This window comes from Marmota monax, unplaced genomic scaffold (genome assembly GCF_021218885.2).
Source record: "Marmota monax isolate L192 unplaced genomic scaffold, Marmota_monax_Labrador192_F-V1.1 WCK01_AAM20220418_F8-fsc00602, whole genome shotgun sequence".
NCBI classification, from domain to species: Eukaryota; Metazoa; Chordata; class Mammalia; order Rodentia; family Sciuridae; genus Marmota; species Marmota monax.
This window is the reverse complement of record NW_026692905.1, coordinates 179,667-250,790: the sequence shown is the minus strand read 5'-3', so window position 1 is coordinate 250,790 and position 71,124 is coordinate 179,667. Positions and strand designations below refer to the sequence as shown.

The following is a 71,124-nucleotide window of genomic DNA, read 5'->3' as shown; positions in this document are numbered from 1 at the left end:
TTTAAACCATCACCCTTCTCTTAATGTTTTTGTGTTAGATCAATTTTATGTTTCTTTACTATTGTTTTCTGACCTTATAGATATTTACTAATTTTGGAGTCTGTTTGATTTATAAGTTTCTGAAATAGGTATAATAAATTATTTACTATGGCTGTGACATATCAAATTTAACTTGTAACTCTGATTGTTCTCATTTATGTATGTAGGTACTTTGCTAGGTTCATGCAAATGTATAATGATTATATTTTCTTTTGTAGATTTTTCCTTGTGTAGCATAGCATTTTATTGTTGTATTTTTTTCTTAAATTTCTATTTTCTTTACTTAATATTTTGAGCTAAAATTCACTGGAGTAAAATATTTAAGGAATGCAAAAAGAGAAATATGAGGCAGGAATTTTAAAATAAGACAAATTGACCTTTGTGATAAATATCAGAGACAAATTCTTTTGAAAATGTTAGTACTAGGAGAATATTTTTTTCTGAATCCTTCAAAAGAATCTATTAAATCAGACTGAACTTTAAACAATGAGAATGAGCAGAAAGTTTGATGTGTTTGTGGTAAGAACTAAATATGTGTTAGCTTACAGGAATAATTCTAATTGATGCTTATAAGGAATGGAATATGTACACGATGGCTATACTCTGAGAGTATAGATGCAATATCACTATAAAAATGGTTGGACAGTAGAGAAAGAGGTGAAAAGTAGTATTTGTTTATTAATTACCATATAGTAGTAACTGAAATAAAAAGATATTACTTCAAATCACTTAGCACAAATTTGTTATAAAACACTCAACAAAAAGAAATTTACATATTCCACCCATAAGCTATTCTGTAGTGCAAAAGCTAATATTTTACTTAAAGGGTAACAGTAGAGCCTTTGCCACCAAATCAGGCATAAAGCAAACTGCCTATGTTCTACTACTATTTAACATTGGCCTGGAGGTATTTGCTAATGTGACTGTACAAGGAAAATCAAATAAGTCATTGGAATTGGAAAAGAAGAGGTAAAATTATCTTTTCTTTTTCAGACGATATGGATATATTATGGAAAATTTGAAAGTACAGGTGGAAGAATGACTACGGATGATAGAGGACTTAGCAAAAAGTTAGGCAGTACATTTAATATATAAAAATCAGTAGCTTTTACATATTTAAACAAAACCAGAAAGAGTGTCAAATGTGAAACAAATGATCTGGTATGGTTGCAAAATGACAGCAAGATATTTAGTTATACATTTTACATGTGTCTAATTATTTACATGAAGAAAACTCAGGAAACAAAATTGAGCGACTGACAGGGAAAGTATGTTATTAGACAGAAAACATCATGAAACTATTTTTTTCTTGTAAAGTTGATTTATATATTCAATGAAATAAAAATATCCTGAGTATTTTCTGGACCAGACTGGTCAATTAGAAAGTTCACCTGAAAAAAAAAATAAATAAGAAAGAAGGGCCAGGAAAATTGGGGAATAAGGTATCAGGGATGGTGTGTGTGTGGGGGAGGGTGAGCACTATTAGATATTAAATTTTGCTTCTAAAATATCTATAAGTTCAATGGGTAAAAGAGCAGTGGAACAGAATAAAGAATCAAAATAGAGTTTATTATATATAAAAATTTTGTATGCTCTAGAGGCTGCATTCAATATCTGTGAGGGCATACATGAAATTTTTCTAAGAGGAATAGAATAACTAGCTAGCCATTGCTGAAAGCAAAATTAGGTCAATATCACATACAACTTTACAGAAAATTTCAATTGAATCAAATATTTAAATTATACAAAACAAAAATATGAGAAAAATGGGCAATTTCCTATAAAATCTTGTAGTGGAAAATCTTCTGATTATAAATTACTAGAAACAACAGGGTACACTATTTTACTAAAAAATAATGTTTTCATAAAGCATAAATCATAGACAAATTTTTAAAAAATGGCAAATTGGAACTATGTAGTCAAGAAATATATTCACCTGATTTGGTGACAAGTACTCACTGAGTGATAGGGAAGGTTGTGACCTTCACAAGGGCCATTTTGGGGCATATAAGAGGTAGAATCTGATTAGATTGCATTGAGGATGAATGATAAATGAGAAAATCGAGACAATGTCCCTCTGAAATGAGGTAGAGAAGGAGAGAAGAAAGCTGAGTTAGAGTGGGAGGGTAAGGGAAGGATTGACTGTGGTAAGTGCTCAATTGATGGAGGTCACAGGTGAAGGTTTCAAACCAAACTAGAGAAAATTGTTCATACCTTTGTGAAGTTTTGAGAAATTGTAGAAGTTATCCAGGTGATGACTAAAAGAGATGCCAATACCAACAGCACTTTCTGAAGCATTATATTTGAGGACATGATGAGAGTCCTAGGAAAGACAACACATGAGACAGAATCATATAAAAAGTGAGTTCATCTGTACACATTGTTTAATTTTTCAACAGCAATTTACCCCTGAGACGTTTTCCCCCTTGCTAAACCACTTTCTTTCTCTCTCTTAACCAGCTCACACCTCCAACTCCTTTGCCCACCTGTTGGCTGTTTCTTATCCATATTTTATTTAGGATTGTTACTTTCTCCCTCTATGACCCTGAAATAGGAGGCAGATGTCCCTCTTACATGCTCTAGTTTCTCAGTTGGAGCACTTACCACAGTTCCTCTTACCACCATTACAACAGAAGCAGAAAATTTAATTCATCAGTCTGTCATTGGGGGAAGACTTGGGATAGCTGAAGGGGCCACAAGAACATGTTATGCTATAAAACATGATCTATAAATACCCTTAAAGAAAGTTGGTCCTTTTAACTGGTCAGGTAAGTAGGGCAGCTGACTTTTGCTGAGCACTGAGTATAAAATTTGGAAGTAGAAACTCCTTGTAGACCAAATTATTCTGTGTAAAAGAGGTGATTCAACAAGGTTATGTAGTACATGAGGAAAAGAAGGGAGAAGGAGACAAAAAGAGGTAATGAGGGGGAGAATGTGGGAAACAGGAAGACAGGGAGAAAGAGAGAGAAGATCCTCTTCATCATGTCCATGGTAAAGTGGTCATGGAACCAGAAGTTAGATTTTATGTTTTAAATCGTATTTTGAGGTCTGCGATATAAAGTCCCCCTCTCTTTTCCTTACCACATCCCCAGCGGTGTTCTTTTTTTTTATGAAAAAACCTGTGTGAGAGTAGATTCATTTACTAAAATCCTAAAAGTTTCTTTTGAGTCTGACTGATGCAAAAGGAAACAGATACATCCCATACTAAATGGATGCGAGAGAACAAATGGTGAGTTCAGAGCTGGTTAACTTTTAGAGAATCCAAGGAGAGATTGTTTAAGCAAGATGCAACACACAGTCATGATTCATAACAAGTGATTGCTTTTTGATTAAATTGGGACTCCTACTTACTGACACCTGATGTGGGGGCAATTGTAAAGGTGAGTTCTAGGTCCAGGTAAGTGTTGGGATGAAATGAATGAATACAGGAGACAGGAACAGAATGGGACAACCTCCAGTCTGTGTCACTCACTGTATTGCAATATCTTGTTTACTTTCTGATCATCAAAGACTGCTAATTACTAGTGAACTAGAATAGTTTCTATCTCAGCATTATGTGTACAGTGTCTAGGGCAGTGATGGACAAACATAATAATTATTGAATGGGTAATTTTAAAACATAATCCTGCTTTTCAGATCAAATTTTTAATTCCATCCACCAAAATTTTATATATTCTGAGAATGTTCATATAGCATTTTCAATGGGGCAAAATATCAGGGTCAAAGGACTATTCTGAGTACTCTTCACCTCCCATTCTGAGTCTAGGCCACTTTTTCTAACTTCTAAGTGAATTCCATTATATGTGAGTTTCAATGAGTGGTCTGATTCATATTTATGTACTTAGAAAGTAGTTCATATGAGTAAGTTTCAGCAGGATTGGGAAAAAAAAAGCATTTTGGTGCAACCTAGACTCTCTACTTCCTTTTCTTAGGTTTTAAATTTTATTTTGTTCATTCACTTATTTAATAATCACTAAGTACCTACCCAATATGTGTCAAGTACTGTGCAATATACTGAAGATAAAGTGAACCAAAAAAAAAAAAAAAAACAACTCATGAATTATATGAACATTCATGAGAATTAGAATACATTAGTGGAAACACTAGTTTCTTGTTGGTCTGTGAATAAGCCTTATTTCTCCATGTTCCTGAGTCAGTGCTGCACCTCCTGCCTAAATTCTCATCCTTCTCCCCTCCCTGCACCCATCCCTTCCAATTCCTTCTTCAGTAAAGCTGGAGAATTTCTATTCATCATTTGAGTTTGTGCTTGAGTGAAGACTGTTCTTTACTCAGTAGTTTTAGATAATAACCTATTCTTTTGTGCTAGTCTATTGTGCATACCTGTGTTATAATACATGCTGCACCAGTTTATTTTATGTTATTATGTGTCATTTACTTCATGAGGCTGCTAGACATTCCAGAGGAGATCCTTATCCAAGAAGAGAATCACCTAACTGAATCTATCCACCTTTGATTGCTGGTATGTTTATCATAAGGTACTGGTCATGACAACCATCCCATTCTGTTGCATGTATTTCTGAGCTCACATTTGCCCTGGTGAAGTATTTGCTGGCCAGAGCAGTCTCCTTTGATAGTGGCCAGAGTGCTTTTTTTTTTTAAAAAAAAAAAAAAAAGGTATTTTACTGCTGGGCTTGGCAGCTCATGCCTGTAATCCCAGCATCTCAGGAAGCTGATGCAGCAGAATCACGAGTTCAAAGCCAGCTTCAGCAATTTAACAAGGCCCCGAGCAACTAAGGAGACTCTGTCTCTAAGTAAAATAGAAAAAAAAAGTGCTTGGGATGTGGCTCAGTGGTTAAGTGCCCAGGGGTTCAATCCCTGGTACCAAAAATAAAACAAAACAAACAAAACCCCCAAAACAACAAGATTTTTGTACTGACTGTCATGGTTTAGAGTTTTATTAATGATATCCTCCATATCTGTTATATTTTGGGTCTTGTTATGGATTGGATGTGAGACACTGCAAGAAGAATCAGGGGAGAAATGATCAAGTTGTGAGAGTCTTAAACCAATCAGTGAATTAATCAACTTATAGGGATTAATCAAGTGGAAACTGGAGGCAGTTGGGGTGTGGCTGGAGGAGGTGGGCATTGGGCATGTGGTTTGGGGGTATATATTTTGTATCTGGAAAATGGAATCTCACTCTGCTTCTGGAATGTGACATGAGCTGCTTCCTCTGCCATACTCTTCCTCAAGGATGATGTGCCTTGCTTTGAGCCACAAGGAATGGAGTTGTCTATGGACTAAGACCTCTAAAATCATAAGCCTCCATATAAATTTTTCCTTCTCTACAGTTGTGCTGATTGGGTCTTTTTCACCGAAGCAAAAAAGCTGACTAAAACCAATCTGGTATGTTTCCCAAAGGCTTATGTGTTGAGAACTTGATTCCCCAGCTAGTAGTGCTATTGAGAGGTGGTAGGAACTTTTAGAGATAGAGTCTAATTTGAAGGGGTGGACCACCTAATTTGAAGGGTAGAGTTTGTCCCTAGACCCTTTCAGCCACCATGAAGTGAGCAGTTTTTTCTTTACCATGTATTCCCCACTGTGGGGTTGTTTCACCACAAGTCCAAAGGGATAGCGCTCAATTACTCTGGATTAAAACCTCTGAAACTGTGTGCCAAAATAAATCTTTTCTCCTTTAAGTTATTTTCCATTGTTGTTGTTATTATTGTTATTATGATGATGATGATGTTTAGGGTACTGGGAATTGAACCCAACAGTAGTGTACTAATGAATTGAATCTACAGTGTTTTAGTATTTTTTTATTTTTTTATTTTTGAGGGTCCTACTAACTTGCTAAAATTAGGCTGGATTCACAGTCTCCAAGTATCTAGGATTAAGGCATTTACCATCATGAGTGACTATTTTTCCCTGCTATTTTGTCACAGCAACAGAAAGTTTTCTAACACGATACTAAATCATTTTTGCATCTGTTTTCTATTTTGAAACCTTAATGCAGTTCACTTTTGACTAAACCAAAGAATCACTGATCACAGTATTGCTTGGTGCCTAATGGGCATATAATCTCATTTATTCCAAAATCAAGGTCTTACTCAGATTCTAGACCCTATATTGAGCTCTGCATTTTCAACTGTCTTTAATAATTTTCCACTTGGAAATTATTACTGGCAGAAGTAATGCCAGGTCTTAATTATGTTAGCTATTGAGAGTCTATTTTGTGCATCTTTTCTCAGTCTCTTCCATTATGGCTACATTTTCATCATGAAAATTGGCAAAGCCTGCAGCAGATATTTTTTTTTTTGTTTTTAATCTGGGAGATTAGATTTGTGAGCTCACCCTCACTCTAAGAACTCTGAAAGTCTGTTTGTACCATTAAAATATTTTGTCATCTGGAAGATCAAAAATGGCAGATTATAAGGAGGCTGCACTTTCCATTTGTTCCATGGATTGGGATTCCATTAGAAATACTGCTTCTCAGTGAGGTGAGAGATAGAGGGAATTCACTAAAATTCAATATTGGACACTCAGACCCAGAAATTCAGGTGCTCTGAGCCAAGGACAAGAAAAGGTATGTTGTAGCCAAGCTGATTGCTAGATAACCATAGAGGGAAAAAAGGGTAACAGAAAGAGAAAGAAACACAACAGAGAAATTTAACATAGAAAAACCTGTAGAACCATAAAACATCCTAAACTTAGCTGAATCAGAGGCTGCATAGTAGTTGGGATTTGAGAGTGATCCTTGCTTGTCAACTGGAAAGTTGAGAACTGAGGGGAAAGCCATCTTGAGGCAGTCATGCTGAAGCTGGCTACTCTAAGAACCCAGGAGACCACTGTAAATATTGAACCCTGTGTGGGCTGGTGCCTATCACAAAGACAAGGCTGTACTTAGCAGAACATGATTGAAACATGAAGATTGCACCTGGAGGGATAAAGGTCAGAAATATAGAAGGGAATGCAACGTGTTTTCCCCTTTGAATCTAGTGGCTCATGTAATCAGTTGAAAGGGATCAGGAAACTGATGAGGCAGACATGATTACACTGGCTGAGCCTGGGAAGGCCATTCCAATGGATGATGGAGAGTGTGAGACCTGTGGAGGGTTGGTCATCCTGACAGGAAGTAGAACTCTCTGGAGACCCTGAGATCAGCATCTTCCTGTCTCTAGCATTGTATTGATCTAATCTCTCCAGGGCAGATACCATCTGACAAACTTCCCAGAGTTCTAATCAGAGGTAAACCCGAGCTGCTGGAACTTCCCATTTAGAAACATGCATCAGCCCCACCCTGGGAGTGCATGAATATAGTTTGTTTAGACAAAACTTCAGTTGATAGTATTTCCCCTTTTTCTGGTGAAAAGGGAAGCTGAGAGCTATTTCAACCAACTTTTGTTCCAGTCCACTCCAGCTGAAAGCTGATTCAGGAAGTCAGGACAGAACATGAATGAGAAATTTAATAAAGTGATAGAGATACTGAAAAAGAACCAAACGGAAATCTTGCAAATGAAAGATACAATAAATCAAATAAAAATTCAGTTGAAAGTCTCTTCAGTAGAGAGACATATACTCAAAGATGCAAATAGACCCCAATAGAATAATACTAAATGATGTCAACATCTCTTTCACTACTAGGTACGTAATCCAGATATAAATGCAATAAAGACTCTCAAACCTAAAAAATATTATAAATCAAATGGACCAAGTGGACATCTACAGGATATTTCATCCAGTGACAGCCAAATTCACTTTCTTCTCAGCTGCTCATGAAAACATCTCCAAAATAGATCATAGTTTATGCCACAAGAGAAGTTTTAGCAAATATAAAAACTTGATATAATTCATTGCGTTTTAAGAATCATAATGGAATGAAGTAAAAAAATTAGAAAAACTACAGAATCTATATAAACACACGAGGCATGGACAATACACTTTAAAAATATTTTAAAGTTTTCTTTTTAGTTATACATGATATTAGAGTATATTTTGACATATTTATACATACATGGAATATATATTAATCTAATTAGGGTCCCAGTCTTTTAGTTATACATGTTGTGGAGATTCATTGTAGTGTATTCATGTATAAACAGAGAAAATTTATGTCGATTCATTCCACTGTTTTTCCTATTCCTGTCCCCTCTCTTTTACTTCCATTTCCTTTTGGCTAATACAATGAACTTCTATCCCCACCCATGCCTTATGTGGTAGGATATATCAGAAAGAACATTTGACTTTTGTTTTTTGGAGGATTGACTTATTTTATTTAGCATGATAGTCTTTAGGTATCCATTTACTGGCAAATGTCATAAGATCATTCTTTTTATATGGCTGAGTAATATTCCATTGTGTATATATGTCACATTTTAAAAACCCATTACTCTGTCAAAGGGCACCTAGGTTGGTACCATAGCTTAGCTATTTTGAAGTGAGCTGCTATAAACATTGATCTGGGTCATCACTGTAGTATGCTAATTTTAAGTCCTTTGGATATATACTGAAGAATAGGATACCCTGGGTTAAATGGTGGTTCCATTCCAAGTTGTTTTTTTGTTTTTGTTTTTGTTTTTAGAAATCTCCATAGCGTGGTTGCACCAATTTCCTGACCCACCAACAAATGTATGAATGTACCTTTTTCCCCTCTTCTGACCAACATTTAATATTACGTTTTTTTTGTGATTGTTGCCATTTTGACTGGAGCAAGATGAAATCTCACTGTAGTTTTAATTTTCTTTTCTCTAATTGCCAGAAATTTTGAGCATTTTTCACATAATTTGAACAATACACTTTTAAATGATAAATTAGTGATAAAAGAAATCAAGGGAGAAATTTAAAGATACTTAGAGTTGAATGAGAAGAGAGACACAATGCATCCGAATCCCTTGAAAAATATGAAGGTGGTGCTTTTTTTAAATACTTTTTTTAGTTGTAGGTGGACACAGTACCTTTTTATTTTATTTATGTGGTGCCTAGGATCCAACCCAGGACTTCACACATGTTAGACGAGTGCTCTACCACTTAGACACAGCCCCAGCCCCTGAAGGTTGTTCTAAAAATTTTTCTTCTTTTTTTTTCTTTTTAGATATACATGACAATAGAGTATATTTTGACATAGTATACATACATGGAGTATAAATTTCCATTCTTGTGGTTGTATATGATGTGGAGTTATTGGTTGTGCATTCATATATGAATATAGGAAAGTAATGTCTGATTCATTCTACTGTCTTTCCTATTTCCATCCTCCCTCTCTTCCCTTCATTACCCTTTGTCTAATCCAATGAACTTCTATTCCTCCCTCCCCTTATTGTGTGTTAGTATCCACGTATCAGAGAGAACATTTGGCCTTTGGAGTGAGAGAGAATCTCAGTGTAGTTTTAATTTGCATTTCTCTAATTGCTAGAGATGTTGAATATTTTTTTCATATATTTGTTGAATCATCATATTTCTCCTTCTATGAAGTACCTGTTCATTTCCTTTGCCCATTTACTGATTGGATTATTTGTTGTTTTGGGTGTTAAATATTTGGGTTCTTTATATATTCTGAGGATTAATGCTCTATCTGAGGTGCAGGTGGCAAAGATTTTCTCCCATTCTGTAGGCTCTTCACACTCTTGATCATTTCCTTTGTTGTGAAGAGGCTTCTTAGTTTGATACCATCCCATTTATTGACTCTTGATTTTATTTCTTGCACTTTAGGGGACTTGTTGAGGAAGTTGGTTCCTAAGCTGACATCATGTAGATTCAGGTCTACTGTTTCTTCTATTAGGCACAGGGTCTCTGGTCTAATGCCTAAGTCTGGTCTACTTAGAGTTGTGTTTTGTGCAGGATGAGAGGTAGGTGTTTAATTTCATTTTGTTACAAATGGATTTCCAGTTTTCCCAGCACCATTTGTTGAAGAGGCTATCTTTTTTTCTAATGTATGTTATTGGTGCCTTTGTCTAGAATGAGGTAATTCTATTTATGTGGGTTTATCTAAGAAAAAATTGTAGTTGTGAGCATCTACAAAAATATGAGAAAGATCCCAAGTAAATAGCCCAATGATTAATTTCAAGGCCCTAAAATAACAAGAACAAGCTATTTACAAAAATTGGTAGAAGAAAGTAAATAATTAATGTCATTGCTAAAATTAATAAAATAGAGAATTAAAAAAATACAAAGCATAAAGGAAATGAAGAGTTGGTCCTTTGAATAGGTAAATAAGATTGATAAAGCCCTAGCCAAAATAAACAAAAGAGAGTAACTCAAATTAATAAAATTAGAGATGAAGAAAGAGATAAGATTTTGGACAGCATAGAAATCCATAGGCTCATTAGAGATTATTTTGAAAACTTGTACTCCAATAAATGGTAAAATCTAGAAGTGGATACATTTCTAGACCTACATATGACCTCCCAAATTGAAGTGAGAGGACACAGACAAACAGAACAATATCAAGCAATGAGATTGAAATATCAATAAAAAGACTTCAACAAAGCAAAGCCCAGGACCAGATGCATTCTCAGCTGAATTCTACGCTACTTTTAAAGAATAATTAATATCAATGATCCTCAAATTATTCCATGAAATAGAAAGAGGCAGAACTCTTCCAAATTCATTCTATAAAGCCAGCATCACCCTGATACCAAAACTAGATAAGAGCACATGAAAAAAACAAAATCAAAAACCCCATGAACCAATATTCCTGATGAACATAAATGCAGAAGTCCTTAATAAATTTTTAGAAAATCATTCAACAACACATTAAGAATATTGTATAACATGACCAAATTTGTTTTATTCCAGGGATGCCAGGATGCTTCAACATGCACAAATAAATAAATGTAATTAACCAAACAAATAGAATTAAAGACAATAATCAGTCATTTCAATAAATATACAGAATACGTCTGACAAAATTTAGTAGTGCTTTATGACAGAAACACTGAAAAAACCAGGGATAGAAAGAAGCTACCTCTATATCATAAACACTGTATAAAATAAACCAAAAACTAACATCATGTTAAATTGGGAAAATCTGCAAGTATTTTCCCTAAAATCAGGAAAAACAGAAAGATATCCACGTTTACTACTCTTATTTAATATGGTACTTGGAAAATTTTGTTGGGCACAGTGGTGGTGCTAATTCCAGTGGCTCTTGAGGCTGAGGCAGGAGGAACACAGGTTCAAAGCCAGACTCAGCAACTTCAGAAGTTCCTGAGCACGTTAGCAAGATCCTGTCTCTAAAGAAAATATATTAAAAAGCAAAACCAAAAATGCCTGGGGATGTGGCTCAGTTGTTAAACACTGCTAGCATCAATCCAAACTGTGCAAAATAAAAAAAAGAAAATTTATCCAGGGAAATTAGGCAGGAGAATGAAATAAGAGAGATAGAAATAGGAAAGGAAAAAGTAAAATTGTTTCTGTTGCAGATGATATGATCTTATACTAGGGAGCTCCAAAGAGCTCTACCAGAAAACTTCTAAAACATTCATCAAAGTAGCAAAATAATAATGAAAAAAATCAACATACAAAAACTGGAGCTTTTCTACACACCAATAATGAATTTGGTGAGATAGAAATCAAGAAAACAATTCCATTCACAATAGCCTAAAAACAAACAAACAAAACACTAGGAATAAATCTATCCAAGCAGGTTAAAGACCTCTACAAGAAACACTGAAGAAGGAAATTGAAAAAGATACTAGAAGATGGAAAGGCCCCCCATAGTCACAGATAACAATTATTAATATTGTTAAAATGGCCATATTACCAAAAGTAATATACAGATACAATGCAATCCCTATCAAAATATCAATGACATTCTTCAAGACCTAGAAACACAGTCCTAAAATCCTTTTGGGAGAATTGAATACCCAGAATAGCTAAAGCAGGCCTAAGGGGGAAAAAGTGACTGGAGATATTCTAATACCTGACTGCAAATTATATAGCAAAATTATAGTAACAAAAACTGCATGGTACTGGCATAAAAGCAGACATAGATCAATGAAACAGAATAGAAGACAGAGATAAAGCTACACAGATACAGTCAGCTGAACCCTGACAACTATGCCCCAAACATATGTTTTTAACATATGGCACTGGGAAAGCTGGTTATCTATATGTAGAAGAAAGTGACTAGATACATATGTCTCATCCTGAAAAAAAAAGTCAATGAATCAGAGACTTAGGAATTAGACCAGAAACTTAGCAACTGCTAGAAGAAAATATATGGTAAACACATCAACATGTAGGCACAGGCAAGACATCAGTTGTGCCTCCAAATTTCAGGAAATAATTCTAAGAATAAATAGATTGGATCACATTGAATTAAAGTTTCTGCACAGCAAAGGAAGCAATTAAGAGGATGAAGAGAGAACCAACAGAATGGTAGAGAATCTTTGTCAGTTACTCTTCTGACAGAGGGTTAATATCCAGAATATATAAAGAACTCTAAAATGCCCCCCCCAAACCAAATAATCCATTCAGTAAATGAGCAAATAAACTAAATAAATGTTTCTCAGAAGAAATATGACAATTATCAAATATGACAAATAACAAATAACAACAATAAATATTTGTGAGGATGTGGGGAAAAACGTTCACTCATACATTGCTGGTGGGTCTCAAAATTGGTACAATAAGTTGGAAAGCAGTATAGAGATTTCTTAGAAAACTTGGAATGGAACCACTTTTTAATCCAGTTATCCCACTCCTTGGGTTATTCCAAAAGGACTAAAAATAAGCATACTACAATGACACAGCAGCATCAATGTTTGTAGAAGCTCAATTCACAATGGCAAAGCTATTGAACCAACCTAGGTACCTTTCAAAAGATGAATGGATAAAGAAAATGTGGTACATATACACAGTGGAATATTACTCAGCCATGGAGGAGAATGAAACTATTGCATTTGCTGGTAAATGAATGGAACTGGAGAATATCATGCTAATTGAAATAAGCCAGTCCACCCAAAAATGAAGGCTGAATGTTCTCTCTGATAAGTGGATGCTAATGGAAAAGGGAGAGTATGGAGGGGAAGTATAGATGTTAAGTTGATTAGAAAAAGAGGAATGAAGGGAGGGAGTGTGGATAGAGATGTGGAAGATAGTAGAATAACTCTGACATAGCTTTTCTTTGCTCATATATGAATACATGACTAGTATAACTCCACATTATGTTCAACCACAAGAATGGGATCAAAATTGTAATGGGCTGCACTCCACATATATATAAAACATTAAAATACACCCTACTGCCATGTATATACAAATTAATAAAAAACTAGAAAAAAAGAATAAAAATGAGCAATGAATATGAAATAATGTTCTACAACTTTAGCAATTAGGAAAGTGCAAATCAAAACTATTCTGAAATTTTATCTCACTCCAGTTTGAATGGCAGCCATCAAGAATACAAATAAGGGCTGGGGTTGTAGTTCAGTGGTAGAGCACTTGCCTAGCATGTGTGAGGCATTGGGTAAAATTCTCAGCACCACATATAAATAAAGTAAAAGTCTGTTGACAACTAAGAAAATTGAAAAAGAATACAAATAATATTACATGCTGGAGAGGATGTTTGGAAAAAGCAACACTTTATGCTGTTGGTGAGATTGTAAATTTGTACAACCACTATGGAAATCAGAACGTAATGTCCTCCAAGACTAGGAAGAGAGCCACCATGACCCAGTTCTACCACCCTTCCATATTTATCCTAAAGTATTAAATTCAACATATTCTAGCCATATGTGCATAACCAAGTTTATAGCAGCACAATTCACAATAGGCAAATTATGGAATCAGTCTTGATGTCCATTAATGGATGAATGAAAAAAGAATATATGGTATATATACACAATGGAGTTTTATTTAGCCGTAAAGAAAACAGAAATTTTGTCTTTTGCAGGAAAGTGGATGGAACTTGAGAAGCAAAATAAGTCCTACTCAGAAACCCAGTGGTCACAGGGATGGGAATGAAACAGATAGTAGAATGAATCTGACAAACTTTCCTATGTTCATATATGAATACATGACCAGTGAAAATTCACATCATTTACAACTTCAAGAATGGGACGGTATGCTCCATTTATGTATAATATGTTAAAATACACTCTACTGTTATATAAATCTAAAAAGAACAAATCTTAAAAAGTAAATAATATTTGGAAACTAAAGAGAAAAAAGGGGAAATGGGGAAAATCTCATAGAAATAGAAGGGAGATCAGTATGGTGTAGGAAGTAGACCAAGGGGATGAATGAAGGAAGGGAAAGGGGAGGTTCTGGGGAATGCGAATGACCAAATCATATTTTTCTATTTTGTGCATGTTCAAATGTTTAACAACAAATCCTAGTATTATATAAATAATGCACAAATAAAACGTTTAAAGGAAAAAAAGAGTATTTTCTTTTCCTTAACTCCTCTTCTTCCTCTACGATGTTTGTGAGTGGCATCTCCATTCAAAACCCTGGGCACTCTCTGCCTCATTTGTCTCCTTTGCTCATCTGCTGTCATCCTCAGACATTATCAAGTAAACGTGCAGAGATGGCAAGTGTTGACCTTTCTATTGCTGGTAATAGAAACTTATAGCTGGGAATGTGGCAACACATTTCCCAGCTGCTGTGGCATTCAGGTATGGCCCTGGGATTGCTGTCTTTGCAGTGGAATTATAAACAGAGGCAACACATGATTTATTTTCTCCAGGCTCTTCCTCTTCCTGCCTGCTGCAACATTGGCATGCCACCAGCCTCACGTTGACAGTGAGCATAATGACAACATCCTGGAACAGGGGGTTCCCAAAAATTCTTTGTAACATGGGAACCCTTGGTCACCTTGTGAAGCCTTGACCTTCTCCAAATAAAGGTTTATAATATGTAAAGTGCAACATATGGAGTCATAACAAACCCAATTATATTGAGATATAATGATCAACATTTTAAGTAACTCCATTTGTTAATGCTTTTATATAATTCTTAATTAACAAACAAAAATACAAAACTTAGCACAGGCTTACATGTACAATAATTCCAAAGCTGTAATCTGTAAGGATGATATTTCAAGATTCTTTAATAATTGTGTCATGTGTCACAGGTATTACTAAAACTCCTGTGATTTGGTGTCAGTATTCATTATTGAGATTGATAAACTTAATGTAGCACATAATGACAATAAAGATGTATATTTTTTTCCCATTTGAGATCACAGACCTTCTAAATTTCCTCCATGGACCCATTTGAGGGTACACCCCCCAATCTCTGATTGAGACCACAGGCAGAGGATGGCAGAGCTTCTAGAGTACCTGGCTTCCTGGATGACCTCAAAGGGCTGAACCTGCCTGGACAGTTACAGGAGAGACATAAACACCTATCTAGTTTCCTTGTTTGTCACTGTTATTTCTTTTGCTTTTCCCTCCCCACAGTGTTTATATCTGCCTAATTAATATGTCTTCAATTAGTGGACCTCCTTCTATCATCTTCCAGGTATAGGTGCTTTCAACATATTGCTTACAAATGGCTTTGGTTAAAATAAAACAAAACAAATATCATTGAGGCAGAGTTTACATGCATATAAATATATTCATTTTGAGTTCATGTTTTAATGAGTTTTGAAAAATGTACATTCCTAATATTACCATTACCCCCGAAAAGTTCAATTTACCAGGTAATTGTCCTCCTCCATCAGCCTACTCTGCTTCTTGATCCCTGGCAATCACAGACCTTGTTTCCTGTGCTTCAGATGAAACTTGTTTTCCTTGGGTTTCATGTACACGTAATTATGTAGAATGTACTTTTTCATTTGTCTCCTTTGACTCAGTGTCTACTTTTGAGGATTCATCTGTGTTGTGGCACTTATCACTGCTCTGATTCTTTTCATTATTGACTAGTATTTTCTTTTATGAATATACCATAAAATTTTTATCTTTTCATTGTTTATGAACATTTGAATTATTTCCAGTTTGGGCTTTTGAGAATAGAACTGCTTCTATGAATATTCACATACAGTTTTCTATACTGTAGTGAGATTTTCATTTCCTTTTGGTAAATACCTAAAAGTGGAATGACTGATTTACAAAGTAATTAGATGTTCAACTACCAAAAGCCAGCTGGACTTTATTGCTCTTAATCTGTACATATATTTGTGAAGAACTGTTCTACTAACAATGTTGAATATTCCCAGTTGTGAACATGATTTAAAGCTCTCTGTTTGAAATTTGTGAATTCTCAGTTTGATGATCTTCAAAGTAAGTCTTGAGAAGCCTGGGCTTTTAATCAAGTACTCTATTGGACCTCCAAATACAGTCTGTTTCCTTTTAGTGGCAACAGATGAGAGCCCTACTCAGTCATTTCAGGCTTCGTAGCTGCTGCTTTCTGCTAGGCTCTGTGGAGTCTTCCTTGTGCATATGCAGCTCAGGGCTCAGTCAAGGTTTTGAGTGGATTATACCTGGATCTGGGGGATCTTTCTCTCTGAGTCTTTCTCCTTCCTGCTGAATCCACAGCCACTCTCTGCTCTGAACTCTATTATGACATCTGGGTCAAAAGTCTACATTTATCTGCTTGAATTCAAATTACCCTACAAAATGACACTGAGGCTCCTTGGCTAGTGAAAAGCCCTGAAAGCATAGCTCCCACCTCAGCATGATTCCCTTCTTTTCAAGGATCCAGAGTCCTCCAGTGTCTGCAGTTTTTGAACTTTCATTGGTGTTTCAAGTAATTATTTTAAACATATTTTCCCCAGAGTTTAATGCTGTCATGTGGGAAATGTTTGTCTCAGATGAGCAATTTGCCATTTTTACTGCTGGAACTTCCTGGTCTGCTTGCATTTCACACTATCATTATAATTTTATCTCACTATTGGCTTTTATTTGTAGGTTCTACTTGTTTTCTTTTATATTTTTCCATTTCCATCTTTTGCATTAATCAAAAATTTATAATTATTCAATTTCCCCTTCTAAATTACATTGTCAGGTATACAAAGTGCTTTAGTCATTTGTTTTATTTTAGAAATTTCAGCAACATCCATCCTGGACTTAATAATGTCTAATATATATGCCAAGTTTTAATTTTTCTAGAAATGAAGGAACTTAAAAAATCATGTTCCATTGGCATTCAGTTCCCCACCATTTTGTCATTTGCATTGTCAGGTACTTAAATCCTAGAATCATAGGAATGATAGCAAATATACTTTCTAAATTTTCTCTAATACTTATTTAGATTTGTACACTTAATGTCCCTTTGTTTCATTCTACCTTGCATGCTTGTCATTTGGAGGCATTTTTCCTCTGCTTAAAGAATTGTCTTTAATATACTATGTCTAAATCTTCTAGTGACAAATTTTGAAAATTAAAAATTTTCCTTTTATTTTATTGCCATACATGAAGAATACTTTGCTGAGTATGATTCTATAATGTAAATTGTTTTTCTTTGTTTCCTTGTTGGCAGGGAAGAGGAGCATCAGCAAGAGGAATATTACTCTATTTTTATTTTATTTCCCTAAATTACTCTTTGCTTATCTCTTACTTTCTCAAGCCTTCTCTGTCTTGGCAGCTTAATGATGCTTCATAAGGAATAAAAATAAAAATCTTCAGTTAATTGTTCTTAAAAGGAAGTCACATGCTAGTCTGTTACTTTTGGAAACATAAATTATATATATATATATATATATATATATATATATATATATACACACACACACACACATGTGTAAATATATGCTATGTACATATATATATGTGTGTGTGTATTCATTATCTGTAGAGTATTTTCATTTAAATTTCTAAAAAAATTATGTGGTTTACATATAGAAATACAAGTGTCATTTATATAGTTCCTGTATCTTAAAACAAGAAATAAACAAACATGATGAGAAGTGGCCATATTAGGCATCTTTGTCTTGTTTCCATTGAGCAATCACAGAATATTTCTCAGATCAATAAAAATAATGCAGACAATTTTATTTCCTTTGATTGAATATTTGTGTGTGTAGTTGTTGGGAATTAAATAGACTTTATATAAGTGCTACTATAAAATATGTGCTACTATAAAGTGGTTAAGAAAAATGTGCTGATTGTATATTGAGAGACAGCTACCAGAATTTAGAAGCAATTCAATATATTTACATATAACATAATGTGCTGTTGTGAAGAAAGTAACAAGCATGGGCTGAGGTTGTGGCTCAGTGGTAGAGCACTCACCTGGCATGTGTGAGGCACTGGGTTCAATCCTCAGCACCACATAAAAAAATAAACAAATAAAATAAAGGCATTATGTCCATCTACCACTATAAAAAATTTTTAAAAAAGAAAGTAACAAGCATGGTAAATGTTTATCAAAATTAATTATGTAAATTAAAAATGTACATATAAGGCATTGAATATACACATATGCATATTAAAAACACAAATTTAAAAAGATTCTTTTCTGACTTTATGAGATCCTGCTGCCCACCTGGGCTTGGTTGCCCCTGCACCAATCCAAACTCAATTATCTGTCTTTGAATCAGAACTCATCTCTCCAGAAAGAATTCCAGAAAAATTCTAGACCACTCTGATACTTGCCATTTTCTGAAATTCTGTGGCACATTTGTACATTTTCCACCTGCATAGTGTCACACATGATACAAGGCAAATAAATATTATAAGATATAATCATGATTTCTTGGCATATTTCTCTTTCTCCAACTAGATGTTAGCTGAGTGACTCTAGACACTCACTCCCCACAGAAGTCTGTACTGCTGATTGGTTCTTAGGAAAATACTTTGTCTTCAAGACGTCTCAAAACTAACCTATTCTTGGTAGAAGACAGGGTGTCGCATCATGTTTTGTTTTCCACACTTTTCTCCTAAACTTTCCCCCTTTCTTCTCTTTCTCTTACTTGGGAGAAGACCTTGGCAGAGACATGATCTTTCTAATTTATTTTTCATTACCCTATGCTCTGATGGTTGGCAGGACTAGACACAGAGAATGGCAGAGTCTCCATAGTTTTCCTACTCACCTGTTATGGTGATCTCCCCACCTGGGTAGTTGAAAAAGTCCTGTGATTTCTTAACTCGCTCTTGTAGCTACATAAAACTCCTTTTCTTCTCCGTTTGTGAACACTTTTGTTTGTATCAGCCTGTATGCAATGTCAACTGGCTTAGTCCTAGCTTAGGCATGGATTTAAATAAGCAATAAAAATCATACAATTACAGGTACAAAGTTTCAGTTTGATGATTGGATCAGAATAAATAATTCTGGGGTTGTATAGCACAGCATAGTGACTGTAATCCATTATAATTAACATTTTAAAACAGCTAAAAAGATTTCAAATGTTATCACCACAGGAAATTATAATAATAGATATGCTAATGAAATAGATTTGTTCATCCCACCATGTATACAGCCACCAAAATATCACATGATCCACAAATGTATCCAATTAATTCACAATTAAAAAAGACACTTTTTAACAAGAGTAGTACAGTTAAATGGTGATATAATTTCACAGGCTCAGCTAACTAAATATTTGTCTGAAATTGTCCAAGCTACCTGCTTTTCTCTCCATATGAGAGACTCTTGGGATTGTGAATCTTAGTTCTAAGACAGCTATGGTACTTGAGGTCCTAGTGTAAACTTACCCCCACTGGTTCTGCTATGTGGGCAGAGTGTCCTCTGAAAATTCAGAGTCTCAGGACAATACCCCATGGGAGGAAGAGGTGCCAGTGAACATGTGCAGAGAGCAGGTGGGCGGCTGAGAGAGTGCTATCAGCCTGGACAGGATCACTACTAAGTGGGGAAGGCATGTTTGCTCTGGAGGGTAGGGAAATGGGGTGTGGCTCATTTTCCTGCTGAGGAGGAGTATCTACACATCATGTCCTTCCCTCTAGTACCTCCTTTTGTGTCATGCAACTCTTGCTTCAGCTCTGAAGCAGGTATTTCCAAAACATCTCTCTAAACCTGTATGCCCCAAATTTGTGCCAATTCCTAAGATTTGGTTTCAAAGTTCACAAGTAACATGTTTATCAAACATCTCAGGTGCAGTTTTCCCTAAATTATCTGGGTGAAAGACAAAGTTATTTATTTCTAGTTTTAATTTCCTAAATTTCACCTAGGAGTACTTTTGAAAATCCAGTAAAAATCTGCATTAATGCCAGGCAGTGTGAAATTTTCCTGCAAGTTTTGAATGCTTCTTGTCACTTTTGGGCTTACCTTGAGGAGGACTAGTAACAAGCAATCCAAGGACTGGCACTGGTCTGTGGATTAATTTAGAGAAGAAAGATGTAAAGAAATGTGAAAAGGAAAGGAAATATAGATGTTGCAGATGAAAGGAAATAGAAAAAAAGAGTGTTGAAAACACACCAGTGTCAGAGATTACAATGGAAGTCTTTGGTGGGAAGCTTGATCAACTAGGGCAGGTCATATCAGCCATCTGACATTCCTACATTGTTAATGTACATACCATTAGCACCAAAGTTCACAGGTTATATTATTGTTCATATTGATATTGTATATTCCATGGGTATGGACAAATATGTAATGACACCTATACACTATTATAGTGTCATAGAGTGTAATTTCATTGACCTAAAGATTTTCTGTGCTTTGCCTAGTCATCCCTCCCTCTCGTTTGACCTCTGGTAACCATTGATCTTATTGGCCCCATAGTTTGCTTTTTCCATAATGTCACATGATTGAAATAAAATATTATGCAGCCTTTCCAGATTGGCTTCTTTCGCTTAGTAGTATACATTTAAGTTCTTCATGTTTTTACATGCCTTGAAAGCTGATTTGTTTTTCACAGTGAATATTTCACCATATGAATGTTTTGGCTTGTTTTACTTTCTCAAATGTTTCATAGTTATCTACTTTACTCACTTTTATTAACATGCAATAGTTGTGGAAACAGTACAAATTAATGGGTTTCACTGTGATGTTTTCATGCATTCTTATATTGTGCATGATCATGTCCACCCTCCCTTTTATCCCAGCTTATCCTCTCCACTCCTCTTCCTTCTCCAGCACCTTTGTCATTTTATAATAGTTCCTTTTCTACTTACAGGTCATTTTTATTTTCATTCTTTTAGTTTCCACCTATGAGAAAAATCATGTGATACTTGTTGTTTGTTTGCAACTTATTTTGCTTAACATGATGACTCCAGTTCCATGGCAGTGGACACCAATTTTGTATTCCTACAATGGCATGAGGTTATTCTTTATGGAGGTTCTTATAAATGTACATCATGTTTAACATTTTTTTTTTCATCTGTTGAATGGCACCTAGGTTGATTCCTGTGAAAAGTGCCCCAGTAAACAGGAGTATGTTGGTACCTTTTGTATGCTGACTTTATTTTTGGGGGGTATGTTCCCAGGAATGGTATAGTGGATCACATGTTAGTTCTATTTTTATTTGGGGGGGGGACTCCATACTGTTTTGCATACTAATTACCAGTCCTACCAACAATGTGTGTGTGGTCCCCTCACTTCCTCTCCAGCATTTAGTCATCTTTCTTTTCTTTAATCATAGCCATTCTAATTGGGTGAGATGGAATCTCAGTATAGTTTTGATGGTTAAAGGTGTTGAGTATTATTTTCTGTATTTATTGGCCTTCGTGCTTCTTCTTTTGAGAATTGTTTATTCAAGTCTTTTGCCCGTGTTTTGATTTATTACTTGCTTTTTGCTGTTGAATTTTCGGAGTTCTTTATATATTCTGGATATTAATCGTGTCTTTCGAGTAGTTAGTAAATATTTTCTCCCATTCTCTAGAGAGGTTATCGATTCACTCTTCGGATTATTTCCTTAGCTGTGTAGAAATTTTTTAAATTCAATATTATCCCATTTGTCAATTCTTGCTTTTCTTCCCTGAGCTCTTAGAATTCTATCCAGAAAATTATTGCCTGTGTCAATATCTCCAAGTGTTTGCTCCAAGGTTTCTTCTAGTAGCTTTAAAGTTCTAGGTCTTACAATAAGGTTTTTCATCCATTTTGAGTTGATTTCAGTACAGGGTGAGAGCAAGGAATCTAGATTTTGTCTCTATATGTGGATATCTGGTTTTCCCAGCACAATTTGTTGAAAGGAAGCTTTTATAGAGAATCTGTTGGCTGTAGGTGCATAGAATTATTTCTGAGTCAGAGAATATTCTGTTCCATTGATCTATGTATGTATTTTATGCCAGTACCATGCTGCTTTTGTTACTAAGGCCTTTGGTATATTTTGAAATCAGTTATTGCAATGTGTCTCTAGCATTGCTTTTTTTTTTTTTGCTAAGGATTGCTTTAGCTATTTAGGATCTGTTGTGCTACCATATGAATTTTAGATTTTTTGTTTTTGGTTCAGTGGAGAATTTCATTAGCATTTTGATGGGGATTTCATCAAATCTGTAGATTGCTTTTGGAAGGATAGCCATTTCACAAATATTCTCACAATCCATAAACATGAGACGTCTTTCTACCCTCTAGAATGGTCTTCAATTTCTTTATTCAGTTCCACCCTCTAGTATTCAGTGTTTTGTAATTTTCATTTTATAAAAATTCGACACCCTTAAGTTTCAAAACCTGCTGATTTTTATTTTATATGTTGAATTTGCATCTAGCTACTTTCTTAATTTTTTTCATCACTTCTAAGTCTTTTGGTGGAGTCTTTAGTGTTCTATGTACAGAATCATCATCTAGAAACAGAGATAATTTTGTTTTTATTTGTATCTCTTTTGTTTCTTTTTCTTGATTAATTCCTTTGGGCAACATTTCTAGTACTATATAGAATAAGGGTCCTGGCTCTGGACACCTATCAGTTCCTAAGGTTATTGGAAATTATTCCATTTTTTCCCCTCTCATATAGTATTAGCTTTGAGGTTGGCATATATTATTGTTGGGGTTTAAGTGTGCAGAGTTTAGCTCCCTCAGGCCTGACAGTTTGCAAGAGCTGTGGCTGTGATTTAGGTCAGCTGAGGCAAACCTCAGTTAGGAGGAGGAAACGTTCTCTTCCCCTTATCACAAGTCACAAGTTCTGCATGGTTTGGCCAAGAGGAAGAAGCTTCCTGCATACTTATCCTGGGAACAGTACATTCTAAAAGAAACAAATGCATCCTCAGAGGAGTAGATAATGTCTACAAAGAACTTTAGGAGGGCACTTATCAAACAAACAGGAACAATTTGAATCTAGCTCTGTGTATCCGCTGAGGCATGATATTTGGACAATGTAGGTAAAGTGTTATTGAAGAATTGCTTGCTTTGTTAGAAGAAGTATATAAAAGGAACTTGCAAATAAACTTCAGCATGCAGTTGCATTTGCTGCCTTGGCTCTGCATCCCCTGTGTCCTGGTTATTTCACGAACCTTACCCAGGGACCCGAACGCTCTAGACGTTCACAATTGGCGCCGGAATAGGGACCCTGTTGGATTGTCAGGAAGGGTAAGTTATTTTTCTTTATATTACAGGGTGATAGGACAATCTTCATCTTCTCCTTTTTTACGTATTCTTAGGCATTCACTTGCTGTCTATGGTATTAGTATTTCCCATTCTGATATAGAGATGTGTCTTAAGGTGGTCAGGGAATGGAATCCCTGGTTCCCGGAGGAAGGATCTATGGATGTGGATAATTGGAAACGGGTCCATCACAATGTTGAAAAGGCCATGAGGCAAGGTGAAAAAATTCCAATTCGGTTTTGGTCTATCTGGTCTATTTTATATACAATGTTTAAAGCTATGGAGGAAGAAAGGTTAATTGGCAACTTACAAAAGGAGCTAGCTCCCTCTATTCTAGATCTCCCTCTGGATGTTAGTGAAAAAGAAGAGGTAATAAAAGATACGCAACAATTGACTCATAATTCTTCACAAAATTCTGCTGATTTAATTGGTACTGCTACAGAAAAGAAAACGAAAGTAAAAACGATGATTGATGATCACTCCGTTTCGGAGCAATTCAAACTTGTTATGGAGGAGGTTTTGGGACGTCTTAATAAATCAGAAGCTAAAATAGACCCTAAGCCTTTATCGGGAACCAGGCCCTCTGCCCCTCCGGCCACCAATCCTTTTTTGGCAGCTTCCTTAAAGGCTGTCCAGGAAATGGACTTAGAACCTTCTGACGATGAGGATGAAACTCCTTTCTTTGCTTTTCCTATAATCAGGCCTGATCCAGCTAATGGAATGGCACATCCACCTCGGTATGAGGAGATTGATATTGATCATATTAGCAGATTAAAAAAGGCAGTGACAATGTACAGACCTCAATCCCATTATGTAAAAGCATTGCTTAATGCTTTTGCTACTCATTATAATAATTTTGCTCCAGTACATAGGAATTATGTAAAGTGTTAAAGCAACTGTATATATTTAAATTGTGTGTGTTAAAGATTAGGAAAAAAGATAATGGTTATTTTTCCTAAATGAAATAACATTCTTCTCTCCACTAAATTTTTTTCTAAAGTTAATGGCATTTAAGTCAAGGTAAATTTTAAATATTAAGATTTCCGATTTATTGAGCTTGAATTATGCCACCATGCTTATGTAAAAATGAAGGTGGCACCATGGTAAAACTTAATGAGAAGTAGTTTCTCAGTTGTAATAATTTTGATTTCTCTTTCTTGTGATCTCTCCTTCCCTGTTGTCTTGAACCATAGCAAAAGGATACTACATCTCTCATTACTATAGAGATGAGGTTATTGAAGTTATATAAACACATCTCAATCTCTGTTTCTTTGAAAGGTATCTGTTAAATCCTGCTAGGTGATTGACAAGACTAAATAAGAAAAATAAAGGTAAATGTGATTCATGTTTTGCACACAAATGCAAAATTTTATAACCACATAACTTCATAGTTGTGATCTCAAAAGGAATTTCTCCTTTAATTTTTCTTGCAGTTAATGTAAGAATACTCTAAATCTCTAAGCTTCTGAAGTATTAGAGGTAAAGATGATCTAGTAAAGATGTAGTTTATCCATTTAGCATGTGTTTATTTTTCCTTATGTACTCAAGGTGATTTATTTGTTCAGCTCAGTGATATTACAGCTAAAAAACATTCATTAGCAAAAAAAAAAAAAAAACAATCTACATCTAACAAAAGAATCAAAAATGTTTCTTATTTTTGTTGAGTTGAATGTTTGACTCTAACACTTTTCTATATACAAAACATAGATTCTCCAAAAATATTATGCCATATGCTGACCAGATCGCATTATTAATTGAACAAGGAAGACAGAGAAGTATAACTTTGATGGGCAATGACATTTCTCACATAATTACCCCATTACCTAAAGACCAATGGACTTACTTGGTACAAATGACTGAAATGCTACAAATAGCTTTGGCTGAATATACCAGAGGTATTTCCTATCATTTCCCCAAGGGCAAATTATGGGACATGTTAAAACGTCAACAATTTGTAATCAATAATATTATTAGTGAATATCCTTTAGACAATGTTGTTACTGTGTTTACTGATGGATCAAAAACTAAAAGTGCTTATTGGACAGAGAATCAATATTGGGTTCAAATAACAAACTATCAATCTGTTCAACAAAATGAATTATTTGTAGTCATTCAAGTTTTAAATGATTTTGATAATCAAGACATTAACATTCTTACTGACTCTGCATACACGATAGGAGTAATTAAAAATATATTTACTGCAGTCGCCTATTCTAATAAACCTACTCTACAAAATCTTTTTCTTACTTTACAAAAACTTTTACAAGCTCGTAATGCTCGCATATTTATAGATCATATTAGATCACACTCTAAATTACCAGGATTTTTGACATATGGTAATGCTCAGGTAGACAAATTAGTGATGTTCGAAACTCCTCAAGAAGAACATAATCTGTTTCATTCTAATGCCGGACATTTATACATTAAATATAAGATTCCATATAAACAAACAAAACAAATTATTAAAAATTGTCCAGTTTGTCGACCTTTACAATCTGAGGATTGTACCTTCTGGAGTAAATCCTAGAGGGATTCAACCTAATGAATTATGGCAAATGGATGTTACACATGTTCCCTTGTTTGGACGTTATTCTTGTGTTCATGTTACTATTGACACATACTCTAAATTTTTGTGGGCTACCGCTCAAATTGGAGAAACCACCCGTCATGTTATTCAACACTTAGTGGAAACATTTGCTATTATGGGAATTCCTGCTATGATTAAAACTGATAATGGTCCAGCTTATACTAGTAAAATTTTTAAAGATTTTTGCAAATTATATGATATTGTTCATCTAACTGGAATAGAATATAATCCACAAGGACAAGCTTTAGTAGAACATGTACATGCTATGCTTAAAACACAAATTAAAAAATTAAAAAGGAGGAAAATGACAGATTTAAATATGCACTTGTTTAGACATTTACAAAATCAACCTAAAGCATTGTTACATCAAGCCTTATTTATTTTAAATTTTCTTAATCTTCCACAAGGAGAAATATTGACAAGAGCAGAACGACATTTTGAGCAAAAAAACCTTAGAAACAGTTCATGAACCAATTTGGATAAAAAGGGCAGCCAGGGATTTTACTTTATAGAGGAAAGGACTATGCTTATGTTTCAACAGAAAATGGACACCGGCAGTGGCTCCCAGGGCGGTGGATCCAGACCCGTCACAATCAGAACAGCACCAAGGGGGGCACCCTATCCACTACCCCAGCCTACATACAGAATCCTGCCGAAAGAGAGATGGAATGTAACCATTCGGAACAACAAATTGATGGCCTGGGGTGATGGCGGAATTGCTGATCCACGCTTGGCTTCAGTGCAGTACCTTCATCATTTACAAACACATTTATGGAAAATTGCTGCTGCAACTAAACCTGTAATTTTGTCTAATGGCTCTTTCTCTGGGACTAGTCAATCTCCTGCTTCTTATAATTTTACTGTATTTAAAGAGTATAATATAACCACATGTGTGCCCATGCCATACCTGTTCTTAATTGGAAATGTTACTTTTGATGAGGGAATTTTATGCTTTAATTGTAAATTGTATACCTGTATTAATACATCTGTTTCTATTCCTCCTGGTTATTCCATTGTGCTGTTACAACAGCGCTCTCACATTTGGCTTCCTGTAAATTTACAAAGAACATGGTCCCAAGATCCTGTAAACACTTTGGTTCTGGAATTTTTTAGACAATTGTTAAAATGTACTAAACGGTTTATGAGAGTTGTTGTTGCTGTAATTCTAAGTCTTATTGCAGTGACTACAGTTGCTACAGTTTCAGGGATAGCTTTACATACTTCTTTACAAACAAAACAGTTTGTTGAGGAATGGCATAAAGATTCGCATGAGTTATGGCTATCCCAGACTCAAATTGATTCTAGACTTCAAACTCAAATAGATATTTTAAAACAGACAGTTAATTGGTTAGGAAAAAAGATACTCACCTTAGAACAAGAAATTAGATTAAAATGTGACTGGAATTCAACTTCTTTCTGTATAACTAATGTACAATATAATCAAAGCTTACACGAATGGAGTATCATACAAAATTATCTCGATGGTAATGATACAGCTCAATTAATGATTGATTCTTTACAAAAGGATATATTTGAAATTTTTGGAAAAGGGTTTCAACATGATGATGCTGCACAAATAGCTGAATTGTTTTTAAAACAGTTAGAAGGATTAGATCCCAAAGGAATTGCTCAAAGTCTTACCCATATGGCTGGAGGAGTGGGAATAGTGTTATGCTTAGTTATTATCCTGTTTATAATTATATATTGCATGTGCATAAGACCATCTCTAAACTCTATATTAATTTTGTGAAAAGCTGTTTTAGAAAAGCAAAAGAAAAAAGAAGGAATTGTTGGGGTTTAAGTGTGCAGAGTTTAGCTCCCTCAGGCCTGACAGTTTGCAAGAGCTGTGGCTGTGATTTAGGTCAGCTGAGGCAAACCTCAGTTAGGAGGAGGAAACATTCTTTTCCCCTTATCACAAGTCACAAGTTCTGCATGGTTTGGCCAAGAGGAAGAAGCTTCCTGCATACTTATCCTGGGAACAGTACATTCTAAAAGAAACAAATGCATCCTCAGAGGAGTAGATAATGTCTACAAAGAACTTTAGGAGGGTACTTATCAAACAAACAGGAACAATTTGAATCTAGCTCTGTGTATCCGCTGAGGCATGATATTTGGACAATGTAGGTAAAGTGTTATTGAAGAATTGCTTGCTTTGTTAGAAGAAGTATATAAAAGGAACTTGCAAATAAACTTCAGCATGCAGTTGCATTTGCTGCCTTGGCTCTGCATCCCCTGTGTCCTGGTTATTTCACGAACCTTACCCAGGGACCCGAACGCTCTAGACGTTCACATATTATAATGAAGTATGATTTTTCTATACCTAATTTAGCCAGGAATTTTTTTTTCAAGAAAGAATGTTGAATTTAATCAAACTTTTCCCTGCATATATTGTTGGTATCATGTGATTTTGATCCTTGATTTTAGTTATATACTGAATTTTGTTTGTTGATTTGTATATGTTGAACCATTGTTGCATCCCTGGAATAAAACCCAATTGATAATGGCATATGATCTTTTAATGTGCTGTGATTTCCATATGCATGTATTTTACTGAGAATTTTTACATCTATGATTATCAGGGTTATTATATATATAATATATATTATATATGTACATATATGTACATATATTATATGTAATATATAATATATATATATAATATATAATATATAATATAATATAATATATAATATATAATATATATAATAACCCTGATAATATATATATATATATATATATATATGTACATGTATGTGTGTATAAATATATATATATATATATGTATATGTGTGTGTATATATATATATGTATGTATATGTGTGTGTATATACATATATATATATATATATATATATATATATATATATATATATATATATATATATATATATTGTGTGTGTGTGTGTGTGTGTATGTGACGTTCTTATCTGGTTTCAGTAACAGGGTAACAGTTTTTAATAGAATGAATCTGGAAAGGCCCTTTCACTCTTATGGAACTGTTTGATTGGCATTGATGTTAGTTATTTTCTAATCTGTGTTAAAATTCAGCACTTAATCCATCTAGTGCTAGACTGTTCATTGTTTTTGTTTATTTTATCTGCTTCCATCTCATTACTCATTATTGATCTATTTAGATTTCTTACATCTTCTGGATTCAATTTTGATAGATCATTTATGTTCAGAAAATTTCCCATAACTTCTAGTTTTGTAACATATTGGCATACTGTTTTTCAAAATATTTCCTAATGATCCTGTACATTTCAGTGTTTTCTGTTATAATGTGTCTTTTTTTTAACCTCTAATTTTATTTATTTTGGTCTTTTCTTTGTTTCTTCAGTTAAATGTTTGTGCATTTTGTTTATTTTTCTAAAGCATTAACTCTTTGTTCATTTAATGTTTTGTATTGTTCTTTCAGTTTCCATTTCATTTATTTCTGCTCTGATCTTTGTTATTTCTTTACTTTTGCTGTTTGGAGATTGGTTTGTTCTTTGTTTTTCCTAAAACATGGAGATGCATCATTATGTTATTTATTTGAGACATCTTTATTTTTTCCATCATTTTGCTTAACTTCTACATGTGAGAGAAAACATTTGACTCTAGATTTTCTGAGTTTGGCTTATTCACATAGCATGATGTTGTCCATTTCCATCCATATACCTGCAAATGCAATAAATTCTTCTTTATGGCTGACTAAAACTCAATTTTCTTACCACATTTTCTTAATCCATTCTTTTTTATAGTTTTTAAAAAATTTATATATGAAAGCAGAATGCATTACAATTCTTATTACATGTATAGAGCACAATTTTAAATATCTCTGGTTATATACAAACTATATCCACACCAATTTCTGTCTTCATGCACGTATTTTGGATAATAATGACCATCACATTCCATTATCTTTTATGCCCCCATTCCTCCTCTCTTACACTCTAACCCCTCTGCCCTATCTAGAGTTTGTCTGATCCTCCCATGTTTCCCCTCCCTACCCCGCTATGAATCAGCCTCCTTTTATCCAAGAAAACATTCAGCATTTGGTTTTGAGGGATTGGCTAACTTCACTTAGCATTACATTGTCTAAATCCATCCATTTACCTGCAAATGCCATGATTTTATTCCCTTTTATTGCTGAGTAATATTCCATTGTGTATATATGCCACATTTTAAAAAAATCAATTCATCTTTTGAAGGGCATCTAGGTTGTTTCCACAGTTTAGCTATTGTGAATTGTGCTGCTATGAACACTGATGTGGCTGTGTCCCTGTAGTATGCTGTTTTTAAGTCCTTTGGGTATAGACCAAAGAGAGGAATAGCTGGGTCAAATGGTGGTTCCATTTCCAATTTTCCAAGAAATCTGCATACTGCTTTTCATATTGCTTTCCCCATTTTGCAGTCTCACCAATTTGCAGTGTATGAGTGTATCTTTTCCCCCACATCCTCACTAACACTTACTGTTTTTTGTCTTCATAATAGCTGCCATTTTGATTGGAGTGAGATGAAATCTTAAAGTGGTATTGACTTTCATTTCTCTAATTGCTAGTGATGATGAACATTTTTTCATATATTTGTTGATTGATTGTATATCTTCTTCTGAGAAGTATCTCTTCAGGTCCTTGGCTCATTTATTGATTGGGTTATTTATTTATTTTTTTTGATGCTTAGGTTTTTGAGTTCTTTATATACCCTAGAGATTAATGCTCTAGTGTAAGGGTAAAGATTTGTTTCCAAGATATAGGCTCTCCATTCACCTCACAGATTTTTTCTTTTGTTGAAAAAGAAACTTTTTAGTTTGAGTCCATCCCATTTATTGATTCTGGATTTTAATTCTTGTGCCACATTAAGGAAGTTGGGGCCTAATCCCACACAATGGAGATTAGGGCCTACTTCTTCTTCTATGAGACACAGGGTCTCTGGTTTTATTCCTAGGTTCTTGATCCATTTTGAGTTGAGTTTTGTTCATGGTGAGAGATAGGGTTTATATTTCATTTTGTTGCATATGGATTTCCAGTTTTCCCACCACCAACAATTCATGTTGTTGGCACCTTTGTCTAATATAAGATGATTGTAATTTTGTGAGTTAGTTTCTGTGTCCTCTATTCTGTACCATTGGTCTACCAGTCTGTTTTGGTGCCAGTATCATGCTGTTTTTGTTAATATTGCTCTGTAGTACAGTTTAAGGTCTGGTATAGTTATGCCACCTGCTTTACTCTTCCTGCTAAAGATTGCTTTAGCTATTCTGGGTCTCTTATTTTTCCAGATGAATTTCATGGTTGCTTTTTCTCTTTCTATGAGGAATGTCATTGGACTTTTGGTTAGAATTGCATTAAATCTGTATAGTGCTTTTGGAAGTATGGTCATTTTGATAATATTAATTCTGCCTATCAAAGAGCAAGGTAGACCTTTCCATTTTCTAAGGTCTTCTTTGACATCTTTTTTAGGGTTCTGTAATTTTCATTATATAGATCTTTCATTAAGTTGATTCCCGTTGATTCCCAAGTATTTTTTTTTATAAGGTTATTGTAAATGGGGTAGTTTACCTTATTTCCCTTTCAGAGGATATGTCACTGTTATCTAGAAATGCCTTTGATTTATGGGTGTTGATTTTATATCCTGCTACTTTGCTGAATTCATTGACTAGTTCTAGAAGTTTTCTGGTGGAACTTCTAGGGTCATCCATGTATAGAATCAAATCATTATCAAATAGTGCCAATTTGAATTCTTCTTTTCCTATGTGTATCTCTTTAATTTCTTTAGTCTGTCTAATTGCTCTGGCCAGTGTTTCAAGAACTATGTTAAATAGAAGAGGAAAAAGAGGACATCCCTATCTTGTTCCAGTTTTTAGAGGGAATGCCTTCAATTTTTCTCCATTTAAAATGATGTTGTCCTGGAGCTTAGCATAGATAGCCTTTTATGATGTTGAAATATGTTCCTGTTATCCCTAGTTTTTCTAGTGTTTTGAACATGAGGGGGTGCTGTATTTTGTCTAATGCTTTTTCTGCATCTATTGAGATAATCATATGATTCTTATCTTTAAGTTTAATGATGTGATGAATTACATTTATTGATTTCTGTATGTTGAACCAATCTTGCATCCCTGGGATGAATCCCACTTGATTGTGGAACATGATCTTTTTGATATGTTTTTGTATTCAATGTGCCAGAATTTTATTGAGAATTTTTGCATCTATGTTCATTAGAGATATTGGTCTGAAGTTTTTTTTTTCTTTTTGATGTATCTTTGCCTGGTTTTGGAATCAGAGTGATATTGGCCTCATTGAATGAGTTTGGAAGTGCCACCTCTTTTTCTATTTCCTAAAATAAATTGGAGAGTATTGGTATTAGTTCTTCTTTAAAGGTCTTGTAGAACTCAGCTGTGCATCCATCCAGTGTTGGGCTATTTTAATTGGCAGACTTTTTAAAAAAATATTTTTATTAGTTGTTGGTGGACCTATATTTTATTTAATTATATGTGGTGCTTAGAATTGAATCCAGTGCCTCACACATGCTAGGCAAGCACTCTTCAACTGAGCCCCAACCCCAGGTCCTGGTTGGTAAACTTTTGATGGCGTCTGCTATTTCATCACTTGAAATTGATCTGTTTAAATTTTGTATATCATCTTGATTCAATTTGGGCAAATTATTTGACTCTAGAAATTCATCAAAACCTTTGATATTTTCTAATTTATTGGAGTACAAGTTTTCAAAATAATTTCTAATTATCTTCTGTATTTCTGTAGTGTCTTGTGATATTTCCTTTTTCATCACTTATGTTTATTGATTTGAGTTTTCTCTCTCCTTTTCTTCATTAGCATGGGTAAGGGTCTGTCAATTTTATTTATTTTTTCAAAGAACCAACTTTTTGTTCAGTCAATTTTTTTCTATATTTTTTGTTTCAGTTTCTTTGATTTCAGCTCTGATTTTAATTATTTCCTGTCTTCTGCTGCTTTGGTGTTGATTTGTTCTTATTTTTTGAGGCCTATGATATGTTCAGTCATTTATTTGTTAACTTTTTCTTCTTTTAAGGAATGAACTCCATGCAATGAATTTTCCTCTTAGAACTGCATTCATAGTATTCCAGAGATTTTGATATGTTGTATCTGTGTTCTCATTCACCTCTAAAAACTTTTTAGTCTCCTCATTGATGTCTTCTGTAACCCATTGTTCATTCAGTAGCATATTATTTAGTCTCCAGGTGTTATCATTGATTTCTCATTTCATTTCATTTTGATCGGATAGAATGCAGGGTAGTATCTCTACTTTTTTACATTTGCTAAGAGTTGCTTGTGGCATAGTATATGGTCTATTTTAGAGAAGGATCCATGTGCTGCTGATTAACATATATATTCTCTCATTGAAGGATGAATATTCTATATATGTCAGTTAAGTCTAAGTTATTGATTGTATTATTGAGTTCTATAGTTTCTTTTTTCAGCTTTTGTTTGGAAGAACTCTCTAGTGATAAAAGAGATGTGTTAAAGTCACCCAAAATTATTGTGTTGTGGTCTATTTGAGTCTTGAACTTGAGAAGAGTTTGTTTGATGAACATAAATGCCCCAGTATTTGGGGAATACATATTTACAATTGTTAAGTCGTGTTGTTGTATGGTTTCCTTGAGCAATATGTAGTGTCCTTCTTTATCCTTTGTGATTAACTTTATTTTGAAGTCTACTTTATTTGATATGAGGATGGAAACCCCTGTTTGCTTCTGCAGTCCATGTGTGTGATATGATTTTTCCCAACCCTTCAGTCTGTGAAAGTCTTTTTCTATGAGATGAGTCTCTTGGAGGCAGGATATTGTTGGGTCTTTTTTTTTAAATATAATTTGCTAGTCTATGTCTTTTGATTGGTGAATTTAGGCCATTAACATTCAGGGTTATCATTGAGTCATGATTTGTATTCCCAGCCATTTTTGTTCGTTATTGGTATTTAATGTGACTTGGTTTCTCCTCTGATTAGATTTTCCTTTAGTGTAAACCCTCCCTCTGCTGATTTTCATCATTGTTTTTCATTTTCTCTTTTTGGAATATTTTGCTGAGGATGTTCTGTAGTGCAGGCTCTCTAGTAGTAAATTCTTTTAACTTTTGTTTATCATGGAAAGTTTTTATTTCACCATCAAATCTAAAACTTAGTTTTGCTGGATATAAGATTCTTGGTTGGCTTCCATTTCCTTTCAGGGATTGGTATATGTTGTTCCACTATCTCCTGGCTTTGAGGGTGTGGGTTGAAAAGTCTGCTGAGATACAAATTGGTCTCCCCCTATATGTGATCTGATTCCTCTCTCTTGTGGCTTTTAAGATTCTATCCTTATTCTGTATGCTAGGCATTTTCATTATAATGTGCATTGGTGTAGATCTCTTTTAATTTTGTACATTTGGTGTCCTGTAAGCCTCTTGTATTTGGTTTTCCGATTTGTTCTTCATGCTTGGGAAATTTTCTGTTATTATCTCATTAACAAGATTGTGCATTCCTTTGGTTTGAAACTCTACGCCTTTCTCTATCCCAATAACTCTTAGATTTGTTCTTTTGATTCTGTCCCATTATTCTTGGATGTTCTGTTCATGGTTTCTAACTTTCTTCACTATGTGATCAACTTTATTTTCCAGATTGTATACTTTGTCTTCATTATCTGATGTTCTTTCTTCCAAGTGATCTAGTTTGTTGCTTATGCTTTCTATTGAGTTTTTTTTTTAATCTGATTTAGTGTATCCTTCACTTCAAGGATTTCTCATTAGTTTTTTTCAGGACCTCTATCTCTTTCTTGAAGTAATCTTTTCTACCTGTATATGCTCTCTTAGCTCATTGTTGGAGCAATCAATTTTTGCTTGTATTTGCTCATTTATGTCATTCTTTAATTCACAGATCATTTTAATTATGAACTTTCCAAACTCCTTATCTGACATATCATCAACTTCATTGTCCATAGGTTCTGTTATTATCGTGTTTTGGTTTGTTTGGGGCCCTTTCCTCCCTTGTTTTTTCATGTTGTCTATGTATCTTTGTTTCTTGCAGTGTGGATGTGAGATATTACAGTTTCTTCCCTGTACTCTTGTAGTACCCATGCAGATTATCTGTACCTGACCTTGATGTTGCGTTTCCAGACCCTGCTGGGGTCCCTCATTGGATCCTACTGCATCTTGGGTCTGGGTCCTGTGTAAGTTGGAGTGGGTGGGTCTGGGCCACTATACTTGACCTCCCAGGATAGTCTGCTGGTTGGAAGGGGCAGTCCTGTGCCAGGTCTTGGCTCTGTTGGGTGTCTGCCCCACCTGGAGCATGGTCGACTGGGCCTGCTCTGCACCTGGGTGTGGGTGGATCTGGCCTGCTTTGCTTGACCTCCCATGGTAGCGTGCTGGTCAGAAAGGGCAGACCTGTACCAAAGGTTAGGCTCTGGAAGTGTCTGCCCTGCTGAGGGAGGGGTGAACTGGGCCTACTGAGAGCCTTGATTCCCGTGGGCTGGTGTGGGCGGTCTGGGCTGGATCTCTGCTCCTGCAGTAGACCACTGGTCAGAAGGGATGGTCCTGCACCAGAGGCTATGCTCTGTCTAGTGTCTGCCCCAACAGGGAAGGGGTGGACCACTACTGCTGTGCGCCTGGATCCTGCAGAGTCTGGTGTGGGTGGTTCTGGAGTATATTTTAGTTTTGTTTTGTCTTTTTTTATTTTTATTTTTTATTTAAATTTTTGAATTATGTAAAATTTTCTCCTACCTATTTCCCTTCATTATCTTTTCTCTGCTAACAGCCAATCTCTATTATTCTCTCTTTCACTCTTCTTTAATCTTTTACTTCTGTCTTCTCTCCTCCTTCCTCATAATCATCAAATCCTATATCACTTCTATTCTCTCCCTATGTACCATTTGAAAATGTAAACACATTTGCAAACTTGCTTTTTTAATAACTGATCAATCATTTCTATTTATTGTGGTAATTAACATTGTAGATGTTATAGTAGCAACTGTTTGGTTTAATGCTATAAATTGTTTGCATTGGTTGTTGTTGTTTTTTGTTTCCTCCTAAATAGGGAGATACTGGAAACATTCAGGGACATTATAAGTCCACAATGTAGAAACTCTACTGCCTCAGATCTATAATGTTAGATAGTTAGTCACCAAACAAGAAAAAGAAAGGGAATAAATTGTCCTGAAGAAACCAAGATACTCCAATAACAGATTCCATTGATACCACACTGGAAGAAATGTCAGAAATGGGGTTTAGAAGTACACAGTTAAACTGATCTGTGAATTAAAGGATGACATAAGAGAGAAAATACAGATGGCAAAAGATTGCTTCAACAAAGAGTTAGACATTCTGAAGAAAAAAAAAAAAACCAAACAGAAATCTTCAATATAAAGAAAACAATAAACCAAATTAAAAATTCAAAAGAAAGCATCACCAACAGTCTAGACCACTTGGAAGACAGAATCTCAGGCAATAAAGACAAAATATATAATCTTGAAAATGAAGTTGACCAACGAGAGAAGAAGATGTTAAGAAACCATGAAAAGAACCTCCAAGAATTATGGGATAACATGAAAAGACCAAATTCAAAATTCATTAGGAGAGATGAAGGCACAGAGATACAAACACAATCTTTTTAATAAAATAATATCAGAAAATTTCCCAAATCTGACAAATGAAATGAAAAATAAAATACACAAGGCTTACAGGCCCCCAAATGTGGAAATGACAACAGATCCACATCAAGGCACATTATAGTGAAAATGACTAGCACATAGGATATAATTTTAAAGGTTGGGAGAGAAAAATATCAGATTACATATAGGGGGAAACCAATTCAGATCTCAGCTGATTTCTCAACCTAGACCCTTAAAGCTAGGAGGTCCTGGAATAACTTAGACCAAGCTCTAAAAGAAAATAGATGTTAATCAAGAACCCTATATTCAGCAAAATTAAGCTTCAGATTTGAAGATAAAATAAAAACCTTCAATGATAAACAAAAATTAAAAGAATTCAAAACCAGAATCCTGTACTTCAGAATATGCCCAACAGAATATTCCATGAAAATAAAATTTTTAAAAATGAAAACTAGTGATAGGATAGTCAATCAAAGGAGAAACTAATTCAAATTAAAAACTAGAAATAAACCAAAAAGATCAGGAACATAAATTATATCTCAATAATAACCTTGAATATTAATGGCCTAAACTCATCAATCAAGGCATAGACTGGCAGATTGGATTAAAAGACAAGGCCCAACAATATGCTGTCTCTCAGAGACTGACCTCACAGCAAAGACATCCACAGACTGAAGGTGAAAAGATGAAAAAAAAACATACCCCTCACATGGAGTATGTAAACCTGCAAGGGTGTCTATCTTCTAAAATAGACTGAGTTATGTAGGCTATTTAAATGTAATTATACAATTGTAATATTACCCAAATACATTTTTAGCATTTGTAGGGTTGTTTTGATAGCTCTCTTTCCATTGGTATCTTTACTTGCTTTTTCCTTGATTAGATTTGTTAGATTTTTATCAACTTTTAGCTGAATTATTTCTTTTCTATTTCAGATATTTTTGCTCCTACGCTTATTTTTTTGTACTTACCTAACTTAAAAATAATTTGATTATTAATCTAGCTTCTTTCTCATACAAATACTTTAAGTTATAAGTGTGCATAAGTATTATTTCATCTCAGAGTTCTGAGAATTTAAGCAATTGTTATCACTTAGTTAAAAGCACTTTCATTTACTTTTACTGTGCTTTCTTCTTTGATCTGTGAGATGTTTATAAGTGTGTTGTTTAATTTTTGAAGTAGTTGAGATGTAGGGGTGAGGTTTTATACATCTTAAGAGAATTGATTTTTATTGTAATAAATCATGCAGGAAACACAGTCTGCATGATTTCAAATTTTTTAAATTTCTCAAAGCTTATTTTATGACAGAATATAGTCTATCCCTATTAATTTTCTACGTGTTACTTTTGTGTATAGTTCTCTATAAATAACAAGTTGGTCAAGGTGGTTGTTAATGTTGTTAAGCCTTTTATACCATTACTCCTTCCAGCAAAGTGAGGGGCTTATAATCTCCAAATATAATTGTGAATTTGTCTTTCTAGTTTAATTAATTTTACTTCATATATTTTGAATATTTTGTCATTAGGTACATACACATTTAGGATCATTATACTTTCTTACTTTTTTTTTTGGTGGTTTGGGAATTGAACCCAGGGCCTTGTGCATGCTAGGTAAGTACTCTACCAACTGAGCTATATTCCCCTTGTTATACTTTCTTGATGAAGGTAACTTATTATGGTTATGAAATGTTTGCCTTCATATAAAAATACTTTTTATTGACATTTATTTTATATTACTATCTCTACTTCAGATTTCTCATGCTTATTTTCCTTTTCTTTTGCTTTTAACTTATTGGTATATTGATATTTTAAAGTGTGACATATGAATAAAGCATATAATTATTGTTTGCATTTTACACATGTTGAACATTTATACCTTTTAGTTATAACATCCAGATCATTTGTGTATAAATTACTTATTGATGGTGTTGAAAAAACAGAACATGACATGAAGGTCAGTGGAAAATTGGTTAAATGATAGGTTTGGTGATGTAATATTTTGAAAAACGAGATGAATAGTCCTGCTCTCAGGTTTACAGAGAAGATTGTTGGGATGCTTTTGTTGCAATTGCTCATTCTCTCATTTATCATATGCTACAGAACAACAGATTATTTCATTGTTTGTTAACATTTTTTAATTTTCCAAATAAAAAATCATATATACATAAAAATAATTATTAGAATTAAGGAAGGTTGTGAGAAGCAAGCAAATGGAATGCATAACCTTTTCAGGTTAATAATAACAGAAAAATTTCAAACCTGGAGAATGTGATGGACATTCAGAATCAGGACACCTTCAGAATCCCAAAGAGAGAGAAGCAATAAAGTACCTCTCATGACACATCATAATTAAATTCCTAACGTACAGAACAAGTATAGACTTTTAAAATCCTCAAGAAAAAAAATAACAGGTCCACTTTAAAAAGTCCACATTAAAAAGTGCCACATTTAGATGCAAAGCAATCAGAATCACTTCTGATTTCTCAGAATAAAGTCTAAAAGCCAGGAGGGCTTGGAATCATGTGTTGCAAGTCCTGAAAGAAAGCAACTGTCAACCAAAATGGCTGTATTCAGCAAAGCAATCCTTAAAAATCAAAGAAGAAATTGAAAAACAAAACAAAACAAAATTTTCCAACATGAGCAGAACTAGAAGAATTCATGGCTATTATACTGGCAATACAGAGCTTATTTAAAGAACTAGTCTACAGAGAAAAAATAAAAGAGAACAAAACAAACAAAAACCTAAGCTCCAGAGCTCACAAATAAACAGATCTCATTTCAAAATAGCTAAGCAAATGAGAAACAGGACCAAATTAAACATAAGAAACAAATTATAATAACAGGAATTAATAAACATCTCATAATAAGATTGAATATAAATGATCTCAACTCTCTAATTAGAAGACATAGGTTGGCAAAGTGAATTATACAACAAAAACCAATTAATGTTGTTTGGAAGAGATTCAGGCAAAGACAGCAAAAGCTGAAAGTGAAAGGATGGAAATTGATGTACCATGGGAATGGAGCCACCCAAACAAGCAGGAGTACTACTCTTATATCTGAAACATTAGACTTCAAACCAAAATTAATGAGAAGAAACAAAGATCACTTCCTACTGGTAAAGGGAATAATCCAACAAGAAGAAATGACAATAATAAATGTTTATGTCCCAAACGTGGGTGCAACTAATTACATAAAAGAGATGCTATTCAAGTGGAAGCCTTACATAGATCCCAGTATAAAAATACTGAGTGATCTCAACACACCTCTCACCATTAGATAGGTCAAACAAGCATAAACTTATTAAGTCACTTTGGAAAGAGAAAATATTATAAATCAAAGGAATTTAAGATGCATCTATAGAATATTTCATCCAACAATAGCTAAATATAGTTCCTTCTTAGAGGCTCATGGAATCTTCTTCCAAATACACCATATATTAGTAAACACAATTGATGTAATTCTTTGCATCTTATCAGATCGTAATGGAATAAAGTTAGAAATCAACATAACAAAACCTACAGAAACTATATAAACATGGAGATTGAACAATAACTTTTGAAAGATGAATGGGTGATAGAAAAAAACGTGAAAAATCTTAAAAATCTTAGACTCAAGAGAATAGTTATACAACATGCTAGAACCTCTGCAACACTATGAAGGTGGTTCCAAGAGGAATGTTTATAGCTAGAAGAGCCTACACGAGAAAATCAGAAAGATCTCAAATAAACAACCTAATGATACATCTCAAGGCTCTTGAAAAAGAACAAACCAATTCCCAAACCAGTAGAAGGAAGGAGATAATAAAGATTGGTGCTGAAATCAATGAAATTGAGAATAAAAAACACAAAGATCAGTGAAACAAGAGTTGGTTCTTTGAAAAGATCAATGTGATTGATAACCCGTTAGCCAGACTAATAAAAAAAAGAGAGAGGGATAGAAACCCCAAATTAACAAAATTAGAAATCATTAGGGACTATTTTCAAAAAATTGGAAAACCTAAAAGAAATAAATACATTTCTAGACACATATTATCTGCCAAATTCAAATTGAATTAGAAAAAAATTATATCCCATGCTTTCATATGTCAAAATAAATTCTATACTCATGTATAACTAAAAAGAACCAATATATAGAAAGAAGACAATACAAAACCTAGACAGATCAATAACATGAGATAGAAGCAGTAATAAATAGCCTTCTAACAAAGAAAATTCAAGGATCAGATGGATTCTAACCTAGATTCTATCAGATTTTTCAAGAACTAATGACAATGCTCCTCAAATTAGTCCATGATATAGAAATGTAAGGAACATTTGAAATTCATTCTGTGAAGTCAGTATCACACTCATACCAAAACCAGATGAGCACACATCAAGGAAAAAAGCTATAGACAAGTATTCCTAATTAACTTACATGCAAAAATTCTTAATAAAATAAAATGTTAAGAAATAATGCTCAACAATATATTAAGAAGATTTTACATCACAAGTAAGTTGGTTTTATCCCAGAGATGCAAGGATAGTTCAATAGACATATATCAATAAATGTAGTTCATCACATAAATAGAATAAGGACAGAAATCACTTATTCATCACAATAGATGCAAAGAAGGCCTTAGACAAAATTCACTGCCCATTCAGGACAAAAAATACTTAATACACTAGAGATAGAAGGAAACTACCTCACCATCATAAAGGGTATATAAGACAATACCAAAGCAAATCTCATAGTAAATGGGGGAAAACTGAATGCGTTTTCTTTGAAATCTGAAGCAAGTAAAGGATGTGCACTCTCACCATTCCTATTTGTTTTAGTGCTAGAAATTCTAGCCAGAGAAATTAGGCAAGAGAAGGGAACAAAAATGGATAGAAATTGGAAAGAGAGAACTCAAATTATCACAATTTGCAAATGATATGACCCTATTCATAGAAGATCCATAATCCTCCACTGAATTTAGCAAAGTGACAGGTTACAAAATCAAGATTAAAAAATCAATAGAGTTCTAATATACTAACAATGAATCTGCTGAGAAAGTAATCAGGAAAATAATTTCATCCAAAAAACATAAAATACCTAAGAATAAAAACTAAACAAGAAAGGGAAAGACCTCTACAATGAAAACTATAGAACTTTGAAGAAAATTGTACATAATGAGGGGATTTGTTGTTACATGTTCATACATGCACACTAATAACAATATAATTCGGCCCATATCACTCCCTAGCAATTATCCCTGGATCTTTTTAATTAAGAGCTTCCTATAAATTAAGCATATTATTTTATTGCCTAGGATAGATTGCAAGTGTTTCTTTCTACTTGCCATTTATCTTTTGCTTTATAATTTTTAGGGGGTGATATAAAATTTCTTATGTATATAATCCAATTTGTTAAACTGGATTTCTGTGTGGAAACAGAAAAGAGAGTCCTTTATTCTTATTACAAATATCTTTTCATATTCTTACTCTTTTCATGGTATCTTTTCATAGGTAATTTTTAATTTTAGTATATTAAGACTGGACAATGTTTTCCCTTTTGATTAATGCTTTTTGAACTCAGAAAGCATACTCTATCTTGATATTTTTCTATGCTACTGTCACCAATCTAAGAATCTTTTCTCACTGTGTTACATTGGCATGTGAGGAGCTGGATGAATTTGTAAAGTGTTTTTGGCTGGTCCATGAGATACAAGTATAGAAATTTAGGAAATGTGTAGAGATGTTAATAGGGATGTTTCCTTACCATGGCATGCAGGACAGTGAGGGGTGACCTAGGCTCCCTGATGGGTTTCAAACTCAAGTGGAGAATCGAAGGTGACCCAGCTGTGTACCATCATGTGCATTAGGACCAGGCCTGGATCCTAGAAACTTTAGGTATTTTAAAGAAAATGACATTAGCACAGATAGTATGAGATGCACACTTTAATAAGCTCTACTTTTTTCCTTTTTACATTAGTTCATGATATCCCTGGATACTAATTTATTTTTTTGTGGATAGTGTAATGTGAGGGTCCGATTTTGTTTTGTTTTCACACATGGTTATCCTATTTTCCCATAATATTTATGCAATTTACTGTCTTTTCCTCATGGCTCCCTGTGTCATGGAGCAACTGTGTTTGCAGGGCCTCTTCCGCTCCCTCGATTCTGTTTCATTGGTCTTTGGTTTTTCATTGCACCAGTGCCACACTGTTATGATTCTAGCTTTAAGGTAATTCTTGATGTGTGGAAAAGTAAGTTCTTTTATTCTTTTTCTGGAGTATCTTCATTATTTTTAGCCCTTTACATTTATGTTTAGAAATTTTAGAATCATAATATCAAATCATATATAACATAATGCACAATACAATCTTTTAAGACTTTGATTTTTATAAGAATTTTATTTAATCTATAGAGCTATTTATTCATTCAGTTTGATGTGGGGTTGTGTTCTTACATATTTCTGTTGCATTTAATCCAAACCACTGGGTTACCCAGGCATTTATTTTTGATAGTTTAGAGAGCTGCACTTTCAAGTTTTGTGCATATTTGTAAAAATAAAATGTGTTACAAAAATACAATAGTAGAGCTATAGAAGATACAATATCTAGGATTAAATACAATGAAAGATATGCACAGTATGTACACAGATTCCATATGTTATCTAATATCTATTTCTACTGTTAGAGAAGGTGTTATGTTTTGTATATTGAGATTGTGGTGCCCGCCTTCTAAATACTTCTACCTAGGCTCTCTGTTTTTCCTAAGGGAATGATGAAATAGGAGCAGTTAGTCTGTTCCTTTCTGATGTGTACTGCAGTTCACAGTTAGATAGTGAGAGGTTTTCAGCTCTGCTATCTAACTTGGTAAGGAATGTTTGTTTTGCTTCACTCAGGAAGTGATATTGCTTGTAGTTTTCTGGTAGATAATTTTTCTCAACTTTGGGAATTTTCTTTTTTTTCTTTTTCGAGTTTGTACTAGTTTTTCCCTCAACCTTGGAGGAATTTTTTTTTTTTATCAATTCTGCCAAATTTTATTTTAAATAAGGCATCATCAAGGTAGGCCTAAGGCCAAATATGTCCACCGTATTTTGGGGGGTCTGTAATCTAAAAATGCTTTTTGTATGTTTCAATAGTTGGAGGGGGAATCAAAAGAAAAATACTATTTCCTGACATATGTCAATTATATGAAATATAAGTTCCCTTGTCCATTCATAAAGTTTTATTGAGACATAACACACTCATTTTACACATTGTCCATGCTGCTTTTGCACTTCAGTGCAGAGTGGACAGTTGTGATGGAGGCAGGATAGCCTTCAGATTTCAAAATATGTACTCTCTATACTTTTACAGAGAAAGTTAGGTGACAATTTTAGAACATCATGATTTATCCCCTTTTACCTTTCTGTTCAGCCATGAGTAACTGAAATCATACTCAACCATGCCTAAAATATATAAACATTTATTATTACACACATACAAGCTCCAGGCATGATATGGTCATTCTTCACATCTCACACTCTGGGATTTGCATCCCATCTCCATTCTCACTGTCTGTAAGTGTCCCACAAATAATATGGACATTCTTTTAAATTTAATTTTCTTAATACTTAAATAAGAGTTTGTGGACAATACACAAGAGATATGTAAATTGGTCCAAAGTGATTTTGTATATATATGCTTTTAGCAAATGTAGTTTAAGAACATGTTAATCTGATTTCCAATCACAACATCAGGTGGGTGGACATTATTGGTGCCATATGCAATGGTCATGTCCCAGGCATCAATGACACCCACATTAAGATCTTTGAAAATGTCATTCAGGGTAAGATACTGAATGTAACCATGGAAGTCTCCAAACCTCTCTGTTTCTAAGTGCATCTCCCTGATATTTTCTGTCTTAATGATCACTTTAGTGTCTGGACTTCTTAGGAATAGTCGTTCAATAGCTTTTTGAACACTGATGGCTCTGCGAATGAAAACGTCAATGGGGAAAGGTCTGAAATGCTGGCCAAAGGTAATGACAATGGCTGTGTTTTTATCCCCTGATAGCCGGTCAATTTCCCGAGGGATGTAACCTTCATCTGTCACGGAATAGATACTATAAGTGACAAAAGGATAGCCATGTTTTTTCCATTGAATTTGAGTATGTCTTTCAGCATCCAGAAGCAAATGTTTCTTGAAAATTCCAGTCTCATGTAGATCAAAAAATTTCAGTGCTGATTAAACAAACAGATATTTTAACTAAAAAGTGATATTAGTGATTTTTAATATTCACAATATCATTTACAACACCTACCAGAACTATTTTTGTTGGGAGCATTGTAACTTCTAGAATAAATTACCAATTTACACTTGTGAAATATTAATAAAAGTATAGAATTTTCATTGGAGTTTATAAAGAGGAACAACATTTCTTATGAAAAATAGATTTCAAATTAAGACTCAACTCTAGAAAGCTAAATGAAATAATAAAAAACCCCAGCCCAAGTGAGATTTGAGACCTCACTAAATGTACTTTATGATTAGCCTGAATTTCCAAAAGAATATAAAGTAAACACATACTTTTTACTACTTTGGGTAAGTAGTAGATCCACTGACGCAGCGTGGAGTCTCCCAGGAGGTAAATGAGTTTTCCTTTCAAGCAGCCATTGATCTTATTTGTATCTAGTTGAATCTGGTCGCAAAATGTTGTCATCCACCTTCCTTGTAAAGTGTATCCACCAGGGACGGGAATCTTCATTCCAGTTTGGCATTTCTCTGTGCTCTTTTCACTCTCTGGGAGCAGAGATCCTGTGGTGTTAGTGGCATGTGTTAAACATCAGTCTCCTTTCTTGGGCCTTCCCTTTCCTGATCTCTTTCTCTTTTCCTCCTATGTCTTCTGTCTCTTACTAGGGGTATTATTTTGCTCACCAGCTTGTTTTAGGCACTGCTACTTATTCTTCTGAGAGATTTTGAGTCATGCTGACTCCTCCCTGTTCATTTTCTCCCACCTGTGGTCATTAGCTAAGTCTCCATGTCCTTTTCATTCTTTGCCATTCCTCTGATTTTGTAGTGACTTAATTCTGTTTTCTAATCTGAATGGTGTTACTTAATTACCTGTTGGTGTCTTTGTTACTGAATTATTTTTATTTTTTCCACCAATGAAGGAAGTGTAAATTTTCCAGGGTTTAAAAAACAGCTTAAAAGATAATATGTACATATTTTGAAAACCTTCAACACTATGAAATACCTACCTTGACTTAATGTTTTTGTTTTTTTTAAATAGAACCTTGCTAAAGGTGATTTGCAGTATTCCACAGAAACCAATATTCTGAGCCATTGCAGCCTGTTTTCCTAGAATGGCAGGCTCTCTAATGGTCTGTCTTCTAAGGTACCCCATGTGACAGAGCACCAACTCTGCCATGCTATAACAAACGTCCTCAGATGTCTGACATCATGCTTCCTTGCCAAGCTCTATGCTGCTGCACCACTGCTGAGCCATTGCCTCATATCTTAGTTTTATTTGTTCTTTTTGTTGTTTTGATTTTTTGTAGTTTGAGGAATGGGACCCTGAGCCTTTGCATGCTAGGTTAGCACTCTACTGAGCTTCATTTTATTGACAGTTCAGCTAGTAGGATGGAGACAAATGTATGAGGAGGGCAAGTTGTTTTGCCATTAAAGGTGTTACAAATTTCCCATACCATTCCTGTTTATACTCCTAGAAAAAAATGTAATGTGACCATAAATATCCACAAGGAAAGGTGGCCAGGGGTTCAGCTAAACTAATGGTTTATCTTCTAAAGAGGAAGAGGGAATTGATAATGGAGGATTACTAGCAGTCTGTGCTTTACCTTCCTTAATTAGCTTCTCATAGGCCTTGCAGTCTGATTGCCTGTGTCTACAAAATAGTATTTTCTTACATGTCAGTACTGTAAAGTTGGCTCTCTGTATCCATGAGATCTGTACCTATGGATTCAATCCACCATGGATGGAAAATATTTAGGAAATTTTTTAATCTTATTTTATTTATACAGATTTTTTCTTTCAATTATTCCCTAATAAAATAGCATATCATCTATTTACAAAGCAATTATGATGAATTATGTAGTGCAAGTATTCTGGAGATTATATAAAGTATATGGGAGGATGTGAGGATGTTGTACTTTATATCAAATGCCATGTCTATATATATATATGTGTGTGTGTGTGTGTGTGTGTGTGTGACCAAAATTGACACCAAGATTATATATATAAATTAATATATATTTGCCCTGCAGGACCCACCAGGGACATCAAAATTGACACCAAGATGCTTGGTGTCAATTTTGATGTCCCTGGTGGGTCCTGCAGGGCAAACCCCCATGAATATCAAGGGACAAGTGTATTTGTAATTTGAGGACAAAGTGGCAAATGGTGCTGGTGGCAGAATTAGAAAATGCACCTGGAAAAGTTCTCAAATCCTGATGATTTTTTTGCCAAACGGAGTTTTCCTAATCCTATAATCATGTTGGAAATTTACTGTGACATGGTTGGTATTCTAGGAGGCTTGATAACCCAACATTCTGGATGCTTGAATGCCATAATCCTAGAAACTCAACATCCCCAATTACCAAGTATTCCCCATCCCGGTAATGTATGGGCATATCCACAAAGATAGCTTTTGAGCTTATTATTGAAAAGTATAACTTGTATAATATTTATAGATCAGATAATTTATTTCCTCATGATTATTATTACATAATTTAATTTTAGTATAAACTCAATATTTTGAGCAATATGTGGTTAATATTGCTCATCTTTTTGATTAGAGATTGAAGCAGGCAGACTGTGCCTCCCCCAATATATTCGGGTCCTAATTACTCAAAACTGTGAATATGTTGCCTTCTATTGCAGACAGAATTTCCCCAGATTGACTAAGTGTATAGACTTTGAGATGGGGACAATCTTGGATGATCTGGAGGAAGGGGTCCAGTCTAAGTTCATTGATTCTCAAAATTGAAATAGGGAAGGCAGAAGGTAGACCAGAAACTTGTAACCTGAGTATTTGACCCACCATTGTGGCCTTGATAAGGAAGATGGTGTTACAAAGAAGGAAGGCCTGTAGAAGCAAAAAAGGCAACAAAACATATTCTTCTCTACAGAAAAGTATACAGGTTTGCTCTACCTTGACGAGCTCGGTGAGACTGATATTGGGCATTGGAAGAGTAGCACTAAGAGAATATGTTCGTTTTATTGAAAGCCACTTTGTTATAGCAACAAGAAGAAACTAATGGAGAGAAAATTGACATCTTTCAATATGAAGTCATCCCATTCAGAAGCAGCATACTTTCTTCAACATATATATTTTATGTCCCTTAGTACCATTTTAGATTCTCTTTGTGAAGTTCATACTCTTTTTGTTCACTTATGAATTTGCTTTTTAAAGCACAAAGGGGAGCATACTACTCTTTCCTCAGTGGATCTCTGGAGTTTTCAAAAGTCTACCAAATAAACACTGAAATGTACAGCATGCCCTTGAGAACTTCCATGATTTAGATTCTTCCTATTTTCTAGATTCATCACCCCATGTGTTTACCACACTGGCCTATTGAATAGGGTCCAGAGAATTTTGTTCATGAAAGGAGATATCAGATAAAACAAAAAACAAAACTACAACAACAACAAAAAATTACCATGTTAAAGAATCCAGGTGAGAGAATTAAATAAATTCTAGCAAGGAAGGCTTTTTTAGTGTATGTCTCATTCAACATTTTCTTTATCTCAAAGTATAAATACATAGGTGACTATAAATTACTAAAAATTAGCTAATTTCTTATATTATTTACTTAAATCTGACAACTCTATCGTTGATTTTTATGTGGTTTCTCTTTCAGCTCATTCTCTGACTACAGATATTCTTCAGGACTTACTCAAATATTAATGTTAACATAACTCCTGCATTTTGCTTTCTTCACAGAGTTGGTAGATTAAATTTTCTTCAATCACAAACTTACTAAGTATTATTTTTTTCTCAATTGATTCAAAATGCCTCAACGTATTAGACCCTAAGTAAATAATTGCTGAAGAAGTGAACAAATATTAGAAATAAATCACGAGTTGTTAAGTTTACCACTAACAGGCTTTATACACAATTATTTAAAGCTAAGGTATAAATAAGCATAAATATTATTCTTTCATGTGTAACACTGATTTATATTTGCCAATGAATCAATTAATAAGATGGAAGCTTCATATGAAATTGCTAAGTGCATCAACTAAGAGCTGGAGGTTATGCCAACAGAGATGAGGAAACCAAAGCCAGAGTGTTCCTGATCTGAAGCCATGGGTACCCATCACAGACATCTGTACAGCACCTCAGACTACGAGTTGAATGTAGGATACTAATATTTTCTCCCATAAGTCAAGAAGAAATCAGCTATAAACAAACTTTGAACTAATTTCCTTGAATGATTTCTTCTATGAAGTCCAAAAAGACTGAGATCACACATACCTGCTAGGAATTAACTATGTTGCTGGAAATCTACAACTAATAGAGTTAACACTGATAACTTTTCTCTGCATAAGACACATGACACATACACTTACCACAGAAAAAAAGCAGACTTACTGTTGCAATGGGAGACACCAATATTTTTAAGGTTTTTCATCATTTCAACTCCAACTTTGGACCTTCAAAAAATAAGACCATAGATTAGCCTATTGTGTGTCCACATAGCACAGGCCACATGAATCACTTCCTTGTAAGTGAAGGATAATTTTCAATTTTTAATAACTGAAAACTGTTACTTTTGTTATAAATTTTGTATATATTTAGTATTATAAATGAATTAGGATTTTGGAAGGCTTTCTATTCTATAGAGAGTACCTGAAGTCCAGGGCAGCATTTCCCATCTGCCACATGCAATAGTGTGTCCTAGAATTTTAGATTTATAAAATGTGTCAAATCTTCAAGTTCCTCATCCTCTTCCATATCACCTATTTAAGTTTATATAATATTTTTCTTGAATTATTGTGAGCCTCTAGTTGGCCAGCCTCAGTTTTATCCCACCTAATTTCTTCAACATGCCCTCCACAGCACCCTTTCCAATTGCAAATGCAACCACATTATGGTTTAAAGCCCTTGATTGTCTTCTTGTCACTTACCTAAGGAGTCCAGGCTCCTTGACATGGCACCTAGACTCCTCATGATAGAGCTCCTGTTCCTCTCCTTAGGCATGTTTTCTGCTGTTTACTTTCATTTTTTCTGGTGTATGTGCTTTCTGAAGAAAGGTAATGTATTCGTATGTATGCAGTATTATACCCTAAATAATGTGACTAGCAGAAAGTAATGTTCAACCTGAAGCATGAATAAATGTACACTCTATTTGTACACTACATTTCTTTTCTCCACTTAATGAAAGACTACCAGAATCTTTCTTCCTTAAACCCCACTGTTAATCTCCTGTGTATGTGTGTGTATAAATGGAGGCAAGCAGGAAGGGGCCAAGGGAAGGATGAAAACTCAGGTGCCTAGTACAACATATATACAATGATATAAATAGTACTCTGTTCTATGTTAGGGATGTCTCTTTAGAGACATGAAAGGATAAGTAGTCTTTAGTGGGATTTAGGCATAAAGATGGTTAGTGGGGAGAAAAATATTTGGCGAGTTACATCACTGGACACAAAAAGGAAGGAAAAAAAACCCAACTGCGCTTTTTATTTGTAAGAAGTCATGCATTATAGATCAGGATATATGCATAAGCAACCAGAAAACTGTGTAAGCACCTGGAATATGTTATTTTCCATGTTCAATGTTTATTCTTATTTCTTCTAAGCAAATATTTTTTAAAACTTCTGTAAAAAAATTCTAAGCCTGACTTTGAAAAGTGCAAAGAGTGTAATTGCTCAGAATCTAGCATTTCACTGTTGCCAAATGTAGGGAAAATAAGTCTCCATGGGTAGGAGAATAGATTTTGGTAGAATGAAAAGTGGACTGAGGCTTATGGAAAATTAGCATGAATAATAAAGATATTTAAGAGGCACAATCTATGGAATACAGTATGGGAGGTGAAGTAGCATGAAATTATCATACATTTATAAGGAAACTGTTTTTTTGAATGGAACATCTATGAACACATAGCAAAATAGTTTTTCATAGAGTGTATTTTGTAAGATGTGTGTCTATAGTAACAATCCTGATTGATACAGTGATGTATAGGCATATATATTATTGAATTCTCCCTGTGTAACTATCATTCTGTAACTATATCAATCAAAATGCAAACTATGGTGTATAGTCATGAACACGGGGTGCTATGAAAATATCATATCACATATCTGACCATAAACTTGAGGGGAGGAATCATCTGAGAGGATCAATATTGAGACGGGCAATGAAGCTCTGCTTGAGGGCACCTCTCATTGTATTGAAAAGTATACTCACTTATGGAAAAGGCTTTTTTCCTTGACAGAAAGATAAGAAATTTCTCGGTTCATGGTGGTCATATGGGTCAAAGCCTCACAGGGCATGTGGTGAGGCTTCATGCAGTAGAAGGCTTCCTGGTCTCTCCCATACAGGTAGGTACATAGTTCACTGCTAGAGTTTAGGGTCAGGCCACATTCAGTGAAGACTTGGGAGGTGCCATTAACAAATTTACCTTTGAAAATAATTTTATCATAGCCTTGGTTCCTTGCCCTCCAGAGAGCCGACACCCCTTCACTGGGGTGGATGAGCAGGAGAGACAGGGAGACTTGGCCCTCCCAGAACAGAGTGAAGCTGACAAGGTAGGTGCCATTGTTGAAGTCAGTCACCTTTCCTGAGGCGCCTGCCTTCAAGGCTGGGGAGGACATCCTGGCCCTCAAAAAGTCCCCTCCATATTCCTTTCTGTGTCCCAAGTGGTCCCTGGCTTCCAGCAGGATGTCCAACTGGTCCCCCCTGCAGTATGTGTCTCTAGGGTTGAGGATGGTGACTGTGCTGTGTGTGGCACTGGTGGTGCTGTTCACATGGGTGAAAGGTCTGGGCGGGATCATCTGGTTTAGTGTTTTTAGAATCTTCCTTATTCTCAGCTCAGTTTCTGTTGGTGTCTTTACAGGGCTCATCTTTAGTTCAGAACACAAAGAGTTTGTGGAGATATTCCAGGGACTTAAGCTGATGGGTACATATATAGCAGACCAAAGCTGAAATGATAACAAACAAGACATACTATTCATTAAATGTGTTCCCAGTAATTTTTACTTATAGCAAATTTGAGCTCACCTATTATCATCCATATTATTTAAACTTTCTGATAATTCTGCATAAAATAAAGCCATTTACACTTTAGGTCTATATTTTGGAGAATGTCTTAGCAATAATAAATAAACATACTCAATCTTAGATTTATATCTCAAGTAATACATATGACTAAGAAGATGATGCTGGTTCACTTGTTCTTCCTTTTCAGATACACCCTGCTCCCAATAGCTCATTTCTTGGTTCCTCCTCAGCATAGTTTTACCCATGTTTAACCATCTTTTCCTCCCCAGCTTATCATGGTTCCAGCTGCCACCATTTTTCTCCTGGATTGTAGTTTCCTCCTCTAGTGGGAAGTGGTTCTCAGGCTTCATGAGGACAGTCCTGCTTTCTCTCCCTTTAGTTTTCCCCCTGTAGTTTATCAGCCCTTTGAAAGCAAAACTCAACTCACATCTGCTTCCTTCTTAAACCCTTTTGATGTCTTCTCATGATTCTTGGGATAAAATCCAATTTTAATAGGACTTTATGCTCTGGCCTGTCTTTTCTGCCTAGTTCTGCACTTCCTCCTGTGAACTCTATTTTGACAACACTAACTGCTCTTGTTTTTTGGTGATGACTTTCCTTTCTTGTATGTCTTGCACTTACTAAAACTTTCTCTTCTCTCTACATTGTTGAATACCTCCTTCTTTTCTCCAAACCACATAAACATCTGTTAACTTCTCATTTAGGAATCCCAACAACCTTAGTTGTCACTGGACAGTGTTCTATAGGTGCTCAAATTCAGTAGTTTCTGAATCTTATTGATAATCAGAAGCAAATGCCAAGCTTTTCTCAAAATACGGATTTTCAGGCTGCAGTCCAGGTCAACTGAACCATAGGTACTAAATGTATAATCCTGGAGGATGTGGTTTTCAAACACTTCACAGACATCTCGTGTTCATATAAGGTTGAAAACACTAGTTATAGATCAGTGTTTGTCAACTACCTCACATGTAAGAACATATGTAGAGCTTAAATCTCAGCAGTACAAAAAATCCTTTACTGACTGCTCTGTCAGTAAAACCTTGGTGATTGGTAACACAGTGGCATAGTAAACCAAAAGAGACTGGAAACCAAGAAATGATATGTAATTAAAATAAAGATGAAGGGAATCTAAGTTCAATCTTTGAGAAAACTTAGCGAATTGAGAAACCTTTGGCTAAACCAAGCAAGAAATAGAGACACAAATATATAAAATCTAAGCAAGAATACTTTCGTGTATATTTGTATTTTATAAAAGCATAAAATGAGACCTTAGTATACACATTACAAGATAGAGAAGTGGAATAGAAAGTAGCTATACAATCTATAAAATACAAATAATATAACCTGATGAAAACATTTTTTCCATTTTGTCTACCTCCTAAAATTACAGGCTGAGGCATTTTTATTTGTGAGTACAAATATTATTAACTTGTGTAATGAGGAAACACTTTATGCTAAAACTTTATAGATGCAATATAGAAAAACTGAAAGTTTACACTCATGAATATGACCTTTAAATTCTCTCTCCACAGATGCATACATTTATATAAATATATGTAAAAACATACATACTTTAAAGAGTTGTGTGTATGTTTGTTTGTGTATTTTTCATGATTGCTTCTGGATTCATTCAGAATTGTAAAGATGGGCCCAGGAGAAAAATCTTTCAGTATAGTTTATATCTTAATGGATTAAAGACAAATCTTGTGATTTTTTTCATTGTTTTCAAACATATTTGATGGGAAATGCACTGTTAAAAAATTATTAAATATACTTTAAAATTTATTTAACACAAATGTTTAATAAGTACAGATAAAAAATTTCAAAGTCAGGAAGAAGACAAGAATGTTGGCCACCATCACCTGAATTAATGTTCAACATGTTAGAGGTCCAGAGCAATAGAATCCAATCAATCAACCAACCAACCAACCAACAAAAACAAAACCTTGAGTTTTGAGAATTGTAATTGAAGAGGCTTACTGATGACTTTTAAAATCATTTCTTTATTTTGTTTTCTGTAGATGTGATTGTACACAAAGAAAACTTGAGCCTGAAAATTACTGGAAATAAGATATCAGCTAGGAGCTGAAAGCAAAATAAATTTATTGTACCATTAGTACTTATTTATACAAAACAATTATTAGAAAATGAAATAGAAGAAAAGTTCTGATTTGATGGAGGCATTTTAAAACTCTTAAGAATATTTAAAAATACCTGAATGAATATAAAGCTGTTCAACTCTGAAATGTAAGACTGATTAATGTAAAACTGATATTTCAGGGCTGAGGATGTGGCTCAAGTGGTAGCGCGCTCGCCTAGCATGTGTGAGGCACTGGGTTTGATTTTCGACACCACGTAAAAATAAAATAAACATATTGTGTCCACCTAAAACTGAAAAATAAGTATTAAAAAAACAAAAAGCCCCTGATATTTCTTCTTAAATACAATTTTGAAACTCTTTCAAATTTTTAGGAGGATTCTTTTTAGTGGGAGAGATGGAAGCTGATTACTTAACTCTAAAACTTTTTGTGAAATAGTAGTCTGAAAGTAGAAACTATTTAAAAAATACTAACCCTAGCATAAATTATACTAACAAATTGTGTCATATCCATATAATATCAAATAAAACAATTAAATAGGATAGGTTCCCCTAGAAACAGATCTGCTTATATATGGCGGTGTAGTATGTTAGTGGTGAAATCAGGAATCATAAAATTATATTTAGTAATTTGTACCAGGATAATTGTTTACTATATTGAAAAAACAATCTGGAAATTTCTATCCCATGCTGCATACTAAAGGTCTAAATGAATAAAAGATCAAAATAGGGATATCATAGATAAAAAATGCATTACAAAGAAATTTAGCTTCTCTCTGACTTAAAATTAGTAAGTATTTCATAAATAAGACTGCTAGTCGCAGCAGGGCATGAGGGTACATGCTGTAATCATAGTGGCTCAGGAGCCTGAGGTAGGAGATCTCGAGTTCAAAGCCAGCCTCAGCAGGAACAAGGCACTAAGCACCTCAGTGATACCCTGTCTCTAAATAAAGTACAAAATAGGGCTGGGGATTTGGCTCAGTGTTCTGGTACTCTACTCCCCCCCCCCCCGCAAAAAACAAAATATCCTGCAAAGTGCAAAATATAAGAAAATGCATTTATCTCAATTCAATTACTTCAAAATGAAAATTTTGATAAAGGACATTATGAAAAAATCTATCAGAAAAAAATGAGTTAAAATATATGTATCATCTAAACACAGAAATTATTACCCAGAATATAAAAGTTATTACTAAACAGAATAAAATATATATCAGTGAACCTAATAGAAAAATCAACAAAGTGTATATATTGAAAACATATACGAAAATGTCTATTATATTATTAGGTATATTGGAAAAACAATGGATACAGTTCATTTACAAGCTAAATTTTGTATATTTATACAGTGGAATATATGATCTCTAATGAACTATACATCATGAATTAGATTTACATAGAGCAATATGGTTGGATTTCAGAAGGAAATTTGAATGAGAACTATATAAATTAAACACCACACCACACACTATCCTATCACTATGTATCTTTCAAAGCCACACATACACCTATATATATGTATTCAGTAAAAACTGGAATACTCTGAGGAATAAACAGTGTGAAATATGTACCTGTGGGAAAGGAGATTAAGAGTATGAGTGGGGAGCAAATGAAAAAAAGTCATAAACCATAAAATATTTCTGCAAAAATACTGAAACAACAACCCGCAGTATAAGGAGAGTGTACAAAAGCTGGCAGATTTTGACAGAAAGCTGAAGCCTGGAAGAATGAGCCATCAAGGAAAAATCTCCTGTTTTAATGAAGTTAACTCTACAGCAGTTGGAAGACAAAGATGGACACTTAAAATCAGAACAAGCATTTTCTCCCTTTCATGAACCATATGTGGAAGAAAGGGGAAATCCTAGACTATAAGAACTTTATTCAAATTTCTGGTTGAGCATCTTACAGCAGACTCTCAGCATCAGAATCACAAAGGGAGAAGATAGCTTCTTAGTGACGTGGCAATAATGTTAGAGATGTCAAAGTGGACTCCAGACATATCATTGTATACATCAGTTAATGACATTACAGCTCTTCTTTGTTACCCCTAGATCTAAAAGGAGGTGAAAAGTGATTGTGACACATCAAGATTCCACTGAGGAATTATTATAATCTAGCAAAGCAAAAGAAAATCTTTCCCAACACAAGATCTTACCCCATCTGAGCCTAAACATATTTTGCACTCATTGATGGGGAGACAAAATTATTAAAACAAAAACCAGGATCCAAGGAGGATTAACCAGAGTGGAATGTTTGGTGCCCCCATCCCTAACACCTACACATATATCAAAAACATATAGAAATGTTAGAATTAAAAAAAATCCTACACATAAAAAAGGAAGTGGAATTCATCCTAATTGATGTGCAAGTCCAGGACCTCTGAAAAGATGAGAAAATAGCCAAACAAAGCTTCCCTCAAAACTCAGAACACTCCAACAAAGGATCCCATTGATACAAAAGTGGATGAAATTCCAGAGAAAGATTATGAAAAACTGATTCTTAAAATGTTAGATGAGCTTAAAGAAGATTTAAGGAATGGATTAGGAGAGAAAATGCAGTAAATAAAAGACTAGTCAAATAAAGAAATAAAAATATTGAAAATCCCAACAACATTCCTCATAGCAATAGAAAAAGCAATCATGAAAATTCATTTGGAAAAATAAGAGACCCAGAATAGCCAAAACAATCCTTAACAAGAAGAGGGAAGCAGGAGGATCACTATACCAGACCTTAAACTATATTACAGAGCAATAGGAACAAAAATGGCATCGTTTTGGCAACAAAATAAACATGTGGACCAATGATACAGAATAGAGGACTCAGAGACAAACCCACATAAATACAGTTATCTTATATTAGACAAAGGTGCCAGAAACATACATTGGAGAAAAGATAGCCTCTTCAACAAATGGTGCTGGGAAAATTGGAAATCCATATGCAACACAATGAAATTAAATCCTTATATCTCATAATGCACAAAACTCAAAGTGGATTATGGACCTTGGAATTAGACCATATCCTGTGCCTACTAGAAGAAAAAGTAGGTCCAGATCTTTGTCATGTCGAATTAGGTCCTGCCTTCCTTAACATGACACCTAAAGCACATGAAATAAAATCAGGAATTAATAAGTGGGATGGATTCAAATTAAAAGCTTCTTCTCAGCAAAGAAAACAATAATGTAAAGAGAGAGCCTACAGAGTGGCAGAAAATCTTTACCACATGCACATTAGACAGAGCACCAATCTCCAGGATATATAAAGAAATAAAAAAAAATACTTAACAACAAAAAGAAAACAACCCAATCAATAAATGGGATAAGGAACTGGACAGACACTTCTCAGAAGAAGATATACAATCACTCAACAAATACATGAGAAAATGTTCAACATCTCTAGTAACTAGAGAAATGTGAATCAAAACTAAGATTTCATCTCACTCCAGTCAGAATGGCAGTTATTAAGAATATAAGCAACAATAAATGTTGGTGTTGATGTGGGAGAAAAGATACAATCATACATTGCTGGTGGCACTGCAAATTGGTGCAACCATTCTAGAAAGCAGTATGGAGATTACTCATAAACCTGGGAATGGAATTACCATTTGACCCAGCTATCCCACTCCTCAGTCTATACCTGGAGGACTTAAAATCAGCATATTTCAGTGACACAGCCACTTTAAAGTTTAGAGCAGTTCAGTCCACAATAGCTAAACTGGAACCAACATAAGATACCCTTCAATGGATGAATGGATAAAGAGACTGTGGTATACATATACATGGAATATTACTCATCATTGAAAGAGAATAAAATTATGGCATTTGCAAGTAAATGGATAGAGCTGTAGTATATTTTGCTACTCAAAGTAAGCCAATCCTCCAAAACCAAAGGCCAAATGTTTTCTCTCATAAATGGATGTTGATCCATACTGGGGGGGCTGGGCATGGGAAGAGTGAAGGAAATTTGAATTAGATAGGAGTGAGGGGGAATGGTGGTAAGAAAGATGGTGGAATAATATGGGCAACATTACCCTAGTTATACGTAGGATTGCACAAATGGTGTGACTCTACATCGTATACAATCACAAAAATGAAAATTGTGTTTTATTTGTGTAAAATGAATCAAAATGCATTCTGCCATCATGTATAAATATTTAGAACAAATAAAAAAGAAAGAAAAAGAAAATAGTCAGAATTGTAGCAATGAAAGATAATGAATGAATCAATTAAAAAATTAGTTTTAAAGCATTGCCATCAGATTATAATGCATAGAAAAGAGAACTTCGGCTCTTAAAGACAGAACCTCAGGTCTTGAAGACAGGACATGTGAGTTTGAGTACACAGAATAAAATAAAGAAAAATAATAGTAGAATATGATTAGAATGTACAAGAAATGTGGGACAACATTGAGAGACCAAACCTGATAATCATTGGGATAGAAGAGAACATAGAGATACAAGCTGAAGGCATTAAGAACATTTTCAATTAGATCGTTACAGAAAAGTTTTCCATATCATAAATGAGAGAGACATTCACATGTAGGAGGCAAACAGGACCCCCTACAGACTGAATCAGAAGAGAAGTTGTCCAAGATGTATTGTATCCAAAATGCCTAACAGAAAAAGATAGCAAGAGAAAAACATCAGGTCATACTTAGAGGCTCACTTTTGATTTCTCAATCCAGACCCTAAAATCAAAGAGGGGCTAAAATGAGATATTCCAAAATCTAAAAGAAAACAACTGCGTTCCATGTTTACTGTACCCACCAAAGCTTAGTTTCAAATTTGTGGGGGAAATAAAAAACCTTCCATGAAAAGAATAGAGAAAAATAATTCATCACCACCAAACCAGCACTCTAAAGAATACTCAAAGATAAACTGTACCTAGAGGAATTAAAAAACAAATCCCCAAAGTCCCAAATAAAGAAAGATCAGTAAAAGGGTAATCTACTAAACAAGAATCAAGACAGTATCAAATATCGCAAAAAGTCAAAATGGCAGGATGGCACAAACACATATCCATACTAACACTGAATGTTAATGGTCTTGACTCACTAATGAAAAGACACAGTTTGGAAGAATGGATCAAAAAACAAGACCCAACTATATGCTTCATATAAAAGACTCATCTTATAGGCAAAGACACCCACAGGCTGGTAAAAGGAGGGAAAAAATATTCTACACAAATAGTCCCTGAAAACAAGCAGGAATAGATATTCTCAAAGCATATTTTAAGCAAAAACTGATCAGAGTAGACAAAGTAGTTTGCTACATTCTCTTAAAGGGAACAATCCAACAGGAAGATATAATGATAGTAAATATTTGTGCCCTAAATATCAGCACATCCAATTTTATTAAAAAAACATTCTCCATGACGTTAAATCTCAGATAGACCACAACACAAAAATATTGGGTGATTTTAACACATCTTTATCACCAATAGGTCATCACAACATAAATTCAATGAAGATATTTCCAATCTAAATGATACTATAAATCAAGTGGATCTAAAAGTTATCTATAGAATATTTTACCTCCAAACAGCTGAATTTAACTTCTCAGCAATTCATGAATTTTTTTCCAAATGGACCATATTCTAGGTCATAAAGGAAAGCTTAAAAAATATTTTAAAAAAATTGATATGAGGGGCTGCGGTTGCAGTTCAGACATAAAGCGCTTGCCTTGCACATGTGAGTCCCTGGTTTTGATCCTCAGCACCACATATAAATAAATGAAAATAAAGGTATTGTGTCCAACTACAACTATAAAATACATTTAAAATATTGATATGATCCCATGCATCCTATCAGATTATAATGGAATGAAACCAAGAAATCAACAGCAAGAAAAATAACAGAAACACTATGAGCACATGGAGATTGAACAGTATTCTTTTTTATGATTTTTATTAGTTCATAATTGTTACATATAACATTAGGTTTCATTTTGAGATACTTATAAATGCTTAGAATATGATTTGTTCCAATTCAGCTGCCAGTCTTGACCCTTACCCTACCTCTTTTTCCTCCCCCATTTCTTTTTATCTATTCTACTGATATATTTATTTATGTTTTTTAAGCAGTGTCTTGTGGAAATACATAATGGTGAGTTTCACTGTAGTTTATTCATATACGTACATTGGAAAGTTAGTTCAGGTTCATTCAACTGTTTTTACCTTATCCCATTCCTTCTCTCTCCCCCAATTGTCTACATGAGATAAGTAAACTGCCCGCGTTCTACTACTATTTAACATTGGGCTGGAGGTATTTGCTAATGTGACTGGACAAGGGAAAGCAAATACGTCATTGGAATTGGAAAATAAGAGGTGAAATGGTCTTTCTTTCTAGATACAATGGTAGTTTATGGAAAACTCCAAAGTAAGAATGGAAGAATGGCTACAGGCAATAGAAGAACTTAGCAAAAAGTCAGGTAATACATTTAAGGTATAAAAATCAGTAGTTTTTACATATGCAGACAAAACCAGAGAGAGGGTCAAATGGAACAGTTGATATGGTATATGTTTGCATAATGTCAGTGAGATATTCAGTTATACATTTTACATGTGTCCAATATTGACATGAGGAAAACTCAGGAAACAAATTTAGCAACTGGATGGGGAACTATGTTATTAGATAGAAAACATCACGAAGCTATTGTTTCTTATATAGTTAATTTATATATCCAATGAAAGAAAAATATCCTAAGAGTTTTCTGGATCAGACAGGTCAATGAGAAAGTTCACTTGAAGGATAAATAAGACTAGCCAGAAAACTACGGGGAATAAGATATCAGGGATGATGTGTGTTGGTAGGGTGAGCCTTATTAGATATTAAAATTTACTTCTGAAATCTTTATAAGTACAATAGGGAAGGATAGGGATATGATTAAAAAAGCAGTGGAACAGAATAGAGAATCAAAATAGACTTTATTATATACAGAAATTTAGTATGCTATAGAAGCTGCATTCAAAATCATTGGGGTTTAAATTTAATTTTACTAAGTGGAATAGAATAAATAGTCATAGACAAAAGCAAAATTAGGTCAATGTCACATATAATTTCACAGGAAAATTCAAGTGAATCAGATGTTTAAAATCAAACAGTGAAATTATGCAGAACGAAAATATAAGAAAACATGAGTAGATTCCTATGTAAACTTGTAGCAGAAAATCTTCTGATTAAAATTTACCAGAAACACCCGTGCATCATTGTGCATGCCTGTAATCCCAGCAGCTCATGAGGCTGAGGCAGGAGGATCAAGTTCAAAGTGAGCCTCAGTAACTTAGCAAGGACCTAAGCAACTCAGTGAGACCTTATCTCTAAATAAAATACAAAAAAGGGTTGGGGATGTGGATAAGTGGTTAAGTGCCTCTGGGTTCAAACCCAAGTACAAACAAAACCAAACCAAACAAAAAACAACCAACCAACCAATCAACCAAAAAATCCCAGAAGTAACAATGGAAAATGTATCGTTAAAAATAACTTTTGCATGAAAAATAGATTGTGGACAAATAGAAAGAAAATGGCAAACTGTAAGTATATAGTCAATAAATATATGCACCTGATTTGGTGATAAGTACTCATTTAGCTACATGGAAGGTTGTGACCATCTCAAGGGCCATTTTGGGGCATGTAAATGGTAGAATTTGATTAGATTGCATTGAGGATGAATGGGAAATGAGAAAATGGAGACAATGTCCCTCTGAAGTGAGGTAGAGAAGGAGAGAAGAAAGCTGAGTTGGAGTGGAAGGGAATGGGAAGGACTGATTTACAGGTTCTGAGTTGATGCAGGTCACACGTGGAGGTTTCAAACCAAACTAGAGAAAACATTTAGTACCTTTGTGGAGTTTTGAGAAATTGTAGACATTATCCAGGCAATGACTAAAAGAGATATCAACACCAGCAGCATTTTCTGAAGCATTGTGTTTGAAGACATGATGAGAGACCTAAGAAAGACAAAGCATGAGACAGAATCATTCAAAAAGTGAGTCCTTCTGTACACATTGTTTTATTTTTCACCTGCAATTTGTCCTGAGACTTTTCCCCCCTTGCTGACCACTTTCTTTCTATCTCTTAACAACCAGCCCACAGCACCAACCCCTTTGCCCAACTGTTGGCTATTTCTTATCCAAGATTTATTTAGGATTGTTGCTTCCTCCTTCCATGACCTTGAAATGGGAGGCATTTGCCTCTCTTACATTCTCTCATTGCACATTCTAATTTCTCATTTGGAGCACTTACCACCATTCCACAGACCACCATTGCAATGAGAAGCAGAAAATTTAATTCATCAGTCTATAATTAGTGGACGACTTGGGATAGCTGAAAGGACCACAATAATATGTGTATGTTACAAAACACAACCTACAAACACCCTTAAAGAAAGTTGGTCCTGTTAACTGGGCAGGTAAGCAGGGCAGGTTACTTTTGTTTTGCTGAGCACCAAGTATGAAATTTGGAAATGTAAAATCCTTTTGGACCAAATTATTCTGTGTAAAAGGAAAGAGGTGATTTAACAAGGTTATGTATTACATGAGAAAAAGGAACGAAAAGGAGATGAAAAGAGGTAGTGAGGGGGGTGAAGGTGGGAAGCAGAGACAGGGAGGAGAGAAGCTCATCCCCACCATCTCCATTGTAAAGTGGTCATGGAACAGAAGTTACATTTTATCCTTTAAATGGTGTTTTTGGGATCTGAGATGTAAAGTCCCCCTTCTCTTTTCCTCACCACATCCCCAGTGGGGTCCAGTTTGTCTGAAAAGCCCTGTGTGACAGTGGATTCAATTAGTTGAATCCCAAAAGTTTCTTTTGAGTCTAGTTGTGCAGAAGGAAACAGGTACATCCCCCACAAAATGCATGTCAGAGAACAAATGGTCAATTTATATTATAACTGGTTAACTTTTGGGGAATCCAAGGAGAAATTTTTTAAGCAAGATGAAGTGCACAGTTATGATTCATAACAATCATTTTATGATTGAAGTGAGACTTCCAGTTACTGAAGCATAATGTGGGAAAAAATGTAAAGGTGAGATCTCGGTCCAGGTGAGTGTTGGGATGAAATGAATGAATACAGGAGAAGGGAACAGAATGGAGCAACCTCCAGTCTGTGTCACTCACTGCATTGCAATATTTTGATTACTTTCTGATCATCAATGACTTCCAGTTACTAAAGAAGTAGAGCAGTGTCTACCTCAGTGTTGTGTGCACAGTGACAGAAAAACATATTTGTTAAATGAATAATTTGAAAGCAGAATTATGCTTTTTAGAGCAAATTTAACTTCCATCTACTGAAATTTCATATATTCTTAAAATGTTCATATAGCGTGTTCAACACAGCAAAATATCAGAGTCAAATGGCTCTGTTAGCACCTCTCACCCCCACCCATTCTGAGCCTAACCAGATTTTCTGACTTCTAAGTGAATTCCATACTGCATGAATTTCAATAACTGATTTGATTCATTTTTATGTACCTAGAATGTAGTTCATATGGATAAGTTTCAGCAGTACTGGGAAAAAAAGAGAAAGAAACATGATTACCTTTGTAGTTTGATGAATCTTAGACTCTCTTTCTGTTTTTCCTAGGTTTTTAACCTTACTCTGTTTATTCACTTATATAATAGTCACTGAGTATTTACCCACTATGTGTCAGATACTGTGGAATATACTAAAGATAAACTGACCCAAAAATGATTTACATAAACATTCATGAGGATTAGAATATGTTAGTGGAAACACTAGTTTCTTGTTGGTCTCTGAATAAGCCTTATTCCTCCATTTTCTGAGTCATTGCATGCATCTGCTGCCTGAAATTGTCATCACCTCTTCCCTCCCTGCACCCATACCCTCCAATTCCCTCTTTGGCAAAGCTGGAGAATTTCTATTCATTATTTGTGTCTGTGCTTGAGTGCAGACTGATCTTTCTTTAGTAGTTTTAGATAATAACTTATTCCTGTGTGCTAGCCTCCTCCTCCTCCTCCTCCTTCATTATTATTGTTATTATTTTGGTGTTTGGAGTACTGGGGATTGAGCCAAACAGTAGTGTAGTAATGAACTGCATCCACAGGTGTTTTTATCACTTTATTTTCCAGGGTCCTGCTAACTTGCTAAAATTAGAGTAGATTCTCAATCTTCCTGCCTCAGCTTCCTGAGATGCTTGGCTTAAAGGGATTTACCATGATAAGTGACTGTTTTCCCCTGGCATTTTGTCACAGCAACAGCATCTGTTCTCTGTTCGGAAATCCTAATGCAGACCACTTTTGACTAAACCAGAGAAATCATAAATCACAGTACAGCCTGGTACCTTTGATTTATTCCTAAATCAAAGTCTCACTCAGATTCTATTCCCTCACTTGAATTCTGCTTATCAAGTGTCTTCAATAACTATCCACTTAAAAATTCCTACTGGCAGAGGCAATGCCAAGCCTTACTTATATGTTAGCTTAGACTTAAAGTCTCTTTTGTGCATCTTTTCCCAATCTCTTCTATTATGGATACATTTTCATCATGGAAATTGGCAAAGGCTGAAAGCTGATATAGATTTTCTTTTTATCTAAGATATCAGATTTGTCTAAACACCCTTACTCTAAGGACTCTGAAAGTTCATTGATCACATTAGAATATATTCTCATCTGGAAGATCAAATGGCAGATTAGAGGGAGGCTGCACTTTCTATTTGTTCCATGGATTGGGATTCAGGCATTGGAAATACTGCTTCTCAGTGAGGTGAGAAATAGAGGAATTCACTAAAATTCAATATTGGACATGCATACCCAGAATTCAGAATTCAGGTGCTTTGAACAAAGGACAAATAAGGGTATGATGGAGCCAAGCTGGTTGTGACAGTTGGATCAGATAACCACAGAGGGAAAAAGGGTAACAGAAAGTAGAGAAATCTGGCATTGAAAAATCTGTAGAACTGAAAAGCAGCCTGAACTTAGCTGAATCAGAGGCTGCATAGAGACTTGGTGTTTGTCAGTGATCCTTGCTTCTCAACTAGAAAGTTGAGAACTGAGGCGGGAGCCACCTTGAGGTGGTCATGTTGTAGCTGGCTACTGTAGGAAACCCAAGAGACCTCTGTATGTATTGAGACCCTGTGTGGGCAGGTGCCTGTCATGAGGACTAGTCTGTACCTAGCAGAACATGATTGAGACAGTTACAGAGAAGATTATACCCAGGGGGATTAAGGTCAGCGATATAGGACGGAGTATCACTTTGATTCACTTTGAATCTGGTGGCTCATGTGTTCAGTTGAAAAGGGTCAGGGAACTGATGAGGCAGCCATGATTACACTGTGGCTGAGCCTGGGAATGCCATACTCATGGGTGATGGAGAGTGTGAGACCTGTGGAGGGTTTGTTATCCTGACCTGGGAGTAGAACACTCTGGAGACCCTGAGATCGGCATCTTCCTGTCTATAGCATTGTATTGATCTAATCTCTCCAGGACAGATACCATCTGACAAACTTCCCAGAGTTCTAATCAGAGGTAAACCCGAGCTGCTGGAACTTCCCATTTAGAAACATGCATCAGCCCCACCCTGGGAGTGCATGAATATAGTTTGTATAGACAAAACTTCAATTGATAGTATTTCCCTTTTACTGGTGAAAAGGGAAGCTGAGAGCTGTTTCAACCAGCTTTTCCAGGCCACTCCAGCTGACAGCTGATTCAGGAAGTGAGGACAGAACATGAATGAGAAGTTCAATAAAGTGTCAGAGATATTGAAAAAGAACCAAATAGAAATCTTGGAAAATGAAAAGTACAATAAATCAAATAAAGAGTTCAGTTGAAATCCTATCCATAGACAGACATACTCAAAGATGCAGATAGACCCCAATAAAATAATACTAGGTGATTTCAACACTTCTTTCACCACTAGATAGGCTATCCAATTATAAATTCAGTAAAGACTCTCAGGCCTACAAAATATTATAAATCGAATGGAGCAAATGGATATTTATAGGATATTTCACCCAATGACAGCCAAATTCACTTTCTTCTTAGCTACTCATGAAAACTTCTCCAAAATAGATCATAGTTTATGCCACAAAGTAAGTTATTAGCAAATATAAAAAATGATATAATTCATTGCATTTCATGGATCATAATGGAATGAAATAAAAAAAAGTACTAAGAAAATCTACAGAAACTATATGAACACATGAGGGTTGGACAATACACTTTAAAAAATATTTTAAAATTTTCTTTTAGTTATACATGATAGTTGAGTATATTTTGACATATTTATACATACATGAAGTTTATCTTATTCTAATTAGGGTCCCAGTCTTTTAGTTGTATTGTATATGATGTGAAGAAGATTCATTATTGTGTACTCATGTGTGAACATAGGAAAAGTATATCAGATTCATTCTACTATCTTTCCTATTCCTATCCCCCCCTCTTTTACCTTTATTCCCCTTTGGCTAATACAATGAACTTAATCCCACATCGGCGTGGTAGCATCTATATATTAGAGAGAATATTTGACCTTTGGTTTTTTTTTTTTTGGATTGGCTTACCTATTTAGCATGATAGACTCCAGATACTTCCATTTACTTGCTAAGGTCATACTGGCAAATGTCATCAGTGTGTATATATCACATTTCCTTTATCCATTCATGTATTGAATGGCACCTAAATTGATTTCGTAGCTTAGCTATTGTGAAGTGAGCTGATATAAACATTGTAGTATGCTGATTTTAAATCCTTTGGATATATACCAAAGAACAGAATAAGTGGTCAAATAGTGGTTCTGTTCAAAGTATTTTTGAGGCATTTCCATACTGCTTTCCATAGTGGTTGTACCAATTTCCTGCCTCAACAGCAAATGTATAAATGTACTTTTTTCCCCCATACTGGCCAACATTTATTTTTACTTGGATTTTTGATTGTTGCCATTTTGACTGGAGTAGGACGGAATCTGAGTGTAGTTTTAATCTGCATTTCTCTAATTACTAGAGTTGTTGAATATTTTTTCATATATGTTTTAACTCATCAAATTTCTCCTTCTGTGAAGTATCTGTTCAGTTCCTTTGCTCATTTATTGATTGGGTTGTTTTGTGGTGTTAAATTTGTGGGCTCTTTAGATATTCTGAGGATTAATGCTCTGAAGTGCAGGTGGCAAAGATTTTCTCCCATTCTGTAGGCTCTGCACACTCTTGATTGTTTCCTTTGCTGTGAAGAAGCTTCTTAGTTTGATAACATTCCATTTATTGATTCTTGATTTTACTTCTTGAACTTCAGGAGACTTATTGAGGAAGTCGGTTCCTAAACTGACATGATGTAGATTCAGGCCTATTTTTTCTTCTATTCGACACAAGGTCTCTGGTCTAATGACTAAGTCCTTGATCCACTTAGAGTTGAATTTTGTGCAGGGTGAGAAATAAGAGTTTAAGTTAATTTTGCTTCAAATGGATTTTCAGTTTTTGTAGCATCATTTGTTGAAGAGCCTATCTTTTCTCTAATGTTATGTTATTGTCACCTCTGTCTACTGTGAGATAACTGTATTCATGTGTGTTTCTCCAAGACAAAAGTTTGTAGCTAGGGGCACCTACATTAATATTTGAAAGATTCCAAGTAAACATCCTAATTTCTCTAATGAATCAGCATTTCAAAGCCATAAGAAAACAAGAACAAGCCATTTACAAAAATATTAGAAGAAAGTGAATAATTAATTTCAGACCAGAAATTAATGAACTAGAGAATTTAAAAACTACAAAGGAAGGAAGTTAAGAGTTGGTTCTTTGGAAAGAACAACAACAACAACAACAAAAACAAGATTGGTAAAACCGTAGCCAAACTAAACAAAAAGAAGAGAGTAACTCAAATTAATAAAATTAGGCATGAAAAAGGAGAAAAGACTTCAGATGATCATTAGGGACCATTTTGAAAACTTACATTCTAATAAGTGGCAAAATGTAGAAGAAAATACAAATTGAACTGAGAGGATGTATACAAACTAAGCAGACCAACATTACGTAATGAGACAGAATCAGTAATAAATAACTTGCAACAAAGCAAATCCCAGGACCAGATGGATTCTCAGCTGCATTCTGACAGATCTTTAAAGAACTTTAATGCCAATGTTCCTGAAATTATCCCATGAAAAAGAAAGGTGTGGACATTTCCAAATTCATTCTATAAATCCCATATCACCCTGATACCCAAACCAGATAAGGAACATGAAGGAAAAAAAAAACATTGACCAATATTCCTGATGAACATAGGTGCAGAAGTCCTTAAGAATTTTTTTTAGAAAATCATATTCAAGAACACATTAAGAGGACTGTGTAAAATGACCAGTTTTGTTTCTTTCCAGGGATGCCAGGATGCTTCAACATACATAAATCAATTAATGAAATGAACCACATAGATTGAATTAAAGACAAAAATCAGTCATCTTAATAAATTCAGGGATTGCATTTTACAAAATTTAGTACTGATTCATAACAGAAACACTGAAAAAACAAAGTATAGAAAGAAGTTAGCTCTACATTAAAAACAGTATATAAAATAAATCCAAAGCTAACATCATATTAAATTGGGAAAAACTGAAATTCTTTTCTCTAAAATCAGGAACAACAGAAGGATGTCCATTTTCACTACTCCTATTCAATATAATATGGAATTTTTTGTTTGGCACAGTGATGATGCTATAATCCTAGTGCTTTGGGAGGCTGAGGCAGGAGGATCATGAGTTCAAAGGCACACTTAGCAACGTAGGAAGATACTGAGGACCTTAGAAAGGTCCTGTCTCTAAAGAAAATATATTAAAAAGCAAAACTAAAAAAATGATGGGGATTGGGTCAATGGTTGAGCACACCTGGGATCAATCCCCAGTGCCGAGATAGAGAGATGGAGATAGAGACAGAGATAGGAGAGAGAGAGAGAGAGAGAGAGAGAGAGAGAGAGAGAGAGAGAGAGAGAAGAAAAAGAAAAAAGAAGCCAGGGAAATAAGGCAGAATAATAAAAGAAAGGAAGAAGTCAAGTTATTTCTTTTGCAGATGACATGATCTTATACTTAGAAGCTCAAAAGAGCTCTATCAGAAGACTTCTGATATATTAATCAAATTTTCAGAATAAAAAAATCAACATACAAAAATCAAGAGCTTTTTTACATATCAATAATGAATCTGGTGAAAATAGAAATCAAGAAAACAATTCCATTTACAATAGCCTCCAAACAAACAAATGAAACACTAGGAATAAATCTAACCAAGCAGGAAAAAGACCTCTATGAGCAAAATTACAGAACACTGAACAAAGAAATTGAAAAGATACTAGAAGATGGAAACACCCCCCATATTCATGGATAAGGATTATTAATATTGTTAAAATGGCTATATTACCAAAAGCAATACACAGATACAATGCAATCCTATCAAAATAACAATGAAATTCTTCACAGGCCTAGAAAAAAGTCCTAAAATTCTTTTGTAAGAATTAAACACCCAGAATAGCTAAAGCCCATCTAAAGAAAAAAAAAGTGACTGGAGGCATCCCAATACCTGACTACAAATTACACAGCAGAACTATAGTATCAAAAACTTCATGGTACTGGCATAAAAGCAGAAATAGATCAATGAAACAGAATAGAAGATAGTCAGAAAGCCACATAGACACAGTCAGCTTATCCCTGACCAAGGTGCCCCCAAAATATGTTTTTCACATATGTCACTGGGAAAACTGGTTATCTATATGTAGAAGAATGAGACTAGATACATACCTCTCACCCTGCAATAAAGCCAACTCAATGGATCAGAGACTTCAAAATTAGATCAGAAACTTAGAAACTGCTCCAAGAAAATGTATGGTAAACACATCAACATGTAGGCACAGGCAAGAACTTCATAAGGGCTCCTTAGTCTCAGGAAATAATACTAAGAATTAAAAGATTGGATGGCATTGAATTAAAGTTTTTGTACAGCAAAGGAAGCAATTAAGAGGATGAAGAGAGAACCTATAGAGTGAGAGAGAATTTTTGCCAATTACTCTTCTGGCAGAGGGTTAATTTTCAGAACATATATAAACTCTAACAACTCCCAAACCAAATAACCCATTAAATAAATGAAAAAAATAAACTAAACAGATGCTTCTCTAAAGAAGAAATAAGGCAATTATCAAGAATATAAATCATAATAAATTTTTGGGAGGATGTTTGAGAAAAGATTCACTCATACATTGCTGGTGGGACTGCAAATTGGTGCAATACTCTGGAAATCAGTATGGAGATTCGTTAGAGAACTTGAAATGGAACCTCCATTTAACCCAGTTATCCCACTCCTAGTCTTAAAACCAAATGAATAAAAATCAGGATACTACAAGGATGAAGCCACATCAATGTTTATAGCAGCTGCATTCACAATAGCCAAGCTTATGGAACCAACCTAGGTACCCTTCAATAGAAAAATGCATAAAGAAAGTGTGGTACATATACAATGGAATATTACTCAGCCTTAAATAAGAATGAAATTATAGCATTTTCTGGTAAGTGAATAGAACTGTAGAATATCATCTAAGTAAAATAAGCCAATCCCCCAAACTCAAAGCCATAAATTCTCTCTGATATGAGGATGGTATCTCATAGCCAGGGAGGATAGGGAGGAGAAATATTGAAGTTCAGTGGATTATGCAAGGGGAATAAAGATAAGTAAGGGAGGATGTGGATATGAAAGATAGTATAATAAATATGACATAAGTTTCTAATGCTCATATATGCATACATGATCAGTATAACTCCACATCATGTAAGCCATAAGAATGTGATTAAAATTGGTTGTACTCCATATATGTATATCAAAATACACTCTACTGTCATGTATATCTAAAAACAACAAATAAAAAAAAGAAAAAAAGAAATAAAATGTCCAGCAAACATGAAATAATGTTCTACATCTTTGGAAATTAGAGAAATGCAAATCAAACATACTCTGATTTTAATCACTCCAGTTTGAATTGCAGTCAACAAGAATACAAATAATAATAAATGCTGGAGAGGATTTTGGAAAATGCGACAGTTTGTACTGTTGGTGAGATTGTAAATTTGTACAACCACAATGGAAATCAGTACATAGAGTCCTCCAAAGACTAGAAAGGGAACCATGTGATCCAGATCTACCACCTCTTTATATTTATCCTAAAGAATGAAATTCAGCATACTGTAGTCATACATGCACATCCAGGTTTACAGCAGCACAATTCACAAGAGCCAAATTATGAAATCAGTCTTGATGTCCATTACTGGATGAATGAATAAAGAATATGTGGTATATGTACACAATGGGGTT

The 71,124-nt window shown here is 34.6% G+C and overlaps 2 protein-coding genes across 2 annotated transcripts; one reads left to right on the top strand and one right to left on the bottom strand.

Moving 5' to 3' along the window:
- The first annotated feature begins 22,854 nt into the window (after positions 1 to 22,854).
- Positions 22,855 to 28,475, top strand: LOC124096825 (endogenous retrovirus group K member 13-1 Env polyprotein-like). Its single transcript, XM_046450833.2, has 2 exons — positions 22,855 to 23,367; positions 26,511 to 28,475. The coding sequence occupies exons 1-2, from the start codon at positions 23,233 to 23,235 to the stop codon at positions 27,717 to 27,719; spliced, it is 1,344 nt and encodes a 447-aa protein (XP_046306789.1). The 5' UTR covers positions 22,855 to 23,232; the 3' UTR covers positions 27,720 to 28,475.
- A 15,738-nt stretch (positions 28,476 to 44,213) lies between these two features.
- LOC124096822 (NXPE family member 1-like) lies at positions 44,214 to 61,778 on the bottom strand. The gene is made up of 5 exons (XM_046450831.1): positions 61,680 to 61,778; positions 50,938 to 51,671; positions 49,120 to 49,181; positions 45,096 to 45,308; positions 44,214 to 44,749 (listed from the first exon to the last, which is right to left on the bottom strand). The coding sequence occupies exons 1-5, from the start codon at positions 61,776 to 61,778 to the stop codon at positions 44,214 to 44,216; spliced, it is 1,644 nt and encodes a 547-aa protein (XP_046306787.1).
- Between the last annotated feature and the right edge of the window lie 9,346 nt (positions 61,779 to 71,124).

Excerpts from the sequence above, each read along its gene's own strand:
- LOC124096825 (XM_046450833.2), top strand. The coding sequence starts at position 23,233 with ATGCAGTTGCATTTGCTGCCTTGGCTCTGCATCCCCTGTGTCCTGGTT. Across the intron at positions 23,368-26,510 it reads CTGTTGGATTGTCAGGAAGG|AAAATGGACACCGGCAGTGG; the intron begins GTAAGTTATTTT and ends ATGTTTCAACAG.
- LOC124096822 (XM_046450831.1), bottom strand. The coding sequence starts at position 61,778 with ATGTCTTCAAACACAATGCTTCAGAAAATGCTGCTGGTGTTGATATCT. Across the intron at positions 45,309-49,119 it reads TGGTGTCTCCCATTGCAACA|AGAGTGAAAAGAGCACAGAG; the intron begins GTAAGTCTGCTT and ends CTCTGCTCCCAG. Across the intron at positions 44,750-45,095 it reads CTTACCCAAAGTAGTAAAAA|CACTGAAATTTTTTGATCTA; the intron begins GTATGTGTTTAC and ends TTGTTTAATCAG.